The sequence below is a fragment of the Opisthocomus hoazin genome, chromosome 5 (assembly GCF_030867145.1).
Source record: "Opisthocomus hoazin isolate bOpiHoa1 chromosome 5, bOpiHoa1.hap1, whole genome shotgun sequence".
Taxonomy (NCBI): domain Eukaryota; kingdom Metazoa; phylum Chordata; class Aves; order Opisthocomiformes; family Opisthocomidae; genus Opisthocomus; species Opisthocomus hoazin.
The window spans coordinates 44818971-44891059 of record NC_134418.1 but is presented as its reverse complement, the minus strand read 5'-3'; the positions used below and the strand labels follow the sequence as shown (position 1 = coordinate 44891059).

Genomic DNA, 72089 nt, shown 5'->3' with positions numbered 1-72089 from the left:
TCTATGAGATATAAGGAACTCTATCTAGAAAGTTTTTTGCTTTCTGGGACTTTTCAAGGAATGAGCAGGGCGGTTATCTAGAAGAAAGATTTCTGCTTATGTGTTCAGAGTAGCTGTCACTTAATGTATCTTTGGTCATTGTCAGCGTTTCAAAGGCTTCAGAAGGTTCCCTAAAGTATCTACAGGACTAGAATTATCTTCCTTCATTCGGTTTTCAGTTCACTACTCTCATATTCATATTGACTCTCCTCATTTTTCTAGGGCTATGAAAAGAAGTTCTGGATCCAGGGGTTCAACTTTCTCTTTTTATTCTCTGTACAGTAAATTACCTTCTGGGGCAGTCTTTTTTTACCCTTCCCTTTGTCTTCCTCTTTTCTCACACCAGTTTTGTTTTCCTAATTGCATATTAACCCTTCACCTGTTCATCTGCCCCAACACATATTTGATTTCATCTTCACTCTCTGCTGTTTGCCCTCGTGATCAGCCGGTGGCTAACCTTCTGCCCCTGCATTACGCAGTGTTCCTGGGTGTGCCATGCCATCCGCTTAGGGAGTCCTGTTTGCTCACGTGCTGGGAGCAGAGCACCCTCCAGAATGGTGTGGTACGGCTCGGTGTGAACCCCAGGGCTAATGGGCCCCAGGGATCACCCCTTCTCGGTCCCTATGCTTAGTAGCTCTGCTCAGAAGGACTGGGAGCTAATAAATGCACAGTCTTCATCTAATCAGACCAAAATCTGATTTCTTCTTTGGTTGACTGGCAGGTGACAGTTAAATCCTTCCTTTCAGACTCACTCAAGGATATTGGAAATATTTTGATTTCTTCCATCTGGGATGTGTACTACACGAAAAAGATAATTTCCTATTTTTCAGAGGGTAAGCCATCTGGAAGCATGGTGTATTCCCAAGAAAGGCTATTTTTGCAGGTTTTTTTCCCCTGGAAGGGACAACCAACATGCCAAATTTGGTTGGAAACTCTCTGATCAAATCCAAGCTAAGTCAATTTCTTTACTTATTCTGGTTAATTATACTGTACTTTGAAGCCTGTTGTGTTCTCAGAAGATGGGAAGCGAGGGCAGCTGTGGAGTGAACCTGCTGGCTCTATGGCCACAGAAGGGCTGCCCCCACTGCTCCACCCCCTTCTTACTCCTCCACTGCTTCTTGTGTTTCTCACAGAATGGGAGCGTTTCGTGGCCGTGCTGATTTGGGGAGCAGAGAGAGAGACTCAGCGCCTCACTCCGCAGAATGGAGATGGGCAATTTAGCACCTCCACCCTTTCATCGGGGCAAAGACAGCTTCCTAGGCTGACCCATGAGGGAATGGCAGGGGAAGTACACATGTCTGCTTCTCCTCTGGAGCAAGCAGACAGACATAGGGCCAACAGAGACAGAGAAATTCTTCTTGGCACACCTTAAACTGGGGTCACTCAGCTCCTTCTACTAGAAACCCCACTAAATTAGCCAAAGAGACAGATTTCTGATGACTTTGAGTACCAGTAAGCATTTCAGACATATATGATTCAAACTATGCATCATTTCAGATGAGAACTGTGTTTAAATAGTAAACCTCAGTATAATGCATATGCAATAAAGCTGTTAGAAACTGGCATCTATGTTTTGCATCTATGTGGCAGTGTACTATTTTAAAATCAATTTTCCTGACAAAAAAATGAACAGGAAAATGTGGGTTTGTACTGTTAAAGTTTCCCAAGAGAGTGGTCAAATCAGCTGGCTATCACATTGAGAGGATGACACTACCTCAGGCAGCATCCAGGAGAAGAGTACCTAAAAGAATCATCCCTTCACTCCATTGATGGAGTACGTATTGCTGAAGGAAAGGCGACTTACACAGCGGCATCCACAAGCTGCTTTTTATTTCCACTGGGACAAAATAAACCAAAGCAAACTCCCAAGAACAAAACAATCAATGTGTGTCACTGAGTGAGAAGACTTTCCCCCTGCGAGACAAATGCGTGGCAAATTATACATTGGCAGGCACACAGCAAGGCTACTGGCTGTGTTAAGACAGCACTGAACCAAACACGTGGTGAAGCAAAATGTAGTGGCATCTGCCCTGAAATATGGACTGTTCTGAGCTTGTGCAAACAAATAATTAATGTCATAATATGCAATACGACCTCTCTGTGTGAGGGAGGCTTATCTTTATAGATGTTACATGTATAAATGTAGAACAGAAGAGCTGTATGGAATAGTGGGAGTTTTTATTAGTAGATATGCAAAGAACCACCACAAGAACAATAGGAAAGAAAAAAAGCTTGAAAGCTTGTTTTTATCACACCCAACTGGAAATCACAGTATGTTTCTGGAAAGAATCCAGTTGGTGTTAAAATCCTATCGGAGATACTGCAGAGATGTCATTTTGACCACCTCAGCAGAACCATTCGTATTATAGGAGGTCACAGAATCACAGAATGGTAGGGGTTGGAAGGGACCTCTGTGGGCCATCTAGTCCAACCCTCCTGCCGAAGCAGGGTCACCTACAGCAGGCTGCACAGGACCATGTCCAGGCGGGTCTTGAATATCTCCAGAGAAGGAGAATCCCCACCACCTCCCTGGGCAACCTGTTCCAGTGCTCCGTCACCCTCAGAGGGAAGAAGTTCTTCCTCGGGTTCAGCTGGAACTTCCTATGCTTCTGTTTGTGCCCATTGCCCCTTGTCCTGTTGCTGGGCACCACTGAAAAGAGTTTGGCCCCCTCCTCTTGACACCCACCCTTGAGATATTTATAAACATTTATATGGTCTGCTCTCAGCCTTCTCTTCTTCAGGCTGAACAAGCCCAGCTCCCTCAGCCTTTCCTCACAGGAGAGATGCTCCAACCCCCTCATCGTCTTTGTAGCCCTCCGCTGCGCTCTCTCCAGTAGCTCCTCGTCTTTCTTGAACTGGGGAGCCCAGAACTGGACACAGTACTCCTGATGGGGCCTCACTAGGGCAGAGTAGAGGGGGAGAAGAACCTCCCTCGACCTGCTGGCCACACTCTTCTTAATGCACCCCAGGATACCACTGGCCTTCTTGGCAGCCAGGGCACACTGCTGGCTCATGGTGAACTTGTTATCCACCAGCACACCCAGGTCCCTCTCCGCACAGAGGCGCTCCAGCAGCTCCACCCCAAGCCTGTACTGGTGCATGGGGTTATTCCTCCCCAGGTGCAGGACCCTGCACTTGCCCTTGTTGAATCTCATCAGATTCCTCTGTGCCCAACTCTCCAGCCTGTCCAGGTCTCACTGAATGGCAGCACAGCCTTCCAGCGTATTTGCCATTCCTCCCAGTTTTGTGTCATCAGCAAACTTGCTGAGGGTGAGGTCAGCAGGGATAGCATTGATCTGAAGGCCAGACCCCTGTTTCTTCAAGGAGGAAGGAAGGACTGGGGCTGTGAGCCTGCTGTTAGTGATGCTTGATGCAAGCCACACCCTGCAGATCACACGGATGGCTTGGAGCTGCTTGGTACCCAGCAGGAGCACAGCTGGACCCAGCCTCGGGAGCCATCAAACTGACAGGAGGACATGGCATCTTCTCTTCTGACAAGGCAGCCTGGGAAAGCACCAGGCAGAGACAATGCACCAGAAAGCTTGTTGTGAAACACAGTTGGAAAATGAAATATTGATCTCTCCTGGTCCTGTGTAGCTGGCTGTGTAGGTGTCTGGGAATCGGCTAAACGGCTGGATGAAAGGAGTTGCTCTCCCCGAGGAGATACGAGCAGAGGAGCTGTCATAGCTGTACAATTTCCTTGATGCTGCATGGAGATAATTTCTCTTCTGCAGAGTGAACTGCACTCAGTATCTAGTGCAGCAAACAACAGAGCCCAGACTATCATCCCTAGGTATGATCGAGTGCCTGCTATGCGGTCACAGATGTGTCACCAAAAAGGGCAGGGAGCACTTCGCAGGGGAAGTTTCCGTAACAGGTCTGAAGTAAGCAGTGTTTTGTACTGTCCACAGAAAACACTGGCAGGCACAATCTCCAAGTGTCTCACAAGCCTCCACTATCAGCAGCTGACAAGGGGGTAAGTTATGAAACTAAAATGGCGTGCTATTCTTTTTGTCAGTCACTGGCACAATGCAATAAATACTGGAGTCAATAAAATCAGATAGCAAGGAGCCATCACTGAATGTGGTAAAAACAAATTTCAAATTAGTTATTCCAAATAAAAGTAGAAGATGAGCAAAAAGTCACTATGAATAGCAGATTCAGCTAGCTCGGAATCACATGCAGCCAGCCAAGGAGTACGTTCCAAAGAAACTGGGGAAAAACTGGAAACAGCATGTTCAGCTAGTTTCCCTTACAAAAATCAGAGTTGAAAGAAAAACATGACATCTCAAAATGCCTGACAATAGGCTTGCTTTTCCCACAGGGCCTTGTGAATGTGACTTACAAGAAGTTAATGTTGTTGAAAGGAAGAAAATCGGATAATCTGAAATGTGGTGCTAGCAAACATCCTTGTGTGCCTTCTGGTTAGAAGAAAAGGAAAGCGCTAATGTTAGCAAGGCTGCTAGAAAAAGGCAGACTCCGTTTCCAGACCTAAGCAGCCAAGGACATACATTTTGATTGTATCAGATGTAGCAATCGAAATAATTATAAAAAGCTGATCATGGCAAGGTGTAGGGGGGGACAACCAGTAGAGAAGTGAAAGAAATTCATTTGATAAAGGCTATTATCAGAAATCTTTTGCAGCTCACATAGCAAAGTACTACAGAAAGATCATAAAGTCTGAGGGATACAAAAGGAAAAACAGTCCCTTATGAAAAATATATCTGAATGCAAACATGGAGAACACAATGAATTTCCAGTTATTAGAAAGCAAGATATTATATTATCACAGTATTTTATCACGAGACTCATCTCCAGTTGACATGTAAGCAAGGGCCACACCATAAAGAGGAGTACATTGGAGTATGGGCCGTCAAATTTACATCAAGTGTGTCAAATCAAATCCATTTTTATAATTTTAGAAAGATTTTTAGATTTTTTTTCCCCTTCAGCAGCCAGTTTATCTAACAAAGTTTGCCTAACAGCACGTTAGCTGCCATGTATATGGATGGTCTTGTAGGATCTGAGTGATCAGCTTAGCAGTATTTTGTGTAACAGTCATTCTGCAGTCTGGTAATTGCTGACAATCTCAAAATGTATAGATCTGTGTAAGCCAACTGAATATATGTGTGTGCGTATATTCTTAGTGGATAAAAGTTCTTGGCAACCATCAAGCAAAGGGAAACCTACTGGCTTCAAAAATTGATGAGGCTAGCATGTTTTAACTTCTCACTTCTTAGAGATCTTTTCCAAGCAGTGGAATGCAGCTTAAAATGCAGTGTTGCAACGAGCGTCTGTCTAGTCCGGGAAAACAGGTTATGTTTTTAGACGTATTAGCAAAAACTGCATTAATTCATCCATTTTTACATATTGTTTAGCTTGCTGCATGAATAATGAGAGGAACAAATTTAAAATATTAGGCCTATGAATAGCTAATGTATTTTCTTAAGCCCTGATGTAAGGGGAGCTGAAATTTACCTTAAAACACATTAAAATAGGTACTGATACATTAAAAAATATTTTTCTTTCTGTCTCCAGATAAAGTTGTCACAGCTGGCATTGTTTCATCAGTGCTGATTATAATTCTTGTGACAACACTGTGACACAAATCCCAAAATGTAGACATTTCTGTATCCCACAGAGTTTTTGAACTGAAAGACAAAACAGATAAACCAGGATACAACGAAGGATTAATTTGGAAAATTCCCAGTTTGTTTGTGTTTCTTCCTCCTCCCTTTCTTTGGCTTGATGGTGGTCTGCAATCCTCTCAACCTGTATCTCCTACTGATGATAATGCAGTGGTGATTGACTCCTCCCGTACTGGCAGGAAATCAACCTCAAAGGGCTTCCAGTCTGCACCTTGTCAAACTGGCTTTGTCACCATGAAAAGGTGAGTTTAATGGAAGGCAAAAGCCTAAATCCAATAAAAACTAATGCTTGTGATTAAGAAATCTTGATATCACTTTTCCAGTGCAGAAGTATAATAAATGTATCAGCCACATCTGGAAGGTGCTTCGGTCTGTTCAGGAGGAGACACTGGAATGTGAATGCAGGCTAGGCTGGGCCATTATAAACTTGAAGAATGTAGGTCAGGCACATTGCAAATCTGTTATCACATATTTTTTCCAGAAACAAGATGAGAACATTTAAAAAATAAAAGCCAAACAACTCCTTAGGGTCAATTATAGATGTCACGCCATGGTTGAATTTGACTCAAAGTCTATCATTTACAGTAAATGATCTTTTATTTAGGTAGTTAGGTGTTGTTCCGTATTTCACTTCCAATGCCTTTACTAGCAGTTTCTTATTTTCCTTAATCCTCTCTCTTCTGCACTGCATATCACAAGAAGAAATTATCTTCTGAAGAAACTTGCCGTTTTCTCTGAATGTAACAAAGGTTGGAAGTAGAGAAACGGTGGACAATCCTGATTGCTGATGCTGTGACAGTGTCTAGAATTGGAGGCTCTTACGTAGAAACTCGTAATGACGTTTCCATAGATAATTGCTATTTTTCACGAGATTGTCTCTGTGATTCCTTAAGCAGGACCCTTCTCTCTGGCCCTTCCCACAATCAGGTACTTTCAGCAGATGTGAAATTAAAGTTCTCTCTTTCCCAGAGCACAGATGGTAATTTTCCACCCAGACCTCATCTCTGAAGTTGTTAGGCAGATGGGAACAGACCATTTAGATATCTTTTGATAATTATATTATAGTTACATCATTCTATCCGGTTTTCTGCTCTCATTGGGTGTGCCAAGGAGTTAGGAAGCTGAAGTCCCCTACGGACCCATGAGACAGAGAGATATCTCACTGAGCCTTCCATTCACAGTTCATGGTGCTGCTTCTCAGGTCTCTCATCCCAGTCTCAGCAAGCCTGGACATTCCCTTCAATATTACCTCTCTCAGAGTAGAAGTCCTAACAGCAACCGGACTGGTTCTGGTCCAACATCTAAGAGTGGTGTGAGTGACAAAAGCCACTGAGAGATGTCAGTTCTCCAGAACACTTATTTGCAGATTTGTGAGGCCCAAATCACCAGGGCATTGTGCAGATTCAATGAACCAGTTTCTCCTAAAACACCAACCAGTAACACCGAGTCTTCTGAACCAAGAGGTTACGTAAGGTACCCCAAATTTCTGCAAGCTCCAGAATCACAGGAATTATAGGTGTGCAAGCTTGATTTCTCAGGTTCCCTTATGAAAGCTTGACTTTCTTGTTGTGCAGAAATGGATAGTGAGGTGCAATTCTAGTTTACTGAAAATTTTGTGTGCTGATAGGTTTCATCCTGTATTTTTTCCTTTTCCCCAGATGGTAAACATTGCAGTAATGATTACAGCAGTAGAGTGGGTATTACTTTTGTCTACAAAGTGTTTAAGTATTGAAAAATATACCTGAGACATTAGGAAGAAAAAGAGGGTGTAGTTTATTTTAAAAGGCAGTTATCCAGTTCCAGGTGGTTGGAGGGCAAGATCAGAGCATTCATTCATGATGTGGGTGGTCTGGACTGAGAGCTGAACTCTGTGCAAGGGAGTGGACTGCACAGTGGGAGAAAGAAAAGTTGAATTTATTACTTTTTTACTTTATTCTGTTAAGTAGAAGTTATTAATGGAATATACAAAAAGGCACAGTTGTTGGTAGAGCTGGCAATACTTAATTTTAATTTATTAAAGATATTTAAGAAGACCTTGGGAGAAAAAAAAAAAGAGAAAATTAATTTTCAAATGAAGAGTGGCTGTGGGGTAAGTGCTCAGCTCTGAAACAATTCTGAATTTTGGAAAATCTGGATCCAAATCTCTTGAGCCATGGCAAGCTCTATTTCTTTTTAAAAATCTTTATTTTAAATCCCCAAGGGTCTGCCTGTGCTTATTTTATTTATAGACCATATGGGCTTTTTTAGGAGGGGCAGAGGAGGTGTCTTCATCTGGTGATGGCATAACAGGACCCATGCCATAAAGGGGGTTTTAGAAGTGCTACAGTGGTGTAAATTAGCGAAATCAATGTTCCGGCCAATAGGTATGGATTCCAGTCCCTTACTCATAGGCAAAAAACTCCATCATCATATTACCAGCTTTACAAGCAAAGCATTTTCTACCACACTTCAATCTGTTAGCCATTTGTCTGTCAAAGAGAGGAAATGCTTTTTTTCGTTACAAAAAAATAAAAACTGTTCTTCTACACTCCATGGAACATTTACGCCTGAGTTTGTGATGCACTGAAGATGGGAGCAGGTGCATGACTTCTGCAGCACTGCTGGGAAACACTGGACCAAAGCCTCTGTCAAGATCACTGAAAAAAGACCTATTATTAGTGGCACAAATCCCACGTATGAGAGCACAGAGTTTGGCCCGTTATACTTTCAAGGTCACTAAAGCAAGGTCACTAACGACAGCAAATAGAGAAAATGGAGAAAAAATTATTCTGCAGCAGCTCAATTGGAGCAAATGAATAAGGAAGCAACTCTACCATCCATTTTGCATATAACATACCCTTTCAAAGTCAGCTACAATTGGTCTAAAAGGTTTAACCTATTTGAGGCAAATTTAAGGCTGGAATTTTGTTTAGAAAAATAAACATTAATGTTTCCTAAATTCCTGGGAAAACAGTATGTTCGAGTGTGTTCTATTTAGCTCTTGTTATGAGCCATTCCCAAATAAAATTGTAGAGGGACCAGAGAGGATGTGTAGTCTCCATCCTTGGAGATATCAAATCCCATAGGCATGGACCTGGGCAGCCTGCCCTGGTTCACCCTGCTTTGAGCAGGGGTTTGGAGAAGACCACCTCCTGAGGCGACTGCCAGCCTCAGCAGTTCTGTGATCCTGGGGCTGTATCCTGTCCTGTTTCAAACAGTATCTGGAGAACATTGCTTCCTGGGACTCTTGAGTGGTTTAGAATTGCACCCAGTCAGGAGTTTACTTCTGTTACCCTTTTGTTGTGGGTTGGCCCCAGCAGGCAGCTGAGCCCTACAGAGCCCCTTGCTCACCCCTCCCCAGGCGGGACAGCAGCGAGAATAGGAAGGGCAAAAGTGAGAAATCTCATGGGTTGAGATAAAGGCAGTTTAACAGGCAGAGCAAAAGCCACACGCACAAGCAAAGAGAAATAAGGAATTCATTTGCTACTTCCCGCCGGCAGGCAGGTGTTCAGCCATCCCCAGGAAAGCAGGGCTCCATCACGCCTAAAGGTTACTTGGGAAGACAAACGCCTTATCTCCAAAGTCCCCCCCTTCCTCCCCCTTTGCCCCAGGTTTTACTGCTGAGCACAATGTCACGAGTCCCAGCTGTGCCCCCTCCCAAGTCCCAGTGCCCCCCCAGCCTACTCGCTGGTGAGGCAGCATGAGAAACAGAAAGCCTCAATGCTGTGCAAGCACTGCTCAGCAATAGCTAAAACATCGGTGTGTTATCAGCACTGTTTCGGTCACAAATCCAAAGCACAGCACCACACAAGCTACCACAGAGAAAATTAACTCTATCTCAGCCAAAACCAGTATAGCAGTTCTTTTTATTACCACAGTGCTTATTTTCCTCAACTGTCTCCTACGGTCACTTTACATTCCGTCAGCAAAACCAGTGCTTTATAGTTATTCCAGCATTTTTACTTCATTTAAACAGCAATTCCAACAAGCTAGTCTGTAATTTTTATAAAAAAACAATTTCTTTCAGTGCATCGGATGTATTCAGCAACTCTGCAGTTGTAAAAGTCTTTGCCAAAAGAAACTCTGCAGCCGACTGGCGTCACACGTAACAGCTCCAGCAAGAGGAGCTTTTGGCTACTGGCTCATTTCCAGTCTCCTTTGCATCCCTACAAATCTGGAGTCAGTTATTTCAGATTCAAAGGGTGTAAGCGGGAACTGAAACTGGGTTTGGGCTTCCCTGCTTTGCCCTGGTATCAGACTGTTGTGCTGCGGGCAGCCGCGAGCTACCAGATGTCCCACAGTCACGTCACCTGCAGCTTTCTAAAGCCGTTGTAGCTTCCAAACTCACGGCAGTCACCTGGAGGGAACATAGCTGCATCACACACATTTTTAACTAGTTATGCTAACTAGAAGAAGTACTGATCGAAAAAAGAGAATAAAATTAGAAGGCACTCAATGGAGAATAGAGAAAAGGCAGTTGGGACAGACTGGAAAATCGGAAAACCAAACGTTAACACAGAGACTGTCAGCTATTGCTGTAGCAGTGGAAGGCTGTTGGATGGCTGAAGGCAACTGGAACATCCTGAAGAAAGATATCTAGCAATTACGAGCCTGCTCCTGTGGTTTATTGCCTGGTGTACCATGTCCCGAATACATTAGGTATTACAGGCTCATTCATCGCAAATGCGCTCTAATGGAACCAAAGGTCAGGGGCAAAATTAATGCTGGGGAGGAGGAATGGCGTTAAGTGTGTGGGGAAGGGGGGAGACGGCTATTTCTGTTTTAGCTTAAGTTAAAAGATTGCTGTGTGTTTGTGTATGCAAAGTGTTTCACCAATAGCGACTGAAAGGCCACAAAAGCAAGCAAAGAGTACAGAATTGCTGGGCTTATGAGCATACAGACAACAGTCACTGTAAAGCTCAGTTTAAAAATCCTAGATATACCAGGTAAACATTAAAAGACACGGTTTCAAACTAACAAAAACAAAAAATAAAGATTCCAAAAGGCACAATTCATCCCTGTTGTGAGACTGCTGTAATACTTAGCCATAAAAAGGGGAGTTAAGCACGCAATAGGAGCTTATCCCAAGCTATTTCATTTTGCTTTGCCGATTTAATGCAGATTTTTAATGTAGCTTTCTGACAATCTTGAGAAAATTGTATGTAGAAGAGTTAGCAAGAGACTCTCTTGCAATTGGGACTTAATGAGATGTCAGAGAAATAAGTGTGGCAAAGACTTCAGAGATCACTAGGGTCTCCAGTTGAGTCACTGAAGAAACTGTAAGCAAATGGGAACCAGTAAGTCCCATCAGAGACTGTATGCACATCTCTAATTTGCTCTGCACACAAAAGCAGCTCAGAAAAAAAATCCATATTTATGAAATCTGAATTCACTACAGAATATTTTAATAACAATAATAGCTTGATTAAGATCTAAGTGAAAATATGAAGCTCGAAAATGAGTTATTTTAATAGTACATAATTTTCCCTTTTGAAGCTTTGCCTAGAAAGGAGTTAATCCTCAATCAAGCTCTCTCAAACCCAGGTATTGCCAAAACTTAGATTGCCTATACAACCGCTGTTCAGCCCCCTTCCATGCAAGCTTTGTGATAACAACATTAGTTTTATGGGTAAAAGCTATCTTTTTACACCAGAGTCTGTCTCTAAGTACAGAATTGACTGTTCAAAGGAGCTCGATAGCTGTAAGATACCCAGCTTTCACAATTCAGCTAGTGACCTACTTATTACCCACCATCCAAAGCCTACACAGAACCTTTAATTTCTGCATCTGAAGGGAAGCTGCAGGAAAGATAATGATGAGATCATGCCACTGAAGAAGGTACAGTAATGCACACAACACAAGAGAACTAAATTAGGGATGCTCACAACATCCTCCAGACTTGCGTTTTCAAGCATTTCAGCACCTCCTAAATATATTCCATCTAATGATCTGATTTCTGAATGTTATTTCCTGGGGTTTTTTTTATGTCTGAAGACCCAGTAATAAGCCACCATCAAGAACAGGGCTGAATTCTGATGGGCACTACTGCCATATAATTGAAAAACTATAAGGAGAAGGTTTATGATAGGGGTTATTCCTTCCCCAACATCTATCCTGTGCCAAAGTGATGAAGTAGAAGAAATCGCCAAGGATACCCAGCCCGAATCTCTCTGCCTGTGTCCCTCAAGAAGATGTGTGTTCCCACAGCTCTGAGCTGACTCAATGCTGTTTAGGTCTGTCCTGGGAGCACCGCTTCCCAAAAGGCTAAGTCAGTTTAACCAAATTTTCACAGCCAGTGAAAAGGAGAATTTGCCTCCCCTCCAGACCCTTGAGATGTTCCGTTTCCGTGAGGTCTACAGCACCTAACTAAACTGATGACACTGTACTGATGTCACAAATTCATTCAACGCTGCATGTGACATCAGTGTATGACATCAATTCAGGAAGCACTGTCTTCTGAAATAACAAGCTGCAGTTCATAGCTTCTGAGAGATTTATAGTCCCCAACTCTTCAGTGTGAAAATGAAAAATAGGCCTTCCATTTGTAGCACACAGGTGTCTAAACTTCCAGTCTCTGAAAGGTACCTCGGGATGAGATGAGGGGCTGGTGTAAAGCTGTGTTGGATTCTGTTTTGGCTGTCCCACTAATGGGCAATGGGCAGCAAATTATTTCGCCTCCCTTTGCCTTACATCACAGAATCACAGAATGTTCGGGGTTGGAAGGGACCTCTGTGGGGCCATCTAGTCCAACCCTCCTGCTGAAGCAGGGTCACCTACAGCAGGCTGCACAGGACCATGTCCAGGCGGGTCTTGAATATCTCCAGAGAAGGAGAATCCACAACCTCCCTGGGCAGCCTGGGCCAGGGCTCCGTCACCCTCAGAGGGAAGAAGTTCTTCCTCGGGTTCAGCTGGAACTTCCTATGCTTCTGTTTGTGCCCATTGCCCCTTGTCCTGTCGCTGGGCACCACTGAAAAGAGTTTGGCCCCATCCTCCTGACACCCACCTTTGAGATATTTGTAAGCATTTATAAGGTCTGCTCTCAGCCTTCTCTTCTTCAGGCTGAACAAGCCCAGCTCCCTCAGCCTTTCCTCATAGGACAATTGCTCCAGTCCCCTCACCATCCTCGTAGCCCTCCGCTGGACTCTCCCCAGTAGCTCCTCATCTTTCTTGAACTGGGGAGCCCAGAACTGCCTGCAAGACTCCAGATGGGGCCTCACTAGGGGAGAGTAGAGGGAAAGGAGAACCTCCCTCGACCTGCTGGCCACACTCTTCTTAATGCACCCCAGGATCCCATTGGCCTTCTTGGCAACCAGGGCACACTGCTGGCTCATGGTCAACTTGTCATCCACCAAGACACCCAGGTCCCTCTCCGCAGAGCTGCTCTCCAGCAGCTCCACCCCAAGCCTGTACTGATGCATGGGGTTGTTCCTCCCCAGGTGCAGGACCCTGCACTTGTCCTTGTTGAATCTCAGATTCCTCTGTGACCAACTCTCCGGCCTGTCAAGGTCACGCTGAATGGCAGCACAGCCTTCTGGTATATCCACCACACCTCCCAGTTCTGTGTCATCAGCAAACTCGCTGAGGGTACACTCTAACTCTTCATCCAGGTCATTGATGAAGAAGTTGAACAAGACTGGGCCCAGTACTGACCCCTGGGGGACACCACTAGTTACCAGCCTCCAACTAGACTCAGCGCCGCTGATGACAACCCTCTGAGTTCTGCCATTCAGCCAGTTCTCAATCCACCTCACTGACCACTCATCCAGCCCACACTTCCTCAGCTTCCCTAGGAGGATGTTATGGGAGACCATGTCAAAAGCCTTGCTGAAGTCGAGATAGACAACATCTACGGCTCTCCCCTCATCTACCCAGCCAGTCATGCTATCGTAGAAAGCTATCAGATTGGTCAGGCATGATTTGCCCTTGAGGAATCCATGTTGACTACTCCTGATAACCTCCTTTTCTTCCACTTGCTTGATGATGACCTCTAGAATGAGCTGCTCCATCAACTTTCCTGGGAAGATGCCTGCCTGCTTCAGAAGATGGTGTTGCAAAGTGCTGTTCATTCATATCTGTGATGGGAGTTCGTATTTCTATACATTTACATCTTTGGATTTCAGGCAATGACTTGTGTGAGACATGATAGCTCATCACTGGTGTCACATAAGCTCATATTTATAGGATTTATTTCTTGGCCATCTCAGAAGGAAATGATCCAATTACAGACTAATACAGTAGGATCATTACTATATTAGCTGCCCAAGTCTTCTCATTATAAGACCTCTTTTTGCATTGTCCATAATTTTGCAGTTTTAACTCTTTGACCTGATTTTTTTCCATCCCATGAGGCTTCTTCAGCCCTTTTTTTAAATAAATTTTCTGCCAAACCCCACACTGGTTTCCAAGAATGCAGCTGAAAAGCGAGACGCTATTTCCCTAATGCTAAATCTTCCATACAAAAACTGGCCTACACGTAGCTTTGAGCAGCGATTAGAAATTTGGGGTGCGGGGGGAGTTAAGGAATTGTCCTTTGAAAATCAAATGAAATATAGTGATGTGCAAATGTCTGGAAAAAGTGAAGTTTGCACATGTTCAGCAGAGACTTGCCAGAACTTTGTCATGTAACTCTTCTGAGAGACAGAGAGATGCTGTCTGCAACGAGCACACTAGACTTCATAAGGCTTTTCTGCAGCAGGAAGGTTTATATTCTAATACCGCTAACAATGGCTCCTTCAGATGAAGTTGCGGGTCTGTGCAGCAGATTTAAAGTTTCTAGCCTACTGATAAATCCTGTTATTGTTAGTACAATTACACAGTTGAATTTTCCTTGTTTGCATCTTTCATAAGCTTAAGAAATTTGGCACAGAAAATTCTCCTTTAAAAAACAACACAATATAAAACCCATGCAAAGTGAGTATCATTATCCCCATTACACAGATTTGTATCTGAGATATGTGAAGTTTAAAGCCAAATGTATCCACTGGTTTTTGTGTATCCAGCCAAGAAGTAAAATCTGATTTTTTTTAAAAATTTTTTTTTTTATTTTTCTGAGCACATGGCTTGACACAGCTGTAGCGGTGTGTTCTGTGACTCATGCAAATCTGTTTCAGGTCTCAGAGTCAGGCACTTGAAGAAAAGGCAATGTACAAGAGAAAGACTACCTGTGAAAAACATAGGGAAAAAAATGATCTCGCACAGTCCTTATCTGAACTTGCATTAGATGGGGGAGTACAGCTAAGATGGGAAACTGACTTAGAGTAACAGCCTTTTAACACAGTATTTCTATAAAGTTACCCACGAAGAATTAACTTAGTGTGATGTAAATAGGCATATTCATTTCCCTAAAAGTATTCGGTCAGACCTATTTCAGTATCAGCTCAGTCTTTCTGTGGGTTTTCTCTCGTTTGTTTATATGAATAAAAATAGTATGAAACTATTTGTGTATTTTATCTTAAAAAGTATAACTACTGTTTTCACAATAACTGTGGCAACTATTTGTATAGCAAAGATGTTACATAGATACAGAGATAATAATGGTTTCATTATAAGATTAAACCTTTCATTGTGATGTATTACACAACTATTAACATTTATTTGTTTTATTTAATGAAAACAAGTCTAGCTACAGTAATCACTATTACACTGTGAACTCAGGCACTGGAAAAAGTTGATGACAACTAGATGTAATGTTAGTCACACAGTATTAAAAAATAAGCGGAGGAAATAAAATACATAATATTTTCTTTAAAACTGTTGAGCCATTCTAACAAACACACACAACCACTTGTAATTAAGATAAACACAACATCCTCTTAGCACTGTTGTGCTTACAGCTCTTTCGAACAGCACATATGGTTTGTACTTTTATCAAGTGTGCTTAGCCCCTCTTCTCCTAATGAACGATTGTACGTGTTGTAGCTGGGAAGCAAAACAAGATTAAGTTAAATACACTCTGGCTGCTTTAACTCAGAATTTCCTTGTATTTATGGATTTATATTAAACCCCTAAGGTTATTTTAAAATTGTTTTCAGTGTTATTTTATCATTAATCTTATTATCATCCAAAAAACCTGGCTGCAAATGATTGCTTTGAGGATTGGCAAACACATTTGTACAGCTTGAAACAATTTATGGAAAACATGTTGAAAACATGTTCTCTTACATAAGAGAACATGCTGTCTTTAAACGCTGTTGGTAAGAAATGTTCATTTCTTGACTTTCTATTCTATTTATGGACTCTGAAGACAGAAGAAGTACAATTTCAAGTGCAGCTACAGGTTGCGTACTGTTTTACAATCACCTTACTTTAACCTCAAGAGAAGGGATCTCCATTGTCTAGCTGGGACTTTGCAATGGGCTCCTCGGCGGCGGAATACAGCAGCACACAAGCCAAGGTAACATGCCTTTTCAAAATATTTGATGTTTTCTCCAAAGGAGAAACCTGTAACTAGTCATGTCATAAACTAGTGAACGTCGGTTTAATAATGAGAAGGATTTTAGTTTCAGAACCACCGTTTTTAGCTAAGTGTATTTCCGTGGGCAGAGTAGATACAATAAATAAAGATTTACAGTAATGCATTTCCTTAGACTTTTCCCCATATATTTGCCATCTCTATAATACTTCAGTCATCTGTATATTTACATAACTCCCTAAGATGACATATAATTATCTTTGCTATTCTATAGCTGGTGAAAATGGGGTACAGCCAGAGTTATACAGAGCATACCTAAAAGGGCAAAAGTATGAACCACCCTGAGTGGCGAGTCCCAGCTCTCAGATGACGAAATTTCCTCTCTCCCGTGTGCGATGTTAAGCTCTAGGGCCAGACCTCGTCAGTGACAATGATTGGCACGCGAGCTCCACGCTCCCCCCCAGCACGCTGGATGCCCATCTCCCCTCTCCGGGGCGCACAGTGGGTGTCCTGCCGGGGGGGCCTGGGGCGATGATTGAGGACTTTCTCTGATCGCCAGCTAAAGCAGCAAAACAAACCATTCTGTCCGGTGTAGGTTTTTAGAAAATAAATCTTCACTTTCCAGAAAACAGCTTATTTCAGATGCCCTTTTTAACTGATACCCAAATCTTCATAATTTATATTGCCCTTTCCGAAAGTTTTGAGGCAGTTATGTGGTTTTCTCCTGCAGTTGTAAATCTTGTTATTTCTGCTGTGTATGTAAGCAGCAAATACAGAGGTTTTCCCCTCTCGGCTTTCCTGGTCTTCCACTGATCAAGTACTTCATGTCATCTGCTCTTCCTAAGAACACAGAAGTCCAGAGCTTTTCATCACAAAGGGTTTCTTCATTAACTTGGGAAGGCGAAAAAGGGCATAAAAGGCAACTCTGGAGTTTGCAATGATGTGAGCAAGTACCATAAAATCCCAAAGCTTTTAACAAAAGCTCAGCCCTCCAAGCATCTTCCAGAAGGACAAGAGAAATCTATTGACTTTCAATGGCAAAATTTTGCTACAACACTTCTAGGTCAAGATCTTTAAAAATGTAATCTCAATTTCTGTAAATCTATCTACCTGTTTAGATATGAAGTTCTGCCTCTATATCTGCATGCACTTAAATTTCATACAGGAACAAACGTCAATCCTTTCTCTAGACTGAAGAGAAGGAGCCGGAGCTGGCTTGCCCGGGAACTCAGCTAGAATCCCACATTTTTAGCTTGCTTCCCTATGCAGTCACTGGTTTCAAGTTCACAAAAGTTGGACCCAAAAGCCCAGCAGTCCAACTTGACTCTCCGATATTAATTTTTTTTTTAAATATCCAGTTTTGAATGAGGAGAGTGACATATGTGCTTAGGCATTCAGAATAGCTTCCTTTTAAAATTAAATATAGCCATCTTTTAAAAAAATTTAACTTTGGAAACTTGCTAGATAGAAAGATTCCCCCAACCACAAGTATGCATAACTTACAATCACAGCCAGACTTCAAAGATCCTGCCTTTACACCCACACCAGGGTCTTTTTTATTGCAGTTCTTCTCTAAATAACTAATTGCCTGCTAAGTGTTAAATAAGCAATTTACACTTTCCCTTTTATTCTTCATGGGGCAGCTGACATGAGGCCAAGAGAACAACTACCAGCTTAACCGACAGCCACAGAGTTTTGGTCGGGTCACTTCATCCCAGATTCCCAGGGATATGAGGTGTGTATGACACCTTCTCTCCTGTGTCATATCGTGCTGTGAAGGTTAGTTGAGTAACTTTTACCATGTTCCATTTAAGGTCTAATTCAGCATCTCCTGCCAAGGAAAAATTCCTTGCTTAGATTGATCACAGAGTGTATAGCAGGATTTTTGTCAGTGCTCTGACTCCAGAAAGCTGAGATTTTGTACGGAAACTGCACGACCACTGGCAAAAATTCTGCAGCTTGACTTCCACATTGGCTTATGTGTCTGTCACTTCTGGTTCCCTGGTAAGACACCAGTGCCTGTATGTTTGTTTGCCTGAGTGCCTTAAAAAGAAAGTCAGCTTCCTGGAGTTGTATTTGTACTCTGCTGGAGTCTCCTTTCTTCCGATCCCAAGCAGCACGTCTCTTTCCAGAGCTGCTGCCAAGGGAGGGGGCCGCGCAGTCCCAGCCACCTCCCGGCACCGCACGCTGAAATGATGCCGAGTTAAAGGCTACGGGTGCCACAGCTCAGCCTACAGACTGATCCAGACAGGTAAGACATTTCTGAAAGACAACACCAGGTTCATATCTCTGCCACTTCCCCCCACCCCTACAAGTCTCTTCTATCAAACTTCTCACTGAAAAAGCATCCAAAAAACTGTTATGGAAACCTAGGAAAAACTTCAGCCATTTGTTATTAGGTTACTCATCTAAAGACAGCAACTGACAGGTTATGGTAACAAGATCATCAGAAAGTGAATGTTTACTGGTGCTCTCAGTAGACCATGCTTATCTTCAGATAATCAAAGAGCATTTTCCTTTATGTTGAGTAACTTTTCAAGATCAGTGGTCAGGTTTTCACAAACTGTAAGACGTTACGTCCGTATCGATGCTTTTCATTCAGACACATTTTACTTCGCAGCATATTTTTGTCTGGCAATATATACACTAGTCACACAAAACCCGCTGATCCCAATTACCACCAGGTAAGTAGAGTTTACTTTCTCATCACCTGGCTAGGTCAGCACTATTCGCTGACATACAATTACATTGATACGGGCACTAAAAATAGTTCACCCAAATTCTTCTTCAAGGTCAAGCCTGGAAATTTATTGTGGCCATTTCAGTTTCTACGAGCTTTTCCCAGAAAGCCACCAGCCCGTCCCTCCTTCCACCGGCTGCAGAGGAAGCCTGGGCAATTGGGCCTCCTCTGTCAGTGGTCTGAATTAGGCAAAGTGAGTACTTTTCTTCATATTCTCAATTTCTGTTTTATGGTTACAGTAACTTAAAACTACGTATGAAGCCTACCTGTTGGTATAAACGCTCAAAATAAAAAGGGAGCCAATTATGTCCTGTTGACTGAAAGTTACTTTAGTCCACATTAACCACTGCCCCAAGTTATTTTATGAAGTGTTCTAAAACAGGCATATTTTTAAAATTTTATAAATTTACCTTATTTTCTTAAGACATTATGGGTTTGTTGTTTATTTTTAATTCTTCCTGACTGCTGTATGTATATCCAGAGGTGTACAATTATCATAGGCAACCTTCCCACAGTGTTATTTGGGATTCTGTTCCAGGAGCTCCATTCACATATCTAACTATCTTCCTTCCCAACAGTTAATTCCTTCCTTGCCCTATCCGATCCGTGCCAAGCCCTCTTTCTCCTTTCCATGGGAGGCTGTGCTAACTCAATCCCCACAAGTTTGCAATATAAGGATCCATCACTGTTAGCTTTATTTCTCTCACAGTTACAGTTGTCTTGCTTAGATTCAATGCATTTTATGCATATGAATTTTATGCATCATACTGAGTTGTTTATTCTCACCTTCTCCCACAACAGTCCAACAAAGGGAAATGCCAAGTCCAGAAGGATATCATCCTCAGCACTCGGTTTCTAAAAACGCTGTTAGAAGCTCAGACAGGGGCAAGGGTGCACATGTAGAATAAAAGCCCACAACGCTGAAGGGCGTGCCAGCCCTCCCAATAGGTCCCAGGAAGGGACTGAGCACCAAAACAAAACGGCTAGGTTTTCCTGGACTGAATGTAGTAAAGCATTTCAATGCAAGCACGAGCAAGCAATCCAAGCATTCCTACTACCTAGATAGCTGACAGGCAGGCAGACTGAAGCGTCCAAGGAAAGGAAACATCTTAGACTGAAATGCTCAAGGATTTTTGCTGAATACCAAGTACTGCCTGGAGGACACTGTCCTTACTAGCAGCTCTGGCTTGTTTTTGGTTACCGTATAAAGAATCCCCCAGGGCTCAGGACGGTTTCAGGAACTCACATGCTACACAAATGTGCAGTCTCCTTCCCTGAAGCCACGTCACCAGGCACTAGACATGAACAGCCCAAAAATAATATTTTGGAAAGAGCACTGCCGATCCACCCTTCATGTGAACAGCTTTCTCACTGGCTTGCCTTGAGGTATTAAAATTTACAATACAAAAGCCCTCCGGGCAACCTTTCCCTCCTGGTATTGTTAGCTTATATATTCACTGATTTTAGTCTGCTGTGATGTCCTCTGTCACTGTCCAGCCAGAGTTTTGGTTTCAATTAGTGCATTTAGCTGTCTTAATCCCGGGCTACAGCTTTTTCTAAATCTGCTGTTTTCTTCTCACACCCATTCAGAACTATTCTGTTTCTTCTGCTCACTTTTCTCTCCCCAGTATGTATCTGTTCGGCAAAAAGATGTTTCCTTCCCCATGTCAATCATTTCTAACTGGGTGCTTCCTCTTTTGTTTGTTGTTTCCACAAGCCACGGTCCAGAGAAGAAATGCTGCTTCCTCTGTTTGCAGAAAAAACCTCAACAAAACAAACCCCAAAGCCACCATTTGTCCTCCCTCTCCTCATGCCCTGCTAGCCACCAGACTGTGAGGCCATTTTCTGTTCATCTGCTGACAACCATGAACAACGCCTCCTTGTGTGTTCAGTAGCAGGCAGCACTCATGCTCCTATTCCAGAGGCAAATCCTGCACTAGTTGTGGGGAACTTCCTGTAGCAGCTACTGCACAGCCGTGGAGGAAAGCTGGGAGGCAGAGGGCACTCATTGAGGCCTTACAGCACTTTTTGCAAGGGAGGAGTAAAACACCATCATCATCTCTTCACATCTCTTAACAGAGCATGCCCTGCAAAACACATTAAATGTTAGACCTGGTAGGGTAGGTGACAGTACTGAAGACCACAGCCGCAGCTTCAGGCAGACGTACAGGAACAGGTACATGGAGGAAGGAGCGGGCATTACCCGTGAGCAGGGGAGCTAAACCAGCCCTCAGCTCCAGGGCTGGCGAGTGGGAAGAGGACTGCCGAACCCACAGAGCTGGGAAAAATGCAACTGCTGGGACACCAGATGCAAAGCAAAGCAACAGAGTAATGCTGGAGAGACAAGTTTTCATCCTTAAACTGCACAATTCCCTTGCTCTGAAAACATCCAGAAAACCCTTAATCCATGACTATTTGGAACTGTAAGACCCAAGCGACCCAGGATGCCAAGCCCTCTCAGAGCACCTCAGACTGCCCACATGCAGCCTTTTAATGTTGTATGAGCATCACAAACTCACGTCCTTTCAAAGTAATATTACTGGTGGTACAAGTCTGGTATATCCTTAATCTTAAAAAAAAAAAATCCTACAGTAAGAGGAGGAGGGAGAAAGAGCTTTATTACATGTGAACACAGATCAAAACAATTTTCTATGCCTATAGGGGTTTGAGAAAAATACAACAAAACATAACTTTCAATGAGATGTAATTGATGAATGATTTATGGGCTACTTGTGTAGAAGTACTAAGCATGATAAAGTCTCATCTTGATAAATCAGCTCAAATTCCACCAGTGCCATCAATAAATCATGAGCCGGTCAGCTCCATTCTTAATATTATTATGGTGCCTTCTGTCTGCTAATGCAAGTTTTAACATCTTCACACATTAGTATGAGACCAAGATACATATATCTCCTCAGGGAATTAAATAGATAGCAGGATTTTGCATCCTTTATTTAGCAGGCAGGACAGGTCACCACTCTCTTCCTCAGACTCTCTTAGCTTTCTGAAGGGGACATCTATAATACATGGAAGGACAAGTATATAATACCACTAAGATAAAACTGAGCCAAGTTAACACGCCAGTCCTGCTAGAAATGGAAGGCTTCCCTCTCCCCTTCTGCAACACCCTCTTCTCAATCTGTTCCCTTCACTCCTCAGCTGTGCAGGTCACCCTCTCCCTTGTGCTGACACCTGCACTTGTCCAATTGCAAAGTAGGTTGATGGGTTGATGCAACTTACTATCCCAGCAGAACTTAAAAAAACCCATTAAAAAAGAACAACAAAACACCCAGCACCCCACCCCACACTGTTTTGAAAGCAAGCCAGAATATCTGTGGGAACATTCAGCAGAATGGAAAGGCATTTAAGTGCTTCAAATTGATTTAAATGCAGTCATAAACACCACAGCCTGCTCAAGGTAAGAGGAGAGGACAGTATCTCTCCCTTCTGATAGCTGCTAGTTGCTTATTTGGCTCAGCCACCTATGAAACTTTATCTTTAGACTCTAGGACGTTTTGTGGGTTTAAGAATCATTAAAATTATCAATTAGTCTGACTTCTAATTTGAGTTAGTCTAGTTAGTTTCTAAATACAAGTAATTCTCCATGTCTTCGCTGTGCTGGTCAATGCTCATCTGCAGAAAGGGTTGGTATTAAATGTAATGCAACGTCCAATTACACATCTTAAAAACATTAAACTGCTACTTGTAACATGAAGCATCTTTAAGATGACACAAGAACTACTTTTTTTTAATAACGTGTTGATGGGCTTACGTCTTCTGAAACAGAAGCGAGTTATGGTCAGTGTGCAAACCCCACTCCTTACAGCTTATTTCTACGGGTATGTGACAGAGAGACAGAATACAGATAAAGACTGAGGACAAACAGCTTCTGCAGACTCATTTGGAAGAGAAAAGGGACCGAGGAACATACCGAAAGATACACTGTGGAATTTCGAAATCTTAATACAAGTACTGGCATGCTAGTCTGAGTGGCTTTTTCTGTTTAAAAAAAAAAGAACACGGTGGTTTCGACAAAAAAACCTCCACAATTTCTACAAGGCTATGAACTACTATTTAGCAGTAATTTGTCAATAACATGATTTTATGTACAGAAAATTAAGATCTAAAAAACTATGCATAAAGCTGTATTGACCAGACACTCCTGTACATACGGTCCCTGCTCTACACAGTTTACAAAGAGCTCGTGAGGCACTCCCCCCAAGATCAAATGACTTTCTACGTAAACCACACATTTCTGCCCCAAATTTAAAAGTGCTTATTAAACTGAACATTCACCAACTTCCTATCTCTGCATTAATCAACTATTAAGTAGACTCAGGAATGAGATGATACAGTATGAAGCTTTATTCCCACATGTTTAATCTTCCCAGGGAATTCACAAACGGTTGAGGCATGAGCAAGATTCGCAGGTGTTTATAGGCTTAGGTTCTCACTTGGCAGTCACCACTGCAGCCTCTGAGCACCTTGCAAGAGCTAAAAACAAGACCATCAATCACCTCTCCTTCCTTCCTTCCTTCCCTCCAGTAGGTAGGCGTAAACTACCTGACTTGGATGACTGGGAGGGAAACAGAAGCAGGGCAACCGAGGAGAGGATTGGAGGAGTCGAATGCTTCATGCCAAACGTTCAGAGCCTGTGGTCATTCTTGTACCTCTTTTGACACAGAGCTCCAAACCCAGGGTCCAATGCATGCATGAATTCTGGCTCCTATATGCAAATCTTTTACAGGTCTGCGGCCACAGTGAAAGACACCTGCTGCAGAAAGCCACACACATGCAAAAGGACAACCACCTCGGGCTGCCGGGGCTAATCCCGCCGAGGGCTCGAACAGCAAGACAGCCAACACAGGGGAAGAGGACCTCGTCAGCACATGGGACATCAGTGTGATGATCTTACAGTGACCTGCATTGCTCAGCAGGCAATCTCCAGCAGGTCTGGACCAGATGGGGCTTTTCAGGGTGTGATCTTGGTTCTTGCTAATGGAAATAATCATGCCTGGCTGTCTCAAGTGCATGGATTGCTGTGGAGGACAGGATAAGACGCAAACTCCTAACCAGAAGCAGATGGAAACATTTATTATTGTGGCTCTTCTGCACTCACAGAGCGGTGGGGGTCTCAAGGGTCTGAATGCCAGACGCTGACAACATCCCTCTGCCGTGGGGGATGTTACAGAGCAGGCAAGTTATCTCGAGCACACTCTTCTTTTCCGGCAAGAAATGAAGCTCAGCTTTTGCCCACCGTTGTTGTAGCAGGAGTCCCCAGTTAAACAGCAATAATATTTAAACAGTTTTTGTCATGTATTAGTCTTCCTTGGGAAGACACAAGGAAAACATATTATCTTACTCTATTAAGACTGCTTTATTTCCTTACTATTATTGCTCGCAAAAATTTGATCCATGTTTTGCAACACAAAACTCCGTACAGCTTCGTCTTGTGACTATATATATGAGCTGGGCATTTCAGTAATTATCTCTGGCAGCCTTCCTCCCTCATTTACTGCTCCTCCCCTAAAGAGATTCAAAACAGGAAAGATCTTATTTTATATCTGAACATGAGATAAAATGCTCACTAACTGTTTTCAGTAAAGAACAAAGATAAAATAATGAGATTACTTTATCATATAGGCTACACATTCTTCAGCAGCTGTGGAAATCACTTAACACGTCTTTACTCAATTACAAAGAGTGTTAATCTCTTTCACCCTTGCAAAGATTTCTGTTATTATTGAATGGAAGCTATCAGTAAAAACAATGCAATGGGAAAATACCAGGCTCAGTAGGAGCTGGCGAGCACCAGACATAACTGTGGGAGCGACTCCCACACTGGGTTCTGGCTAAGATATGCCAGTTATGTGTTCTTATTTTATCTTCATTGTAAACTGGGTTTTTGACAAACACCCTCCCCCCCATACAAGGTTGTTGAACCAATGAAGTGCACAAGATATTTTGCAACTGAAAAAAAGGAAAAAGATTGACAGGGGAGGTTATTCTTACTGTTCTTTTAAGCTAATCAGTAAGGGCTAATCTTATTTTGTATCTTTAGACCAACACTTCTCCTGGGAAATGGGAACTTCAGTGCTTCTTACATATAAAGGTGCTCTCCATCTCCACAGGTGCTTAGGTGGAGGGAGCTCCAGGGAGAGGTGATGATGGGGAGAAGGAGCACCACACCAGCAGCTGGACCCCAAGCCCAGCGCACTCACCCGGCCCCTGCTCTTGCAGCCGTGCCTCCGTTCCCCCCTCCCTAGCCACTCGCCTAGCAGCAGCACTGCTGCCTTGGTCAGCTCGATCAAAACAGCACATGTAGTAAATCCTTGTTTAGTTCATAGCTTCATTTTTAAAATTCAGCATGATGTTTCTGACTCATCAGAAACTGTAATCGCTATAAGCATCCCAAGTGAACAGAATCACACCTGAGACCGATCTGGCCTCATTTTTTCACTTGCTATAGGAGAGATGGATTGCAATGAACGAGTTTAGGTCCCTAACATCTGTTCAGCAAATGCTCACATAAATCAGGATGCAGAATATAGTATATTTGCCACACCCTGGATAGCAAGAGTCATGCAAGATGAAGAGCAGAGTGAAATCCTGGACTTGAAGTCCATGGCAAGACTCCCATTAATTTCAGGCAGGCCAGTATTTTAATGCAGATTGTTACCAGATGGTAGATTTTAGGACCAACTGACAAATGCAATTAAAAGCAAGAAAGAATTAACTGATGTGATGCATTAATTATGTTCATATTATCAAAAACCAATACACAAAGTTCATGTATCTCCCAGCAACAACTATGACTGTCTTCTTAAAAGTACCCATTTTCACTTAGAAAAAACCTGAACTTCTAACCAATAAACATTCTCCTCCAAGCAAGCAGATTTTCCATACCAATTTGACTTTCAAACACAGAAAACTGCTATTTTTTAATGATACAAGTCACATGGTTTATTTAGATAAATAAACTATCTTACCTTCATCTTTTTCCCTATGTGTTGAACAGAATCTTTTCTATTAGAAGTAAATTAGCAAGGATAAAACTTGGGAGTTGTTTCAGAGATAATACTCTACAGTGTCCTAAACCAAATTCAAACCAAACATCAGCTAATACAATAAGCCTAGAGGTAATACTACAAGTTCATGCTCAGCTTCACAGTGTGGCCATTGCTTTTCTTCTTTAAGTCCTTACAAATAATGTAATAAAGATATTGCCTCCAAACAGTTATTCTTAAATTCATCCAAGACTCAGACGAATTACTATAACTCACACTTCTCTCAGTGTGATTATTTCAGATTGCCTGTATATTTAGGAAGATTAATTTACACTGGTCACCTTCTTAACATTCTTCTATAACTCTTAAGGAAGAACTCAAACACCTTTTTCTCCTACAGGCAGCATCTTCACGCTCCAGAAGTAAGTTTAACACTTCACTGAGCTATTATAAGCAAACGCAGTTGGACTGCTGGGCAGCATGGTGAGAGATGTTTTACCCAGGACACAAATTTGAGATACTCTCCCAAAGTTATTTTGAAACATTTTTTATGGGTCTGTTTATATTTTCTCATTGGCCCCATCTAATTTTCTCACTAAGTGAGTAAAGGGATTGTTATTTTTAAACTGCTGGCCACAAACTGCCATTTGACGTCTCAAAGATAAGTTAGTCTTTCTCACTCACGCTACATCACCCACGAAGACTCTAGAATTTCAGCTTCAGTAAACTATTTCATGTCCAGCTTCACTGTCTTCGTTCTGAAGTAAAGTTACACGCTAAAAGATTACTAATAAAAATGCGTTTTTAGCCACTGCTGATAAGATTTTGCCTACATACAAAGAGGCAGGGACCACCTTCATTACACCAGTGACTTCCCTCAGACCTTTAAGCTACTTCTAGCACCAGCAGTCAGCCGTTTATCCTGACAGCCCTGGCATCGCAGAGGGATGCTGATCAATTTCCACATTACAGGCCTTCATTTAGTTATTCAGTGCAAAGGAGAGACTGGAGTATTATCGCTGCGACTCCAAACTGTGGGGAAATGTTAGTTTAGCATTTCCTGCAAACTCTTGCTTTACACTCTTCCCCCCAAACTATTTATAGCAAAGCTTCACCCGTGCACTGATTTAGAGAAAAACCTACAGTTACAACCCCAACCCAGTAAGCCACAGCATAAAATTATAAATCAACGCTGAATAATTTGATGGGAACATCAGCTAAAAGATAACAGTGTCATTAGTGCTCTCTACTGGATAAACACATTATTACTCCAAAATTACTATAGCACATCAGGGACCTCAGTACCAAAGTGGTGTAAAACCACTTGTATTTCAACTATAATACTTGGACTATATTTATAAAAGCTTATGCTACTCAAAGCATGTTAAAACCTTATGTCAAGATGCAACAAAGGATGTACAGAAGACCCTGAAAACAAAACACAGCTGAAGTTGCAACTCTGATATCTGAAGTAGTTCAACTGGAGAAAAACCAGGCAAGACTGTACAAGAATACTTGAGTCAACAGAAATATTCCTTCGCGTTCTTCACATACCATATCAATATGCACAGATTAGTTTACAGTTAACAACTGTGAAATTCAATTTCAGAAATTCCTCTGCCCTCAGAATAAGTAATGCATTTGGAAGTCACAAAACAACTTTATCGCTTTTCATACCCTGCAAATACAGGACAAGCTTCTACTTCGTAGTGAGACTAAGAGGTGTCCCTTAGATCACTGTGACTTCCAGGTGAAGAAAACAACGTCAACATTTCTGTGACATTGCCCCCCCCCCCAGTGCCTATGGCTCCATTTGAAGGAAGAGAGCCATAAATCTGCTGTTCCCTCCAGCCAACAGCGAATCACCAAGCCCCCACCACCAGCAGAATGCTTGTGCTGCTCTGTAGTTCAGCATTATTCAGAGCCAAATAGAAAACACCTGATTTAGCATGGAAGAGTTGACGGTTCAAGCTCGTGCAACCAGAAGCCTTGGCATAAAAATGAGTAGTGACTGGCCCTTGTGAGAACCTCTCAGTAATGCAATTCCCTACAAATAGCTCAAGCACGCCTACAACAGCACTACTTCCTTCTACCAGTGGGAATACAGATTTCTTAGCAGGAGTTCTTAAAGGGTTAAAGAAATACAAAAATGTTTTTACTGTAACTGCTACTTGCCTGAATTTTTACATGCAAAACAGAGGCTTTACAGAAAGTCATGTCAGGTTACATTGCCTCTTTGTTATCCCATGTTTGATACATTTAGGAATTAAGTTTATCACAGTAGCATTTAAAACCTAACCAAAAAAGAAACACTATTACGTACAGCCCTGTACCAACACACATACAGTAAGAAGATACAGCCTGTGCCCTGCAGGGGCTAGCATCAGAGCTGACAAGGCAGCTGCAAGGCACATAAGGAGCAGAAGAGTGGATGTGAAGAGGGAAAACACCACAATGTTGATGATGCCATAGCAGGAAATGTTTCAAAAGTATCATGACAATTTATTCCACTGAAATTGTTTAGGGGAAAATAAGAGAAGAGCTGCCAGATGGACAGGGCAGAACTGGTGAAACCCACCACTAAACACAGAGCTGCTGAGAAAGCTGTCCAATTCCCTGCTTAGTGATACTGCACCTTCTCTTACCCAGTGATTCTCTAGCTGCATCCCCTCAGCTTTTCACGAAGGCACTTAGAGTAGCAGGGGACTAAAGAAAATAATCTTACTAGGTCCCAGTGATCTGAAGGCGAACATCTATCCCAAAAAATTCTGGGGTTAAGGAGGTTTCAGGAATGAGCCTATCTATGACTGAAAGTAAGATACATATCACATCAGAATAGACTAATTCTTATTAGACATGCAAACTCACACCTTTTCATATAAGGGAGTGTGCATCATCCTTTAAAGAAGTGGTGAGAATATTCAGGCAGAATTATTTGGAAAAAAAAATAAAGAACTATGTCCAAAGGAGATTAAGTTAAAAAGACAAAACCCAACTACATACGTTTGTCCAAAAAGATTTGCTTGAACACAATGCAGACAAATAGGAGGCTGGGCATTAGTTCAGCTCAAATAATAATGAAAACACAAACAGGTCATAATTACCTTGACCAAATGACTGCTATACTTTTTCCTGCATGGTTTTCCGTTACGTATACATGACATGAAGTTGGCAAGGTTTTGCTTAAACATCTTCTCTTCCGTCTCAGAAAGAATAGGAAATTCACAGCTTTGCATACCCACACACTCTGAAGCTCTTGCTCACATTTCTTTCCAGCTTCTCTGTCCTCTTTTTTAAAATCCTCTACTTGATCTCCTTTCATCAAATCCTCTCCAAAGCTGAGCATTCATGCCTATTCCTAGAACGTGAGCTGGGGAACGTGAAAGAAAGAGCTGCTACTTTATAGTTCATCCTAGTCTCTCCCGCTCAGCACATCCTTGGCACCAAAGGCAACCAAGATGGTGATGAGCCGACTTCAACTTTAAAAGCAGCCTTGTCAAATAAGAAGTTACAAACTTACTCACTTAAAGTTTCTCCTAACCACACATCCACAACTGGAGAAGAAATACTGACCACAATGGACAAACTCCATAATAGATTTGCTCCCAGAAAAATAAGAAATTTCAGAAAGAAATACTCTGCTCCTTCATACCTGTGATGAAAGGAAACGCTATTCATCTACGACTATGTGTAAGTCTGCTGTCTACAAACAGAGGGTGCATTTCAGGCCTAGTGTACTAATAGTATGTTAGTCTTTCCATATGTGCCTTCCATCTTAACACATCCTGTGAAAGCACGGGCGCAGCAGTGCTCTGGTAGGCTGCCATGCAAGATCACCCCAACACTACCTGGGATCCCATTCCAAGGACCGATCCTTATTCCACAGAAATGTTAGTAACTGCTTTTAAGAAATTAACTACTTGAGGCCTGTATCTATTTCACTTTGTCACACGTCTTCACTCACATCAATCCCCAAATGCAAAATACAGCAGACAAATCCAAATGATGAAATCGTCCACATAGTTGCTTGTTTATACCATAGCCAATTCCCTTCCCCAGTGAATGCTACGTAGCTGCTGTTTTCATGGTCTCATCAGTAGGAAACACCTCTTGCAGCTTTGGGATTTTAAAGCACAGCATAGAACTACTGGAGCCAAAGCATCTATTTTAAAAAAAAATATATAATTAGGTCCTTTATTATGCTAAAGCTTGATCTGTCCTTTACTTTGGCAGTTAGCAGGTTCATGTTACTTAAAGCGAAACTGAAAGACCTCGGGTCAAGAATAATTCTTCAATTAGCCTGAACAGGTCTTGGATGAAGGGGAGGTTCCCACGATTTTATCCTCCCAGGCAGTACCAAGCTTAATCCTGAGACCACATGCAGGCAGCTGTTTCTACTGCCAGAAGGAAGTATGGACAGCCAACTAGAGGAGACTCAACTTCAAACCACACATTCTACAGGCAACTCAAACCTTTCCCCTCCCTCTCACTCAATTCACAACCCAGGAGTAACTCACAAATTATTAACTAGACTGTTAATTGTTTGAGTTTCCTAGGTATTCTGGTAGTCAAGAAAAATAACTAAATCCCCAAACCTTCTTTCAACTTGTAGTCTGAGGAACCTTGAGGAGAAGTACACAACAGTTGAATGAAAACAGCCTTCAAGAACCTTGTCTTTATTTACAGGAGGCCTGAAAGTTTCTGTGCCACAACTTCCATCTGCCTTGAGAACTCCTGCATTTTAACCAGTGATGATGTTCTTTATTAATTCAATAAGTTGAAGGTAATTTCATCTCCTCTGAAGATTTAACTAACATCAATTGAGAAGACAACTGAAGTGAAACATTGTGATATCACAGCAACTGAAATGCACATGACATTCAGCTACTGCATACAATTAGTTCACCAGATCTACTTGGCCCCTTAGGAGTTCTCTGCTCTGACTTACTTTCCATGTTTTCCTGGGAGATCCTTCACGCTGAGATTTACAGATATAATTTACATTTCCCCAATAAACCCCACCACTGTTGTATTTTACTAAAACATTTATCTTTCAACTCAAGTCAGACACATAAACACTTAGGTACTTTCAGACACCTTCTGAGGCATTCAGAAATATATATTTTGACTTCTTTATGCAGCCCAACATGTGTATGGTAAAACACTCATTTGTCCCAAACATTTTAAAAAACTGATATGAAATACTATTAAACATTTATGCCAGTTTACAACAACAAGATTTAAGAAATGGCATACCACAAAAGTTATTTCAACTGCAGTTCAGCAAAACAAACACCATGAAAGATACAGCACGAAAATTAAATAATTTTCTTTTAAGAAGCTGAGTACTAAATACTGTAATTCTTTAGAGAACACTTGAGAAAGGGCAAGTCAGTTGAAAAATGGTACTAACCTTTAAAACCAAGTACTAACACATTCTGTGTTTGGCAAGGGATATGCCCTCCCCTCAGAACTGGAATGGCTTTGCATCTCTGCAAACCATTGAAGGCTAGCATGTCTTTTTTTTGTCATTTAACACACACTGTAGGAAAACAAATTGCGAAACAGTTCACAGCCCTTGCATCAAATTTTGTAACAACTCAAAATAAACACAGATCCAAAACAAGGTCATACAGCATAAAGTAACAACAATAGTCTATATTATTATCAACAGGTCAATTTTGATACCTGTTCCCATGAAGTTAAAACTCTTTTCAAGACTATAACCCACAGAAGTGGTCTCCAAAGTGAGGTGCATGCACCCCAAGGAGTGTGCAAGACAATCCTTTTGAATGCAAGAAGAAAGTATTTTTTGTACCATTAATAATACATTAATAAATTGTAAGTAATATAATAATAGTGTTTATTTCATTTTTACCTCATAGTTTTTAAATTTCTACTCTTGTGTAAGTACATAATATATTTGGACAGTAATACATATATAATATATAAATATACAGATATTGGGTGCACACAAAGTTTTTACTGATAGGAACGTGCAATCAGAAAAGTTTGGAGACCACTGGCCTCAAAGATGCTGTATGAGACTACAGCTGCTAACCCAATCGCATATTCTGTTGCTGAATTACTTTTTTAATGTCAGTCTGAAATATTCACCTCAGCAGCATATTTTGAATATGCCTACTGAGAATTTTTCCCCCCCCTCAAGCATGCTGATATAATGGGAATTTCAGAAGGCTTAAGCTTGGATAACAAAGCATTGTTGACAGAGTATCCTTTGGTGGAATTACACTGAAGTCACAACTTTGTAGCAGACATGTGAAATTCTCATTAAAATGTGCAATTTCTGAATCAGATTAGAGCCATCCTTTCATCTTTGCAGTTCAGTAGTCTCATTTTAGTCTTGCACCACTATTTCCTCCTTCACCAGCCCTCTGCCCCTCCTTCCCGCACACTGACTCCACGTGCTGTGCTGACACACCCCCTGCGTGCTGCTCGCCGCAGGTGCTGGTCTCTGTCAGCGCTGCAAGGGGTCCCAGAGCTACTCGCTCCAGGTGCAGAGGTGCTGCTCAGGGGGTTGGGGACTGTGCCCCACTTGAGCTGGCACCCGAACTGTCACACCTCAGGCTCCTCTCACAGCCCCTGCTGCAGAGACACATGCTGAGGGAGCACCCTGGGGTGGCTGCCTCTGGCCACCCACAGATGCAGATAATGGTGACGGTCCCAAATGGCCACCCAGCAAGGCACAGTTCACAGGTGGCAGCTGCTCTTCCCAGTTAGTGTCTGGGGAAGCCAGTTGGCAAGTAAGCATGCCAGCATTTCAGGGCATGTGGTACACGTGCTGTTTACCAAGGCGGCAGTGGCAGGTTGTGCATTTTGACTTGCCTGTTCCAGCACTTCTACAACTGATTCCTAAAAATATTACCCGCTCTGGGAAAAAAAGCAACATGAAATGTGTATCCTGAATCCACAGACCTTACTAGAATCCAGCAGACACAGAGGGAAAAAAACTTCTGTGTTAAATAAGCAGCATATTGTATTTTAAAATGTTCATCTCCACTTCACTCCGGCTAGTTCTGTTTTCCCTTTGATCTGGATAGTTTCCTTCACACAAAAGCACAACTCACAGTGAATGGGGGGATGTATGTGCATTTAAAAAAATAAAAATCATGCATGGCAAGCCAGTGCTACACTACACATCACCACCAGCGTGCTGATCACAGCCAGAGCTCAACTCAGAAGCCAAGCCTCTTTAACCCACTTGCTGAAACTGGGACACTCACAAGTTCTTAAGTTCACACAGAATGTCGTGTTGCACACAAGCCAAACAGCATCACACAATCTTTGGTTCTCAACTGTTACATTTCACCGGACACCTATGTCATTTAAGACATTACTCATACCTATGAATTCAGATTAAGGTAGACCTATGATGACTGGCTGTAGGGAACATGCAAGTTTTTAAGATCGTCTATTCCGATCTCGTTTAGATATAGATCATTCACTCACCCATTGAAAAAGTCCAATAATTTACATTTGGTAACAGCCTACTGAGGATATCAAGTACTACAACCCATTACAGCCCATAGTAGATTGTTAACCAGGGAATCGCCCTCATGCTAGAAATTAAGCCCGTTCCTCTAGATCACAAATCTTCCCAGCTTCCACTTTCTATCACTTACCCACTTGTACACCTCACTCACTAAATCAGAGACCAACACCAGCCAAAACTGAGCAGTCAACCTTTGCTGTTGTTGTTAAGTCATAGTTTAGTATTCCCTTCATTCACACTTTAATCTCTGAGCCTTAAAAACAAAACTGGCAATGTGTCAAGATGGGAAGCTCAACAGAAGAGTGAAGCTCTAGGAAGGGAGTAGAAGAGACCCTGGTTTATCAAGTCTAGTTGCCTACTATTCAGACACCACTTTGCATTTAATTTCTTTCATAGATATACTTGGCTCTTCCTTCAAAGCAGGTCTCTGCCTGGAAGGCTGTTCCAGAAATAGTTCTAGTAATTAGGAACTTTGTTTCTAATCTAAATCTTACTTAAAGGATGTTTATACCCACTTACTTTTGTTCTAACACTCCTTTAGCTTGCAGTGCTTCTGCCCTTGGCCTGTCATTTGTACAAAAAACCAAAGTGGTATTCTGACTCCATAAACAACCTTACTGCTACAGATTAAAAAAAAAAAAAAACCAAAAAAGGCTTACCCATGCAGTTGAAGTTTCAGAGCATGCAGAAGATAAAATATTTAACTTTCCAGAGTAGGGAACAAGGGGGGAAAACAAAGGAAGACGAGCTAGTCAGATGTTGTGATCTATTTAGTTATCCAAAAAATCCTTTTATCTCCTCATCCTGGATAAACAGGCATCATAGCAATGCACTGTAATGCTCCAGATGAAAAAACTGTACAAAATGAGCTGTACAGAAGAAAGTTAATACAACTCCACTGATCACTAAACGACCAAAACATAATCTGTCTTGTTAAAAGGAAATATGATTTTAAAAGACACACCATCCTTGAGTTTGGTACAATAGTGTATCCTTTGTGAAAGGAAACAACAGAAAAACTTAAGCTTCAGAAACAGTATTATGTATTTTTTATCTTTCTACTGATTCAGCTTGGATGGAAAACAAATTAAGAATGGAGCCAGGAAGGCCAACAAAAAAACCATCCACCATTCATTCACAGGCAACAGAAATTGAAGTACCATATGTACATTGTTCTCTCATACTATGTCCAGAAGATACAAGCATGCAACATCATTACTGTAAACAATGATAAAAGGTGTACATTTTCAAGTGTGAAATACTTAATTTTCACTAGTTTTACTGAAACCTTCCACTTTGGGTATGAATCGGCCCACGACGGTTCTCAGGTCAGCAAGCAGACTTGCAACTAGGTATTCTGAACTTTAAAACCTATTTGTAAAACCCAAAGTAACTGCAACAGAAGTCAACAACGGGAGATAAAGAAGTTATTTTCAGTTTTAGACATACCATCATTTTATAACTAAGGAGATCCAACCCTATTGGCATTAATCTTGTATGAAATTTCCATATTTAACACCTAATTCAGAATAGGCAAACAAGGGTATAGAAAGCCTTCTAAGAGCTCATGAAATAAATATAGTACAATAGGCATAAAAAAGTCATACTGCACATTATTTTTAGGTAGGCTACATAATTTGTATTTTTACTGTGAGAACATAAAAACAAAACTCACCTTTACAAAATTATGATTTCATATAGAGTAAAAACACTTGCCCATGCTTCTACTTACTAGTGTTTTAAAATGAACAGTAAATTGATTCAGAGAGACAAAATACTCCCATTATAATGCAAACAGTAGACAGCTTTTTAGTGTGTCCTCATAATTTGGGAGAGAAAAGCCAAATTAATCTGTCACAGAAAACATTTTAAAACCAAAGCTAGTTGGCAGAGAAGCCTAAAAGGAAGTAAGAAAAACCTCTTAGACTGAAAGTTACATAATTTCAAGGTGAAGTGAACTTTCAAGAAAACCTTGTCCAAGCACAAAAAAAATGAGGATGTTCCTCACATTAGTCTTGTAATGTTCCACATTTCCACATCTGAACCCCTGGTTCAGAGATCTACAACTGAGATAGCAATGAAGGCATAGGTCAAAACGAAGCTTGGAAACTATTTAAAAATGGAAGTTAGCTGCTCTAGCTTTCTTGAGCAGTAACATATGAACCTATAGCAGAGCAAATAGCATAGTTTTAGTGATAATATAAAAATAGCTTACAAGCTAAGTTACCTTTCAGACTAAACTCCATCTATTTGATATTACATAAACCAGGTTAAATCTTCTCAACTTATTTTATGCTTTTTAAAGGCGTTTAAGAAATTTATTTTGTACAGTTAAGCTAACACCTGCCAGGTTTGCATGCTTTTTAACAATGCACTTTGTCACCTAATAGAATATAAAACCACAGTAAAACAGCGCATAATTTTGTAAAAATACTTTCAATAAATTTACACTTCACTATAAGATTATTCAAGTTAAGAATTAACCACTAGATTCAACAGTGTAACTCCTTTACTTGTTATCCTCATTGCACATCAAAACAAAAGTTGCTATTTCTGCCAAGACTAGAAGAGTGGATCCTCAACCTCTGCTGGCCTAACTAGCAAGCAAACACTACTCCATAGAGAGCATCATTTTGGTCTTCTGCAGACACTTAAAACTTGAACTTGCCAGAAATTTCTCACTGCAAGCAAAATCAGAAGGCAAAATTTCAAGGAACTCTTAGAAGCATAGATGCTCAGCAAGAATCAATACAGGTAGCCTCTCTGTGATTTCACAAACATAGCTCAGTATTTATGACCAGCTTTTTCTTAGCAATGCAGGCCACAAAAGTTAATAGATCACTAGGTATGTAATTTTTTAATCAAAAAATAACAGACAACAAACTTACTGCATTTCAAACTAACAGATTTTTACTTCTGAAACCCTAATAGCTTTCTATAAATTGTATTGATTTCTAACACCAAAAAAAAATTAGTCTAACACATTTTTCCTCTTTTCTGCAGCCTCAGAAAGTTTAAGTTATAGTACTGCAAGGCACATACAGAATCTCCTTCTTTCCAATACACAGCAGACATATTCCCTGAAATAATTTGAAAAACCTCAAAACAATTAGAAATGCTACAAAGTTAACAAATTCTATTTAAAAACATTGTTCCTACCAAACATGCACTTTTTTGGAAAACAACTTAGCAAATATTTATAAATTATTTTTTCTTCTTTACATTTACACTGGAAATATAGTCAATAATTTTTAATCTGGAAAGTACTGTAGCATGTCACACTTCAGTTATTGCCTTCATTATAAATTGCATCATCTCCGGAAATCCATAAAGGTACCGGATTTGAAAATCAGATGGGGGTGAAAGACTATGTATGCAGTTTAGCCCACCTGAAAAAATTTCCACATAAAATAATACCATCAGAGTAAAAAATGAACTTTCTTCATTCAGTGGATGAGGACAATAGAAACTGATGTAAGCGCGTTTGTTCAGTTTAATGCAGTGTCATTAGCAACTACTTAAAAATCTCCATTTTCTGTCTTTTGGGCAATCATATCTTACTATAAAAGCAACTGAATTTTTAAGAGGTAGTTTTTTTTTTCCATTATGCACTTATTTATTTCAAATAAAACATAACCAAAAAAGCCCCAACATTTGCTCTTGAACAAGGATCAAGTTGCTTGGTACAACAGCTGGCAAAGTTCAATATTTTAGTTGTCCTCAGCAGTACTGGGCTGCTTTGGAACCAGTGTATTCCAGGTTGTCTTCACAGTCAGAAGACTAATCTACCAACAGTACTGAACCCACCCCCTCCTCCTCCACCTGTGGGTCCACAACTTCCCGGGGGGTCATTGTCATCGAATCCATTGGGCCGGAAAGAGCAAGAGGCTGAGGCAGCTTGAAGTGCTTGTGTTCGAGCACTAAGCTCTTGCTCCTGAAATGAAACAATAAAAACAATTAAAAACAAACAAACAAACAAAAAACTCCAAATCCCTCCCACAACCTCAAGTCCTTGAAGCAGCTTAATTTCTCGTAAATTATGTTAAAATCATATTTTACAGCAACATAAGAATTAAACCGCTGATCAAAAGGTAACAAAACTTTAGTTTTTGATATATATTTCACATGAGCTTTCATCCTAGCAATTTTAAGATGCCCTTGATCTTGGTTGCTAAATAGAAAGGTAAGACCATTAAATCAATGTTAATTATTTAAATGACACTTATTTTATTCCACTCAATCAACTGCATACTGTAGCAACGTACTTGGACAACAGGCGAAAAGATGGACAAGCTATTTAGCTTCCACTCAGTGCACCTTCTTAACTTTCAAGCGTTATTGCTATGCTAACTCTGTTTCAACATTAGTAAGTCTCAGGAACTCTCAAGCACTCCATAAAATCAGAGTCAGTTGCTGGAAAAAGTAGCAGGAACAAGAAAGCACAGCCTCCTGCTAGCTGTTTTTTCAGCAGAATGCCCCCATAGCTTCTTCCACATCTAAGAAGGGGATGAGCACTGGCCCTTCCCTCATTAGGGATATCATACACTATTTTATTTCTGGCCAACTAGTTTCATAAACCTTGCAGCAATTTATTGTCTTCCGTATCCCATTCTCAGATTGGTCAAGAGCTTCAAAAATTGAGGGGGGGGACGGCAGGTGTTAGGCTCTGGAAGACTGACAAGAAAAAGACAGCAGACCTGTACAAGCTTTATTTCTTTAGGAAGCAAAATGAAAGTACTCAGGTGCTAAGTTCAAGGCTCATACCTACAGCCTCCTTCACATGACACTTCGTCACTACATACCTCCCCAAAGGCAACGGGAGGAAGTTTTAACAGGCTTTTAGTAATTACATGGGTCACCTTGAATTGTTCCTTTTCTCCTCCACCTCCTGGTGAAAGCAAGGAACAGAGCCAAGAATTGGAAGACTGTTTGTATTATACTACTAAGAAAGCACTAAACTTACTCTTGTCCGTGTAATTCCACAGGTGCTAAAAATAGTACCTGGGGTTTAAATTACTCTGCCCTCTTAGAAAGACATAGCATAAATCTGAAACTATTTTACACTACTAAGGACTGAAATATGGACTCATTTCCAAAATTATGTAAAATATATTTGGAAGATATTGTCTACACAGATATGCTGGCCGTATACCTGAAAGACAGTATTATGCTATCTCCAGTATTATATGGATTCTTATGTATCTGCTAACACGCATCAAAAACAAAGTAAATTTACTAGGAATAACAAGGGAATAAGAAGAAGTCGCTTCTAGTACCAGAAATCAACAGAAAATTTTGATTAAAATAGCAGGCCTTATATAAACAGCCTGTTTAGCTGAAAAACTACACTGCAAAATTATTTAACTGAGAACAGAACTTCTCAAAACCAAGCAGTGGGAGATGTTATGCTATACCTGGGCTGGTTTTTCTTTCTTTTTGGTAAAATATTTGAGAAAAAAGTTTCTTTCCATGCAGCACAGTATCAAACCAAAAACGGCGTTTTCCTTACTCCCTCCTCCACTTTCATCCCTCCAAAGAATCGTTTTCTAGCAACTTTATACCTCTTAAACCCCAGCAGCTGAGTTTTACCTAACAAACTGTACTACAAAAACCCACAAGCATCAATAAGAGGTTTTTGAATTATGCTACATTAAATAAAATCTGAAAATTGTAGACGACAAGAACACTAAAGCCTTACAGCTAAGAATTAGCTAAAAACACAGTTTATCTTAATTCGCCTTGCTGCACTTACTGGATAACATGAGGTTTTGGCATAGCTATGCAGCTAGATTACTTCACGTATGCTTCATATCACATACCTTTCACAATACTGTCAACAGCATGATTGTTCTATGGTCACTAGGGTTCCTTAGAGAGAGGGGCCAAGACGAGGAGAAGCACTGCTACGAACAGCAACAACACAGCACCTCACACATGACTGATGTGCAAGGGATGACTCTCTCTGCTCTGGAGACGTGCACCACATTCGGTACAGAGTGCAAACGAACTGCAAGCACAGCTTTTGTCAACCGCTTAGAAATACTGTTCAGAAGCAGCCATAATGCACTGAGAATAGGATGAACCTCACTTGTGATCAGCTTCATTGCTACCGTGTACAAAATCTTTTCTATAACACATGGAAGATCTCTCTCTATATATGCACACACACAAAAGGGAAATAAGGAGCAGTGATCAAATTATCAAATATTAAATTTTCTTGACAGAGTATCAGTATTAAAAACCACACACTGTTTGTGTCTTGAACGCTAAAAGTGAAATTATTTACCAGTTTAAGATCTGCCCTGCCTTACTCCTGCTCAGTAGTTTGTGCTAAATGAGCACGTCTTTTTTTTCTCTCAAGGCATACATTGACTTCATTAATATTAACCTACACTAAATTGTTCTAGTATAGCATACAGCACTAGCATTTTTTTAAGAAATAGCCTTGATTCTAAAAGAACCATTGGATGTTTTCATTCTGATTATATTTATCCCGGCAAACACCAAATCAGTTAAGCAAAATCTGATAGTCACTCCAGTTCTTTGGACTGAACAGAACGCAGAGCATACCCCCCTGCTTTCCACTTGTTCCCAAAATGGGATTTTCAATTTGTTTTAACTGGAGTGGGAGCTACCCATATTGCAGGCTTTGTTCTTTAAAATGAAAACATTTTAGTTCACCATGTGGTAAACTGGTATGCAATAGTAAAACAAAAGCAGTAAGCTAGAGATTTTTTTGAAATTCCCTTCTAAAAAGTAAAGGCTTTGTCAGGACAGAAAAGTATATTCTCAGCTTAACAGGAAAATGGTAGTTTAGAACTCTGACCAACGGTGAAACAAGACTTCTCAAAAATACAATAACCTAATTCAGTGAATCACAATATTAGTATTAATATGAGAAAAACAGTAACTGTGCATTTCTAATTAGCCTCATTTAAATTGAAAAAGGGACAGGATCTCAACAACTCAGATTAGTAGAGCACTACAAAGAAAGTCAATATTGAAGAATCCAAAACTGAAAGGTGAGTAAAAGATCATAAATTTACAAAAAACCAAAACAACTGAAACCCAACAAAAACTATACACTTGTATTTTTTATTTTGACACTATATTTATTTTTTCTTTTTCTTTTTTTTTTTTTAATTGTAAAGGAAAGGTTTTCAAGAAACTACTAACTTGGCTTTCACTTGTAAGCTATAAAAGAAAATAACCATGCTTTATATAACTTCAGCTACATATTCTGTAGAGCAAGCTTTAGTTGGGAAGATTATCAAAACGCAATTTTTGTGTATACGCACCAAGTAACTTTAACTTTTATAAAGTCACATTGATTTTTCACTGGTTCTAGGCATACAGCAGTATTCAAAACACTTAAAGTAACTAACTTCCTAGCATATTCCAGAAATTGCATCAAAACAGTCTTTAAAACGTTAATTCAGAAAAACATATTTAAGAATAACTGCATTATTTAACAAATTATTTTCTTAATATCCTGATAATGTTGCTTGTTCCATATGGCTAAATCATCTATTCAGATTTGAAAAAAGCCTGCTAGGTACACTCAGGTAATCACCCATCCTGTTGATAACACTGAAATACGTGACTGCAAGCATTGGGTTCAACAGGAAAATACGCAAATAAGAACAGTTACTAGGATTATTATTCTATGTGGATGATGCTGTTCCTCCTTTAGATGTTTGGCTTTATATAAAAAGAGTTACAATATGACTGCGGTAGCTGTACTACTTTTCTTCAGGCTATGTTCTTAAAATGGATTTTTTTCCATTACTCAATTACCTAGCTGCTGCTGTAATTATATACCTAAAATAAAAAGTAACCTGGCTTCAAGTCTGACATTCCACAATTAAAGCACTCACGCATCAACAGAAGTCACAGCAATTCTGACTGAAAACATGACATTATTGTGGAGGCAAGTCCATGCTCAGGGTGGCAGGCAAACTCCCTCCTTGCCCACCTCGCCTTCCCAGGTGCCTCTGTGCAACAGGCATGAGGCTCTGGATGTGGAAGGCCAGTCAAGGGACGACGACCCATCTACACCAGAGATGTTGCCAAGGTCAGAACAGCCTATCTCACCATATCACGACCACCTCCACGAGGAAGAAAAGACAAGTTTTAGTTGTAGGCAACTCTCTTCTGAGGAGAGCAGAGGGTCCAATATGCCGGACAGACCTGGCTCTTAGGGAAGCCTGCTGCCTCCCTGGGGCCTGGGTTAAGGACACCACTAGGAAACTTCCTAGCCTGGTATGGCCTTCAGACTATTACCCATTACCACTCTTCCACGCGGGTGGCAATCAAGCTGCAATGCACAGCCCAAGGGCAATCAAAAGAGACTTCAGGGCCTCAGGACAGTCAGTAAGGGAATCTGGAGCACAGGTTACTTTTTTCTCTCTCCTTCCATTTGCTGGCAGCGACATCAGAACAAACAGACGGTCCCAGTCTACTAACATGTGGTTCTGTGGCTGGTGTCACTGCCAGAGTTTTGGGGGTTTTGTTAATGGGATGGCCTACACAGCACCAGGCCTGCTGGTGTCAAACGGGATTCACCTTTCTCAAAGCAGGAAGAGGGTCTTTGCTCACAAGCTTAGCAGGGCTGACTGACAGAGCTTTACACCGGACTTGAAGGGGGAGGGGGATAGCATCAGGCTTGCCCGTGACAAGCTGAGGGATGACACACCAAGGTTAGAGGGACTGAGTGCTAGCAAGGGCACTCAGCCTGTTGCTCTGAGACATGCTGGGTACGCTTGAAGTCTTACAGAGAGGAGCCAAGAGGGAAACATCAGTGAAATACCTCAAAAGAACTAAGGGATGTTCCTCTAAGAAGGCAACATGGCCAACAGCCCAGATGAAGTGCCTCTACACCAGTGCACAAAGCATGGGCAACAAACAGGAGCTGGAAGCCACCATGCTGCTAGAAAGCTACAACTTAGCTGACATTCCTGAAACTTTGTGGGATCAATCCCGTGACTAAGTGTGGCTATCGATGGCTACAGGCTGTTCAGAAGGGACAGGTGAGGAAGGAGGGGTGGAGGGGTTGCTCTCTACATCAAGAAATGACTAGAGTGTGAGGGCTTTAAACTAGGTTCGAAGGGGGAAGGGGATATTGCCCAGCTCACTAGGGATGAGCCTAGGCTTGGAGTGCCAAGGCCAGGGGTGAGATTGACAGCCCAGCTCAAGTGTGTTTACACCAATGCACGTAGCATGGGCAATAAACAGGAGGAGCTGGAAGCCATTATACAGCAGGATGGCTACGACTTGGTCGCCATCACAGAAACGTGGTGGGACAACTCGCATGACTGGCATGCTGTCATAGATGGCTACAGACTCTTTAGGAAAGACAGACCAACAAGGAGAGGTGGGGGAGTTGCTCTATATGTGAGGGAGCAAGTAGAATGCATTGAGCTTGGCCTGGGGGCAAATGAGGAACGAGCTGAGAGCTTGTGGGTTAGAATTAAGGGACAGGCTCATAAGGGTGACATTACGGTGGGTGTGTACTACAGGCCACCTGACCAGGAGGAGGAGGTTGATGAGGCCTTCTACAGGCAGCTGCAAGCAGCCTCACAGTCCCAGGCCCTGGTTCTCATGGGGGACTTCAACCACCCTGACATCAGCTGGGAAGACCATACAGCTAGGCAGGCGCAATCCAGGAGGTTCCTACAGAGCATCGATGATACCTTTCTGATGCAAGTGGTGGAGGAACCAACAAGGAAAGGCGCACTGCTGGACCTTGTGTTAACAAACAAGGAGGGACTGGTGGAGGATGTGAAGGTTGGAGGTAGACTCGGCTGCAGTGACCATGAAATGGTCGAGTTCAGGATCCTGCGTGGAGGAAGCAAGGCGATAAGCAGGATCAAAACCCTGGACCTCAGGAAGGCTGACTTTGCCCTCTTCAAGGAGCTACTGGGAGGAATCCCGTGGGCCAGGGCTCTCGAAGGCAGGGGGGTCCATGAGTGCTGGTCGCTCTTTAAACAACACTTCTTCCATGCACAGGAGCAATGCATCCCCCTGAGAAAGAAATCAAGCAAAGGAGGAAGGAGACCTGCATGGTTAAACAAGGAGCTTCTAGCAGAGATCAGGCAGAAGAGAAAGGTCCATGGAATGTGGAAAGAGGGGCAGGCCACTTGGGAAGAGTACAGAAACGTGGTGAGAGCATGCAGGGATGCGACGAGGAAGGCCAAGACTCACCTGGAATTGAAGCTGGCAAGGGATGTCAAGGACAACAAGAAGGGCTTCTTCAACTACATCAGCAGCAAAAGGAAGGCTAGGGACAATGTGGGGCCGCTGCTGAATGAGGTGGGTGTCCTGGTGACGGAGGATGCGGAGAAGGCAGAGCTACTGAATGCCTTCTTTGCTTCAGTCTTCAGTGCTAAGACTGGCCCTCGGGAATCCCAGGCCACGGAGGTAAGAGAAGAAGCCTACAGAGAGGACGACTTTCCCTTGGTCGAGGAGGACTGTGTGAGGGATCGCTTAAGTGATCTGGATGTCCACAAATCCATGGGCCCCGATGGAATGCACCCACGAGTGCTGAGGGAGCTGGCGGATGTCATTGCTGAGCCACTCTCCATCATCTTTGAGAGGTCCTGGAGGACAGGAGAGGTGCCCGAGGACTGGAGAAAGGCCAATGTCACTCCAATCTTCAAAAAGGGCAAGAAGGAGGACCCAGGGAACTACAGGCCGGTCAGCCTCACCTCCATCCCAGGAAAGGTGATGGAGCAGCTTATCCTGGAGGTCATCATGAAGCAAGAGGAAGAAAAGAAGGTTATCAGGAGTAGTCAGCATGGATTCACCAAGGGGAAATCATGCCTGACCAATCTGATAGCTTTCTACGATAGCATGACTGGTTGGGTAGATGAGGGGAGAGCTGTGGATGTTGTCTACCTTGACTTCAGCAAGGCTTTTGACATGGTCTCCCATAACATCCTCCTAGGGAAGCTGAGGAAGTGTGGGCTGGATGAGTGGTCGGTGAAGTGGATAGAGAACTGGCTGAATGGCAGAACTCAGAGGGTTGTCATCAGCGGCGCTGAGTCTAGTTGGAGGCTGGTAACAAGTGGTGTCCCCCAGGGGTCAGTACTGGGCCCAGTCTTGTTTAACATCTTCATCAATGACCTGGATGAAGAGTTAGAATGTACCCTCAGCAAGTTTGCTGATGACACCAAACTGGGAGGTGTGGTAGATACACCAGAAGGCTGTGCTGCCATTCAGCGTGACCTGGATAGGCTGGAAAGCTGGGCAGAGAGGAACCTGATGGGGTTCAACAAAGGCAAATGCAGGGTCCTGCACATGGGGAGGAACAACCTCATGCACCAGTACAGGCTTGGGGTGGACCTGCTGCAGAGCAGCTCTGCGGAGAGGGACCTGGGTGTGCTGGTGGATGACAGGTTGACCATGAGCCAGCAGTGTGCCCTGGTTGCCAAGAAAGCCAATGGGATCCTGGGGTGCATCAAGAAGAGTGTGGCCAGCAGGTCGAGGGAGGTTCTCCTTCCCCTCTACACTGCCCTAGTGAGGCCTCATCTAGAGTACTGTGTCCAGTTCTGGGCTCCCCAGTTCAAGAAAGATGAGGAGCTACTGGAGAGAGTCCAGCGGAGGGCTACAAGGATGGTGAGGGGACTGGAACATCTCCCCTACGAGGAGAGGCTGAGGGAGCTGGGCTTGTTCAGCCTGAAGAGAAGGCTGAGAGCAGACCTTATAAATGCTTACAAATATCTCAAAGGTGGGTGTCAGGAGGATGGGGCCAAGCTCTTTTCAGTGGTGCCCAGTGACAGGACAAGGGGCAATGGGCACAAACTGAGGCACAGGAAGTTCCATCTGAACATGAGGAAGAACTTCTTCCCTCTGAGGGTGACGGAGCACTGGAACAGGCTGCCCAGGGAGGTTGTGGAGTCTCCTTCTCTGGAGATATTCAAGACCCGCCTGGACAAGGTCCTGTGCAGCTTGCTGTAGGTGACCCTGCTTCGGCAGGAGGGTTGGACTAGATGACCCACAGAGGTCCCTTCCAACCCCTACTATTCTGTGATTCTGTCATTCTGTGAAGAGCTGTCTCTGAAAAATAGCCACGAGGAAGCCGAAAGCTTCTGGGTAAGAATTAGAGACCCAGGTGACACAGGGAACCTTGTGGTTGGTGTCTACTACAGGCCACCTAATCAAGAGGAGCCCACTGATGAAGCCTTCTTACTCCAGCTCCAGGATGCACCGCGCTCACAGGCTTTCATCCCACTGGGGGACTTCAAACCCCCCAACATCTGCTGGAAAAGCAGCACGGCAAGCTGTAGGCAATCCAGGAGACTCCTGGAGCACATTGAGAATAACTTCTTAAGCCTGGTAATAGACAGCCCTACCAGAGGGGATGCAGTATTGGATCTCTTGGTCACCAATGCAAGTAAGCTAATTGGTGACATCAAGATTGGAGGCAGCCTGGGCTGCAGTGATCATGCACTAGTAGACTCTGCAGTCCTGAGGGATACAGGACAGGTCCTGAGGGATACAGGACAGGTGAACAGTAAAGTCTGGACCCTGAATTTTAAGAAAGCAAGCTTCCAGCTCTTCAAGGAGTTAGTCAACAGGACCCCCTGGAAAACCACCCTCAGGGACACGGGAGCAGAACAGAGTTGACAGATCTCCTTAGAGATCTTCCATAGAGCTCAAGAGCTCTCAATTCCCAGATCTAAGAAATCAGGAAAGGAAGGCAAGAGACTGGCATGGATGAGTGTACAGTCAAGAGGAGGAGTGGTATACAAAGATGGTTAAGACACAAATGCTTTAAACACACAGTCTGAAAATAGCAGTAGAGTCACAATTTAAACTCTCAGTTCCCTTGTTAGTTTGTAAAATACCTGCAGTTATTACAACAGATTTTCCACAGTGAGATCTAGCTGTGCTTTTCTAGTTTGAATTTACCTATTTTTTCTAATGGGAGTAGGCCTAAAACTCTTACAGGACCAGCTTAATCACACTTCTACTGTAACATCATCCAACCATAGCAGCAATGCTCAAAGCAAACCATATTGAAGTGTGGAGAACAGGAGGGTTTTGTAACAGCAATGAAAGAAGCAACTACAGCTAGGTGAAGTTCTCAGAGCACAGGGAATGTGAGGCTGGCAGTGCCGGTCCCACAGAGGCAGGCAGAACATGCAGCAAAGGGAAAGCGGAATCTAGTCACTAGCATCTGGTCTCCATTTTAGTGGTTCTGGCATTTAAATAAGTACAGTTGTATAAATAAAACTTCACTCCAAATGAAAAAGCGCTATTAAGAACACTAAAGAACACTAGCTAAAGTATACTTCAAAACTTCTGAGCAACCTTGTAATGTATTAAAGGCAATGAATATTAGAGCTGTTTGAAAAGTCTCTCCTGCATAGAATTACAAGTGGTTAAACGATGTATGTGAGCACCTCCACCAAAAATTTAAACTGAAACTAGTTTATGCCATTTTCTTTGACGCTTCCCACGGAAGTGAAACCTTACTATGAAACCTGTCTAGCAACATCATAATGGGAGCAAAATTGGTGATTTATAAGGTTAATATACTAGAATATTTAAAAGCTAACTTTGACTTTCTTTTAGACTGTCTCTTGTGAGTTTTAAGGAGATCACTCTTCACATACAATTTCCATCTTACCTGCAAGTACAGTTTGTTATCTTTCGTAATTGCATCCATGAGGTCTTTTTGCAGGGGAGGGTCACCATTTACCCAGAGTCCATTTGCCATATTTGTGTTGAAGCCACAGGTGCTATTTTGTTTTTTGTAAAACAGCACATAAGCAGTGTCCTTTGGAAATCTACTGGTAATTTTCTGGACTGACTGAAATGAGGTAAATGTCACTCTGCTGTCATTGAACAGAAACCATTCTCTTGGCATCTCAGTGTCCAGCTCATTTTCTACAACAGTACAAGGACTATCCTCTCTCAACAACTTATCCTGAGGAGAAACTAAAGAAAGAGCTGTAGACTGGTGGCAGAGTCCTGAAGGGCCTGACCCAGTAACATTTCTAGCATATGAATAATAATGTCCACTTTCAGAGGATACACCAGAATGCACCACCACAGAGCTTAACAAGTAGGGCACCAATTGTGGGCAGGTCACTTCATCAGCACCTGAGGGCTTCAGTTTTTTAGCAAGATTTTCTCCAATATCAGAAATCTCAACACCAACAGACCAACCTCCTGAAACTACAGCTAGAGGGGATGTTGATTTTTTGACTGGCAGTTCCAAAACCAGTGGCAGAGATACATTGTCCAAGATTTTGCGCCTTATATGACACTTTGGATCATACGAAAATCTCAAAAGAGTGAGAATGAGGTATTCTGGTTCCTCAATGATTTGCATAGTTTTCTCAGCATTCTGTAGAGAGGCACACTTCTCACAATAATACTTATTGTCTCCACTGAGGATCTCGGGTGCCAGAAAATAATTCAGTAAGTCTGTAACTGACAGGGTGTTATTACCTACTAGCCTCTGAGACAAGTCCCTATTATCTTGAACTTTGCTAAGTTCAGAGTTTGTAGTATTTTCAGAGTTTGGCTCAGTAGAAAAATCTTTTACGGTTCCTTCATTCATTATGGTGTCACATCCACCATTTACTTCCAAATTACTGAGAGGTGTTTCTCCAGCAGAACTAGCTGCTAAAGCATTAGTCTGCACCACGTAGTCGTCTTTCACTTCAGAATCTTCCATACTTTTTGGGCCAACATTCTCCAAGGAAGTTGGGGGACAGAAAGCCAGAGAGAGATCTGTGAAAGCTTCTTCCTTTTGAGACATACTTTTGCAGTTCAAACAGCATATAGTAGTCTTCAATTTTCCTCCAAACATCTTCTCTATCAGAGTTTTTTCTTCACTTCCCATACATGGTGCTTCAGCAAATACCTGTGCTTTACAGACCGCCTCTTGTGTCTGGGACTCTGCATTCATTACACTTTCAGAAGTCTTCGCTAAAGACAATGCTTTCAAGGTTCTCTCTTCTTCATGCAGCCTGAGGACAAAGAAAAATACATGCAGGTAGCTGTGCTGCTTTTCGGACAAATACTGCTGCATCACTTCATCTATATTTTTCAGTATAACTGGAAAAAAAGTCTGGTTAAGCAGCTAGAAGTGTCTTACATTGAAACAGCTATTTGTTATTTTTCATATAAGCAAGCTGAACCATACCGGTCAGTACAATCCAAAACAGCGTACGAGAGAAGCACAAATACATTTAATGTGGGTTTCATTATATATAACAGAAGACAATTGATATACTAAGAGAACTGGCAAGCATCAGAAAAAACCCAACAAACAATATTTCTATTGTTTACCATTACATTATATTAATAAATCATTTCTCCAGTTGATTGGTTCTGTATGTCAGATTTTTTAAGAGAAGTAGCAGCTATTTATATAGCACCAAACTACTTCCAAAGAAAAGAAAAGGTCAGGATATTGCAGCCAAGAAAGTTAAGAAACTACAGCAAGAAAAACCAAAACCAAAAAAAGAAACCCAAGATGGAGGTGGTGGGAAGGACACTATTTCGCTAATGAAATAAACTTCTCCAGCAGTGCAATGTGTCATAAAGTAATATCGCTTAAGCCACATCTCAGGAAGCCAAAATTAGAGGGCTACTAATAAATTTAGGTATTTTTGGTTTATCTGTGCCAGTTAATTTGCTTATTAAACTGGTTATAAATGCGTGTACATCTCTTCATGACTTATCTGACTTCTATGAAAGATAGCTGTCTCCACCAACATGAAATTCCAGATGCATGACTAAACTGCTTTCAGCAAACACATTAATTTTACAGCGGAATCATGACTAACATAACACCCAAGTTTATATTTGTGAAAACGGAACATTACTACCACTATAACCTGCTTTAAATGATGTGGATACAAGCAGGTATCCAGACTTTACCATAGATTAAATCCATGAAGAAAAGTGTTTCATAGACCATACAGAAAACCAGAGACAGTCAGGAATGAGGCCCAAAATTCCTGGTCCCCATTCATACAGTGGAACTGTCACATGACTGCTCTTAAGAGTTCCACATGATGTGGTAAGACTGTAGATTCATTCCCATTAATGGCACAACAACTGTACCTGTCTAGCAGGAATCTGAGATATTCTGAGCAATCCTGCTGGGATCGAGGGGTGAACCATGGTGGTCTGGAAGCCTCAAAGAAAATTCTAGGAGCATATGCCTCCCTCTGCGTAAAAGAGGGACACACAAGGTTACATAAGAAATACTTAAAATTGGTTATATTATTTTGATATTGACTGCTGCACTTTGGACTACATTATTCTAGAGGAACACACGGTACATGTAAATGTTTAAAACCACTTAATCATAGGAAGAGAGAGCCATTAATTTTGCAGTAATCACCTCTAGTACAAAGATAAAAGTAGTGGATCCTGCAGGCAAATATTAAATGTGTAGTGGCTGTAAACCAGATGTTATGCATAATAGCAGTTACAGACCTTGCCGGCAAGCTTAAAAAAACACAATGTTTTCTTTCTTCAGAATAATATCAGTATTTCATAAGTACCAATTTATTTTTAAGGTGATCCAGCCTCACCCCCTTCAAGTTCATTGTTATTAATCAAAAAGGACCAAAGTGTCTTCTGTCTTTCTAGCACTAGCTAAATACTCTGAACATTTAATAAGTTCACTTTAAAATTTTAACTACAATAAAACTTAGTATAAAAATCACTGCAGAAAAATCACATTTTATCCTACAAAGTTACATAAAGTCAGCTTGTATATCATGTTAGTTATTCGGATTTTTTCATTTTCTCTTCTCAAAAAAACCTGTTACTGCCCATTTATAAAAACAATACAATGCCAAGATCTTGCACTTACGAAATATAGATTTCTCTAAGTCTATCCACACCATTTGAACGTTTGGAGGCAGAGTCATTTCCCCAAAAATCTACCATATATGCATTTTTAATATACTCAGGAGGACTCCCATGGCATCATGTTTGTTCCTAAGTTTTGGTATACAGATCTAGGCTTAAAAACAGCAAATGAAATAAACTGACCTACCTGGGTATGGGCCAAAAATGCAAAAAGATGCTGTAGTTTTCTCATTAGTGAATTATACCCATTTAGATTCAGAGATAAAACATGTCTTCTGAAACTGAAAAAAAACAAACCCAATAGACATTAGTCTCCTTGCTAGAGTTCTAACAACAATGCAGTTATCATTCCAGCTCAGATAATTACTTCTATTTGAAAGACAGCAAAACATGCAACACTTCAATACCTGAATTCCGCTCTAGGGCAGATGCAAAACTACTGTACAGTAGAAAGTAACACGGCAAAAAAACTATTTCTTTAAACACTTAAATGTGTAAGAATAGGCTATAGACAGACAACATTTTTTCTCAATAGCTTCTGGATTATAACAAAAGCATCACCATAAACTTTTACAATACTGAAGGGAGCAAGGGCAGTGAGGACAAATGGACTGTCTTTTGACACTGGACAGAAGGATCAGGACTTTTAACAGATAAAGTTGCAGTTCCACAGAGCTGGACTTAAACAAAGCAATCGGTAACTGAGTGCAAAGAAACCCACTCAGCTCTAGGAAGCTGAGAGACCCAAGCACATGCTAATATTCTGTGAAGAGCAAGAATGCAACAACTGCAATGGTTAATTTGCAATGAAAAGAGCTGTTAAAAAGGACTTACTCTGTAGCCATAAAAAGTGCCTGAATAACACTGTTCATGTAGCAAGTATTTCCTAGATTAATTAGGCCTGTCTTCCCAGTTTCAGATTTTCCAGGTAGCCTAGATAAACAAGATGGCAAAGAACTGGATTGAGAAGTCCAGGCACTCTGACTGAGAATCAGCTTAATCTTCTCTTCAGTGGGTTTGGGCATATCCTACGAAAGAAACATTTAACATACTTAATAGGTTTTCGTATTTGTTTTTATAGTAGGTCCTGCCACTCGGCAGTCTTATATCTTCATTTGCTCCCATATTCTCCTTCTGGGTCTTGCTACCCAGATAGCATAGAAGATACATCCCTTCCCCCCCCGCCCTCTTCTTCAAAGCTTTCTTTAATCAACTCTCAAACTGCAGGCATAAGGGGCTGGTGGTCACCTTTGACCTCCATATTCACAGACCCTTTGTGCCACCAAAAACTACCTCTCAAATTTCAAGCTTCAATATACCCAGAAAGTATCCTCTATTCTGCTAGAAATGCATTCCTGCTCTGTCAAATCAAAATGAAAGAATGAAAGAATAAAGTCCAGAATACTTGGAATTAAATTGATAGTGGCTTTTTAAGCATCAAAACATTTAACTGCAATACTACTGCTATAAAATTAGGCAGTAACACCCAAGTGGGCATTCGTGCAGGTTTTTTTTTTTGTTTTCAATTTTATTTTATTTATTTTGGAGTGTTGTTGTTTTTTAAATTTATAACTGCACTGTGCACTTAAATATTTATCTAAACAAGCAGAATTTTGCTTTGAAACAGCATAGGCCAGCATCCTTTACCCACAGTCATGCAATACTAACTGCAGTACTAAGATGTGGTGCTTAATAACAGTGTTTTACAGCTAGCCAAAGATTAACACCATGATAAGTACTCCTCAAAACCTACTTCTCTTCAATACTATCAGTGCTCTGAACTTACAGAGTTACAGTTTCTAGCTTGGGTTGAAATGAAATGCCTAGAATAAACCTCACAAAAGTAGATTAATAGTTATATGAGCCTTAAGGAATTAGATGGTACTTGTAATGAAGGATCTCATTTCAAGCTTTTCTTAAAGCCTGCTATAATCACATCATGGACACTCAGGACAATTTTTCCAGCACATTCCAAACACCTTTAGAACTGACATTAGATTATGTGGTTAGCTCTTTTCTCCTAGAAGAATTTTTAAAGAATCTAGATCTATGGGATTACAGCTTTCATATTTGGGAAGACAAAAACATTCCACCATCTTAACATTCCTAATATACCTTAACAGCTTCGAGAATTGGTTCATAGAGCTCTGGAAATCCTGAATAATGATACATCATACAGTGTATCAATTCAGTGAACTGCATCAAAAAGGCTGTGCTGGAAGGTAAGCCATCTCTTTTGAAGGAGTGAACCAAACTGACCACATGTGGGACAATCTGAATGGGAAAAATAAACAAAAAATGGTGTTAATTGCATTTTTCCAAGTTTTTTGTTCTACAAAAAAACTTTACTGTTTTACACATGCCAAATGACAGGGGACCTTTTGTTCTTAAATTAGTTGAGAAACAATGACTAAACAATGACTAAAAAAACATGCATTATTCTTTACCCATGACAGTTTTCAAACAGCACAATTAATTATTCAATGCTCTCTTTACCTCACATATCAAGTTTTGGAACTTTATCAACTTAGAAAATGCATGTTAAGATTTTAAACGGTCAAGTGTCCAAAGTACTCATCTTAATAACGATATGAACAGCAAATATTTCACTTTTCTGCCACCACTAACAGTGCAGTATCCTGTGCTAATTTCAATTAAACAAACCTCTCAATTTTCCTTAGAAAGAATCTAATGCTTGGGACCTGAAGCCAATCAATACAATTTCAATTTAAAAAACGGACACTGGTTCACAGCTCCACCTAGTGAGAGAGTTAGCTCCAGTAAATTAATGTCTCAGTAATTTACTGTGTATTAAAAAATGCTTACCACAGATACAGTAATCTATTTGAGGATTAGTTCAGATTCAGCACTATTTTAAATTGGGTATAAATTAGAAATGTTTACTCCACCTCCTTCCTCTAGATCAGTGCAGCTCTGTCTGTATTTTTAAATGTATGGGACTTTTTTTATACTAATCTTAAAACATCAAGTAGAATATTGTTTCAATGCAGTCCCAAAGAGTAGAGACTTCTCACTGTGAATCAAAATATTTTAGACACCTCTGTCTGCTTCCAAGTGATTAAAATGGATTAACTGTGAAAGAAACGGATGGAATAATTTCTCTCTATGAACTACCTTACAAATTGTCTGTTAGTAAAGACATGCAATAAAGAACAGAAAATATACAAGTACCATAATTTTAGGAAAGTATACCCATTACAAGAATTAATATACTTCAAAATCCTTTCAAGTAAAAGGGGCTAGGTGCAAAATACTCATTTGCCACTTCTTCAAGTATCAGTTTGTTCTGTAAGTATAAGGAATATTTTTGCATCTTGGAGAAACAAACCCTACTCTTATGGTAAGACATCCACCATTTAAAAACAAAACCACCAAGATTAAGTGTTCAATGTACTACAGAGTCAATAGTGAAAGCTGTGATAATAAAATTCCTTCTTTCACTTTATAAATGTGGGTACATAGCAATGAATAAGTAACTACTGAGCTCCAATAATGAGATTTGTATGAAGTAGATTTGATATGATAATTTTGCACAGACAAAGCACTTGGGAAGAACAGAAAAAGTACGGTTTCTCAGCTCTCTCAAATCGAAAATCAAATTCTTACTTACAGCATGCTGCATAATACTGAAAGTTACACTTTGAATACATACAGAAGCATAATTTCTGGCTTGAAGTTGAATTAAATTTGGTACATCGGTAGATTTTAGGATTCCATAGCACACATCATGATAAGTTCTACATCAGAAGTGCAAGACTGTTTTTGCTCCATAAAAAACCCCAAGTCATTTATGCTAACAAAGCTCAAGCATGCAGAAGGGGAATGTTAACTCAGGTGCACTGCAGAATAAATTCATTTATATTTATCAAATGTGCATTTAACATTCAGACTATTTATTATTAAAAAAGTAAACAAGTAGTTTAGTTGCAGGAAAATGTGATAGGATACTAAATGACAGCAGTAGCTCAAAAGATGATAGCGAGGAAGGTTGTTTAAGATAGAGGGAAAATGGTCACTATGACGTTGTGAAGACATGTTTATGCAGCACTGCATGCAGCCTATGGCAGAAATTTTCCTTGTTAAAGCAAACGGCCTATTTCTGGAATAAGTCTTCTCATATTTTACATTTTTCTCATGAATGTTTTGTCTCTCAGGAACACAGAAGAAAAGCAAAACAGTAAATATATGAAATATTTACATTTTGAGCATATTCAAGGCTACTTGGCTTTTTCATTTGCAAGTGAAATTTCTATCCTAGGTCAAGATTAGGGCAGCAGAGGGAGGAGAGGGAAACTTCTGAATTCAAGCATTAAAAAACAGTGTAACCGGCATAAGGCAATTACCCTGACATTAATCAAATGGTTTGTGACCCCTCTGGGCCTAAGAGCCTTGGGGACAGCTTAGAGAAATAGTGTGCCAGGCTATTACTATGGTTAAGTCTGAAAGACCCATATTTCACTTTAAGCTAACCACTGAGCATGAGAACAGGGAAGGCACTATACATCTTGCTGTACTCATACAGTCATCGTCATAGCCTAGTATCCACCACTTCAACTGGTGAACTGCATTTTGAAGAGCGGCCATTAAAAGCCATATGCTTGAGTTTGTCCATATGTACTTAGAAACATAGACAGCATAGCTTTCTTGAAGTGGTCTCATGCACCGACCCAGGGTGACGAGGTTATATATAGCAGATAACTGGTTATCTGATTTCCACAAATAGCTGTGCTTGAAAGTCTACTTGCAAATCAACTTTATGAGTAGACTTCATACCACATAAAATGGATTTCCAGAAGTATATGGTCAAAGATAGAATGCAGTGCCCAGATACTACTGCCAGAAATATGTACATACCAGGAAGAACAACGCTGGTTTCCCATTACAGATTAAGTGGTTGAACCTGGAAGTTACAAAGCCTAGTGGTCTGTGAACCAAAGAAATCTGACTGTGGAACCATGAAACAAAGAGGAAATCCAAGCACATCAGTTCTATTACTCTGTATATTCACTTTAGAAATCACATGTGAATGACATTCCAAAGAATTGAAAATCATTTATTTAGTAACTTACCAAATGAAAAGCTTCTGGAGAATGCTGAAAACTAAGTAACATGTGGGAAAGGACAGCAAGGGCACCAGGCCTCACTAGAGGAAACCAAAGTCGATTAAAGACCTAAAAAAACCCACATTCATTTCAGTAAATCTAGAAAGGTAAATTTCAGTAAAAATGTAAACAGATCTCCAAATCCACAACCATTTGAAACAGACAGAACCATTACATGCAACTGAAAGCTGTAGGTACATTTACATCACCTGTTGCAATACAAAAGATGCTAAGTAATTGCGTAGCTGTTACAAATTCCTTTCCCTCTCCTTCAATTTTGAATGTTCTTTTCCAACATACCAATTCAATCTTAAGCAGAGTGACATCAATGAGGATGGTAAATTTCTGGACTGCAGCCAGTCCTTTCAGCAGTGCAATCACCCATGTTTCCACATGCTGAGCCAGAGGCCAGGACAACCAGTCAATCATTCTGAAAGATTAATGAAAAATAAAAAAATGAAACAAAACAACTAATCTGCCACTTCTTTTAACCTCAACAAAAAATCTCTATATATTACCCAACTAGTTACATACTTACACAGAGACTCACAAGAAGTGATGCAAGAGCATTAGGCAAGTAGTAAAATGGTTTTGATTGTATCTCAAGTCACTTAACTCTGTAATTGATAATCACCTATTTAATACGTTAAAAGTAAACACACATCCCCCAAAATACATAAGCATATAAAATTAAATATTATGTATATTATTTTTACTTGTTATTCAAGAATATGAACCCTGGTTTTATAGACATTAAGCTAGCATTTTTATTTTGTGGCAAAAAAGCTTACTGAAGGTGAAGAAGTGCCTGTACCTGGGAACCTCCTCTCCTACACCTTTCACTCAAAACCAGACCAAAACCAACTATTAATTTTAAATTTTAAAAGGAAGCCTCTTCAGCTTAGAAGTACATTCCTGGAAGTCAACAAAAATACTCTCAGTTAAAAAGGTAAAATCTAGTAATTTTAAATACATTGCAACAGGTGTCTTATAATAGCTACCAGGATCTTACAACAGCTATCAACAGCCTGGGGTCCTCATGCGCCCCTGAAGGAAGAACTTAACTACAGCTAGGAAAAAAGACAAGTGAAGGGACATTAGAAGGGACATTATCGGTGCCTAGAAAATACAGTGAAATATCAGCAATGGAAAATAGGGGTGCTTCACCCTTCTAAATTAGCAGACAATTCACAGTGATACTTCAGACAGACAGGCAGATTAGTTGAAGCAATTCTAAGACACATGATATCGTGAGGCAGTACCAGCTAAAACAAGAAATTCAAGCTTTGTTCTTCTGAGATTCTGCTTGGCAATATGCTGGATCTTCTTTAATTGCCTACAAGATCCCATTCTTCAAACCAGATGAGGCACCACTAATTATGCGGAAGGAGAAAATTTTCACCATGAGGGTGGTCAGACATTGACACAAGTTATACAGCAAGGCCAAGGCATCTCCATCCTTGCAGCAAGCTCTTAACTCAACTGGAGAAGGCCCTGAGTAAGAAGGTCGGACTTTGAAGCTGGCCCTGCTTTGAGCATGGTTGGACCAGATGACTTCCAAAGGCTCCACTCAGTCTATTTAATGCTATGATTCTATTCTATAATTCAGTGAAAATAGAAAAGTTTGAAGTATATTTCTTTACTTACTTTCTGAAAAAGCTCCTCAAAGATTAATTGGCTAAATTCTAGCAGAGCTGAACAGGTTATGTGTAACCAGTCTAATGAACAGTCACTACGACTACAAATGAGCATATTAGTGATTATCAATCTGAAACAAAACTATCAGCGCCGGTGTTACTCCTGGAGATTAAAAGAGCTCCCAGCAGACTGAAATCAGGGTTTCAGTCCTCCAATTCCAAACTAAAAAGAAAACCATAGTTTTCAGTAACACCAGACATGCATTCTGGGCATGTTGTATTACCATAAAGAACCTAAAATTTACATAAAATTCGTAATTTGGATCTGAAAAATGTATAATACACACATTCTAGAATCTATGTATCTTAGAATTACGTATTACATGTACATATAACATTCAAATAATTCTCTAAAATAAGGAAACATTAGGACCGCCTTTTTAACAATCAACCATAGATCTTACTGGGCTTCTTCCATGTTGCTACAAAAAAAAAAATTGGGAAAAAACATGGCAAGATCATAATAATTGCTCTGAATTTACACAAAGCTCTTCTTTCCTCAAGATGTTAAATGTTAAATGCAAACATATTTATTCTGAGCACCCTTTCCATATACTTTCTAAAATGTTGAATCAAAAAAGTGGGCCAAAACTGCTTTTGCTTGCAAAGAATTAACCTTATCCTAAAAATACGCCCCAAACCCCACAGTCCTATTGTCTTCAAAGCTCCCCCCCCCCCCCCAAGCAGGCTTGGCATTTTTCAGCAGTGGCACAAACACCTGCACAGTTCTTTTCAGCCCAATTACAATGTATTTGGTTTTCTTAACGAACTTCTCAGACAAGTAAAGAGTATTCTGCAGAGCCCTACATTAGAACCACTGTTCCAAAATGTCCGATTACTATCTTTGTACTGTGTGCACCATCAACTACACTGATTCATAAACTCCCAACAAAAGCAGTGCTTTTGGGTGGGAGCTGGGGCTCCCCATGTTCCATTCCATCGCTCTGGTTATGCGATGGGGCATCCTGTCTCATGTCTAGTCAGTGTAATTAACAACTAAACTATTCAACATTGTTACTAATAGGGCAATGGCTATCATTTCAGTATCATTAACCTTGTAAAGAGAAGCCTCATTCTCTGTATAACATCCAGACAGAATTCCCATCCTTAAAATCTGTTTCTGCTCTTAAAAGCAGTCTCACTGCTCTTAAGAGCATAAACTAAAGCCAGAAGAACAAACAGAAGTAAACTTACAGACATGGCTGACACTGTCCTAAAAAGTATCAAGTCTGAGATCCTGTAGGTGAAGATTAGACATTTTGGTTACTAAATCCTCTCCGCATTGTGTTTACTTGGCTCCTGCTCTGTTGCAATCAGTGACTGCATTTTTAATACAAAGGCAGATATTAACATGGGACACGATGGTCACAAACGAAAACGTAGAGGATGCTTTTTCTGTTTGGCCAGATTAAGAGAACCTTAAAGGCTCAAGAAGACCTTCTGCCTCATGTCACCCTAAAATGAGCAGGTCTGCTATCCATATATGTGCCTAACAAGGATAGTATTTCTGATATCTCTGGATAATCTGACAGCTCAGGTGCAAATCCCTCAGATTAGAAAATAACCAAAACAACAACAGAAGATCCACAGACTACCAAGCATGTCCCCCAAAAATTGAACACCTTTTGACAGTATTTTACATTTTTATCAACAGGGCAAAGGGTCTGTCATGTTTCGAGTTTTTCTTAGCAAAATTTTCAGTCTTAACAAAGATATCTGAAGTGCAAACAAGCATTACACTTGTCAGGATACTGAGTATAGGCAGTCAGCTTCCTCTGAGACCTCTGAAATAGACCTTTAAAGTAGTCATACATCCCAGAAGAGATTCAACAATTCTCTGTTTCTCCTCACTGATGCTTTAGGTAAGGTTTCACGAGACAGCTGAGCCATTTAATAACAGCTCAACAATGCCACAAACCAAGCAACCTTTCTTATATGAACCTGTGCCTAATATAACCCCCCACTGAACAGGTTCAATTTATTAACCTTCTAATTACAGAGTATTTACTAATCTGTGTTCAACTTTAGACAGGCTCTGCAGTGTCATGAAAGTTATCCTTATGCAATGAGCAACAAGGTCTCTAATTTGCAGTCACCAAAGCTCTGCTGACTCTCATCAGGAGACCTTGTGCCTGGAGTTCTGCAACTCCTGGGAACAATGCAAGCCTGATGACAACATTGTCATCTGCTACTCCAGACATTCCAGCTGCATTATCCTCTTTACAATTACTCCTCTAAGCCAAAACAGAGTAATTACTGCAAAGGGTTGCCAGAGGTAGGAAAAGAAACTGGATACAGTGTTGACATGAGAGTATCTACAAACAAAAATAACAAGCGGTGCTAAAAAGATAGTTTCATAGAACCAAACTAGAGGTTCTTAAAACCAAGCGTTACTTCAAAGAATGAACAAGCTTGCACTGCCCTTTCAAAAACATGAGGAAAAAATCCACCACACAGCCCGTGTTAAGGAAGAGCACTTATTTGATAATAACACCTCCTATTATACACAAAGATCGGCACTGCATTACTTCTGTAATTAAAGGCCTACAGAGAAACCACTCTAAAGCTACAATTACACGATCACATTGTGTGGAAGCAGGTAATACAACATAAATGTTAAAATTACACTAATGTGAAAATTAATCACCAGCACATTACCACCAAATTATTAACATGCACAAATCCTTCCAAATTTCCCAGCTTTCAATCTTGGACTGGGCACACAGTTAAAATCTGTTCAGTAGAGCAGATTCTTTTAAAGTCCCTAAACAATGTGTCTTACCCCAAATTACAATATTAATGCTGCTTATTCTCAATTATCTTTTCAAATGAAATATGGCTTCTCAATTTAATGTAATGTTTTCAGTGTGAAAAACCCTCAGTATTTCACCGAGACATGCAAGTGCTTGACTACATGTGTTTACGTATTACACTACACTCAAATGGATGTAGTTAAAAAATACAGCAGACATTAAATTCTTTTAATCAAAACCCTTTTAAAAAGTTTTTTTTTTAAACAGTACAAATTTGTAACAGCCTCCTGTTTAACTGCTTTACTCATTTCTCTATCCTTCAGTTCTCAATAACAGCTTCTTCCATAGGCTTTAAAAAAAATAATTCAAAGAACTTCAAGAAAGTCTTGATCTTTCTCCCACCTTCATCTTTCTGCATCACTATTATTCACTTCTGTGAAGATGCTAATCAAGATTGTAAACTAGGTAACAGTCTGTTAACAGTGCTACTAATCTCAATGTTTACTCACGTTTAGATTACTGACAAAAAGCACAATATACAATGGTTTTTACATCATGCCTATTCTTCTGTTGTTCAAAGAACATCCAAAAAACCTCTGGAGGCTTCAGTGAAGATGGAAATAGAGACTGTCCCCTGTGAATCCTCCTAAAAAGTCATGAAGATATACAAGCAGAAGAAAACCCTCAAAACTAAGCAGTAAAACTCATCTCTAACCATCTCCTCTCTTCAGAGGAGGAGATGATGGGTAAAACAATCACGTGAGAGCACCACTCTGCTTCTCGGAAAAGCAGAAAGGTTGATCTTCTGAAAACAATGCCTTGTTTCTCAGCTTGATTGTAAACCCCATGAATTTTCCTATTTATGCCATCTCCCATAAGGTGGGAGATCTAAACATAAGATGTCTTCTAAAAGGAACACAGCTGGCTTCCTCTTGGTTTCTTTTTAACCCTCTTTTTTAGCCACTCTAGCAAAGCATGGGAAAGAAGACACATTAGCCATAAAGGCAGCAACCTTAAACTGAAAACACTAACATCCACAGCATCATAAATATATACTACCTTAAGATGCTGAACAGGGTAACTTAGAACATCATTTCAGAAGTGGGAGTTTTTTGATGGTTTTTGCTTGTTTACTTTTTAATGGAACTCAAGTGACAAACAACTTAAAAAAAGCAAGAGTAAGAAAGACATCTTTTCCCCCCCTTTACAATGAAATACAGTACCTGCACAGAGCTTGAGTCATACTTGCATCTTTCACATTTGGATCTGTAGTAAGGCTCCTGATGAGTACTGTAATCATCTGTAATGGTATGTGCTGCACAAGACTTGCCAGTGCAACAGAAGGTTCAAATGAAGTATCTGTAATAGTCGAACAGGACATTATGTAAGAAACTAAAAAGAAAACCCCAGAGAAAAAAATATGCTTTAACTTATCGCCTAAAACTATAATTGTAAACTTCTGAGACAATGAGTCTACCCTACAGCTAACATTCTACCACCCCAAACCAAAACAAAATTAAAAGTTTCAGTGGATGAAGGACAATGAATGAAGCTGAATTACAAACTCCTTTTTTTTATCTGCTATCCATACAAGAAAGTGACAATCTGCCAACTTCCTCTTCCAGCCTCAATGGAACTGAGAAGCAGTTTGGTTTTTTTTTTTTTTTTTAAAAAGTAGTACCACACAATTGCTTGTTGTACTTTATGTTAAGCCTAGGGATCCAACGCAGCTGGTATTTCCCATGTCCTGTCCCAAAAACTGTCTGCCACCCATACCAGTTATGGCAAAATATGATGTTATAATGTTAAGTTTCCCAGGCACCTCAACAGCAAAGGCACTTCCCACTGAGAGCTAATACAGTACTTGATAGATTTGTGAGGTCAGAAAGGACCTATTTACAACCCATCGACATCACTTAGGCAGTGAATCCTTCCTACGATACTCGAGTTTTAGATATGCCTTATGTACACCCTGGTTTTGTAGACTAAACAGTTCCACAAGAGGTATCGCTCTGAAGGGAGCAAGGAGGAAGAGCAGCTTTTGATACCGATAGCTTCAGTTTTTCCTAGTGGGACACCCAAAACTCTGTTCCCACGTATCATTTAAAGCACTGCAACAGCAATTTTTCCAAAAACCATGCAGAGCAAGTGCTAAACAAGTGCTCTACTTTTTTGTGTGCGTGAATTAAAAAGAACGGCTTTGCTCTCTTGACAGCCAGAAACTTGCATTTTAGCACCTGGCTGAGAAAGCAACAGTTCAAAGGCACCGTCTGCAAAGCGACCGACGCCAGCGGTAGGGCCACCGATGCCAGCGACAGGACTTTTCCCTCCCGCTGGCAAATCCGCCGCTCTCCCCCCAGTTATTCCACGCCCCTCCCGCCAGGCCTCCGGCCCCCAGCCGCGCTCACCGGCGGCGGATATGACGGCGAAGAGCTCCTGCAGGGAGGGCAGCAGGGTGTCGGGCTCGGCCTTCCAGATGTTCCGCAGCAGCCCGCTGACCTGGGTCACCTGCGAGACGTAGAGGCGCAGCTCGGCCTCCCGGCTGCCCTGGCTCTGGAAGTGGGCGATGCTGCGCACCAGCTGCTGGCAGAAGGCGAGGGAGAGCTTCCTGCCGCGGGGCAGGCACTGCGGGAAGTCGCCCAGCAGCTGGCAGAGGCGGGCGCAGAGTGGCGGCGCCGGCCGCTCGCACACCAGCCGCAGAGCCTCCACCTGCAGCAGCTCGAAGAGCTCCAGCACCGAGGGACAGCTCATGATGAGGCGCAGCCCAGCCTGGATGTAGTCGAGGATGGCGGGGTCGCGGCTGCTCAGCTCGCCGTAGCCGCGCTGCAGGAGGCCCAGGACGAGCCCGCGGTTGAAGAAGGCCTCGAACTCGGCGCGGTGGTAGCGGCCGTAGGCCTCCAGCACCTGCCGCCCCACCTGCCGCTGGAAGGGGTCCGGGCCCTGCAGTACCAGCCGGGTGCTGAGGGCGAACATGGCGCGGCACTGCGCCTGGCTCAGCGGCGTCTCCGCCGACTCCACCACCCGCCGCACGATCACCCGCTTCAGCGGCAGCGGGTGCGACGAGCTCACCAGCCCCTCCAGGATCTTGTCCATGGCGGGCGCACCGGGCGCATCGGCCGAGCGGCGGCGGCGGCGGGCTGGCCCAGGCCTCGGCGGAGGCCGCCGCCGCCGCCTCGCCGCGGCCCTCCCCCCGCCCCGCCGCGCTATGCCGCCCCTGCGGCGGCGGCCGCCGCTCCCCGCCCCCCCCGCCCGCCCCTCGCCCGGGCGGCGGCGGCCCCGGTCCCCCGCCCCCGGCTAAGGCAGCGCCGCGGCCCTAGGGGCGACCGCCTAACGCTCCCCCGCCGACCCGGAAGCGGAGAGACGCAAACAGGAAGTCGGGCCGCCGGGCCGGGCGGCCAATGCGCATGCGCCAGCCGGCCGCGGCATGCCTGCCCCCTCTCTGCGGTGCCGGCCAATGGGGAGCGAGGGCGGGGCGGCGGGGGGGAGCCGCCCAGTGCGGAGGTATTGCGTGCCGTTGCGCTTTTACTTGCTCCCCGGCGGGGGTGCCCCGGTGCGGTGAGGCGGTGGCCAGGCCTGTCCCGGCGTCCGGCGGCGCGCCCAGCCCCCCCGCTCCTGCGACTGGCCCTTACTGCTCCGCTTTATCCCGCGTTGTGGCGTGGCCGGCCGCGCTCCCGCAGGGAAGCCTTTGCTCTTCAGCGACGGTTTAACGGGGTAGCAGCGGCCGCGCCGCACGCATGCGCACTGGGGGCCCACTGCCGTCCGTACTCGGGCCCGCTTATCCCTCGTCTGCACCCGGTTCCCCTCAAGTTCCCAACGCTCGGCGTTTGCGGGCGTACCTTGCGCTTCTCTACCAGAATATGTTTCCCCCATAAAAAAAAAAAAAAACAACCAAAAGAGTTACGCAGTTTCCGAGGGCTGAACGTTTCCTCTGGAGAGGTACGTAAGAAGAAAGGTCGCAAAGTTGAATTAAAGCCATCACCAGCACTAAACACACTGGAAACTGAGCTCCGCTTCCTTAAGTCAAGCAAAATCGTTTAGGCCGGCTCACTGGTCGCATAGGCTGGGTGTGCTGGCGAAGCCCTCTCCTTGGCTTTGTGTTACTTAATACACACACCTTCGTGCTTTGTGGTGAACTAATACCTGTAATTCAGCATCAAGAAAGCACTGAAAATGAGCCTATGCCCTGGTAATAGTTGATGTGTAACAGGTGCAGAATCTGAGCTGGAGTTTAGGTTGCCAACAGATACTCTTAACTTCAGGCTAACAAAAAGACCCACAGACCCTGCGAGGACAGATGTAAGATACTATAGCTGTCACAAAGCAAAACGTGAAACCAAGAAGTTTGGAGTTAACTTGAAAATTGAGTCCGCTTATAAAGTATTTCAAATGTTCAGTCAGACTGCTCGGATAACTTTGACTTTGGTCCTCCATGCTCCAGTTTTCTGTTTGCTCCTCACAGATGTAAAGTCTAGCTCTAGAAACCACAGTGCACAAAAAAAAAATTGTGATTGCTGAGTCATTACATTCCAGTATAAAATGTGTTGATCGAGGGCTTTTTTCTGAGAACTTTACAAAGGTCGGGGACTGTCACCGTCAATATCTTAATTACCTACAGTATCTTTGTAAAGTGTACTGTGTTGGAATGATATCTAAATCAGATTTTTTTTTTTTTCTCCAAAAAGACTTTGTAGTTAAAATCCATTAAAAAATTAACCTTGAAGAAGGTGCTGGATTACATAGCTTGTGTACCTGTGGAGCTTAATGCTTTGCCTTTTCTCATCTGTACCAGGAATGTTTTAATCCTCTTAAGTTCAGTGGTACAAACTCTCTTGTTGTTTTTTTTTTTTTTCCTAGCACTGTTCATGGTATCTTCTGAAGCCAGAAGAGGAAAAGAGTTCACTCAGGAGCCCAACCAGAACTCTGAAAGTAAGGGGAAACATTGATACCAAGATGCCAGAGATACATGTGTGGAAAGGGGTAAAGTGAGACCTTATCTGGAGAGAGGATCCTGTGGAGAATGGAAGGGGAAAGAAAGTTTGGAGGTGTCAGAAGCTGCAAAGGTGCTCATTTATGTCAGGGTGTATGAGAAAGAGAATAAAGGAGGAGAAATGGAGAAAAGCAGGTGGTGTGACAGGCTCATGGGACATACAATGGAGTAGGAAACACAGAGGGATGACGAGAGGAGCAGTTGCTGTGAGTAGCAGAAAAGAAAATGTGAAAGAGGTGGAACAGTCCTCTGAAATGATGGAGACACATGATGGCTTGCAGGCACATGAAGGTATGGGGAGTGCAGAAAGCATGAGCAGCTGCAGATTAGGAGGATCAGGGGCTCCTGTGAACTAGGAGATCAAAGGTCTGAGCAGTTTTTTGGTGCTTTGTCCTTTGTTTACATAGCGTTGTGGATGAGAGGGGAGGCAGTGCCTGTTGCTTGGAGTGAGGGGATGGTCTTCCCAGAGCAGCCCAATCACAGCGATCACTGCGTAGATGAGGCAATTTCTCAAAAAAAGCCACAGAAAGATCTGAAAATGTATAGCCCCAGGAAAAACTAAAATTGATAGTTGGAGCTGTCTAGTTGGAGGAAGGGTAAGGTACCCGTAGCATAAGAGCTTGGAAATAGTATTCCTATTTGCATCCAGATGACCAATTATGCATATTCCTTATTTAATGAACTTATTTAAAGTAATAGGACTAGCAATGAAAACCAAGTGGTTAAGAGTTATGATGGCTGATTGAGTCACTGAGTATGCTTATGACCTCACAGCTAAGAGTAGCCTGAGCTGTGGGGATGATCCTAATTACAACCTTACTATTAGGTATGCAGTTATCAATATATACTTATGATCTAAATTTTGGAACAAAGACTGTTCCTCTGTTTTCAGTGAAGTCTATCTCCTATATATAAATATATTACTAAGTTGTGCCAAAGTGAAAAATAAGCAAATTCTTCAGTTATTAAAATGCATCTTAAAATAGTTTCTCTGAAAGAGTAAGAAAACGACCTAGTCATGTTCCATCAAAAACAAAGATTATTGGCAAATCTGAACAATAATTACTCTTACTGTGAAACAACACAAATAGCAGCAGAAGGTTAGCTATGGTGGCATCTCCTTAGTGACTCAAAAATCTTAAAGACAGTAAGGCAGAAAGGAAACTTTTTACTAAGAACCCTAGATTGAAGATATCCTGTCAGTCTACAGGCATTTTATACCTTATGCACGAGATGACTGCTTTCTAGCAGCACATTTTGTAGGTAAGGGGGCCATCCTGCACGGCCATCCGAAGGGCTGTTGAGGCTCTAGATGCAACATCTGCCTATTCCTTATGCCACCCACATGAACAAGTCTAACATGCTGGACTTCCTGCTGATGTACAGAGCTATCCATATTGCATTTTACAGTGAATTCAGCCTCCCTGAGAGGTAGGATCCCCATATATCTGCAGTAGGTTCAGGGCATTTGACACTGAGCATCATGTGGCTTGGCTGTGTGGCTGCATGACTGCTAAACCTAGTGCAAGACAGGCAACAGGAGCCCTGGGGGAGATGGTGAGCAGGCCTCCCTTTTGAGTCACAGCTTACTGTTAGATCGGTTTCACCGTAACATGAAACTGCTCCATGAGTCAGGACCTTCTGAGTGCTAATCATGGCTCCGATATCAATTCCATGGTGGCTGCAAGCAGCTTATTTAACTGCAGGGTTGGTATCTGTCAAGTATAAATAGTAGTAGCTAGGTATTTGAAAGCACTCTAAGGTTCAATTAAATAATGTTTACCAAGTATTAATTATTTTAATTTTTGAAGTGTTGATTAAAAATGCCTGAACGTTGAGTCGTCATGTTGTTGTTGTACACTGTCACATGTCCCAAAGGTTTATTCGTCCAATGAACAACAGGGCACAAGTTTATTTATCAAAAAATCAAGACAGCACAGCATGTGGCCTCGGTGTCTTACAGAAACCTGTTATCATGATGCAATTATTTATTTTTGAGGGGAGATGCTTTGATTTGAAAGAGCTGTTTTGTCTCCTGTGGATACAATCTGTCATGATTCAGTTTTGCATATGTAATATATATATATTTGCCGTGTGAAGGAACAACATCTGACGGAGTGTGACTTTATTACAAATTCTGTATTAGTTTTCCTCTGTTGTAACAGAAAGATGTTGCAGAGATTGCACTTGGTATTCAGAAGACCTGCATAGTAATCGCCTTGAAAACAAGGGGCAGCCGTAGCTTCAGCCAAGTAACGGGCTATTAACAACTGTGATTAAAGGCTAGAGCCCAAGCATGGTGGGAGATCTAGGTAGCTCCTCAGCACTCATGTGACAGTAATCTACCTGGGTATTAGGTTGAAACACTAAGAAGTTTAAGGAGACTCAGGCCTCTATTGGGATTAAAAACATACTGCAAGGCCAGAAAGTTGATGAAAGGCAGGCATATCCACGTAAGATAAACTGATAGGTCATATCTGCCCCTGGAAATTTCCAGAAATAAGAAGCATCTCCGTGTTTCAGCATAGCTCAGATTTAGTTTGGCTGAAATACTGTGTTTAGACTCAGGCTTCTTTGCTAGATACATCTGCCTTTTTTACTAAGTACTCTGTCTCAGGAAGGTATTCAGCTGGTCCACTGTGATGAGTGTATTTTGTGTTTTGTCCTTTCACTTGGAAGGATAAGTGGCAAATCTTTGTACAATATCTTTCTCTCAAATCTCCATTACAGGAATAAACAAAACTGCTTGTTACCAAATATACTATTCCCACTGATGTCCATCTCATTGGACACCCTAAAGAAAGTGAGTGTGGTAGCCATAGTGAAACAATGGTGGTTAGTTTGATATTTGAACTATTGGAAACTTAGCTGTGTGTTAGACTCTCTTTTATTGTTCTTTACTTACGTCTTTGTGAAATCTAGAATTACGTCAGTGAAGTCCCACAGAGGTCAGGAAGGTTTAAGGTACCTAGACATTCACAGCAACTACCCAGAGCTTATGTTTCACTGGTAAGATGTGCATAACTTTTCAAAGCCCTGACAGTCTAAAAAGTGAACTTTTGGGGGCTCCATATCTCTTCCTTCTCTTGCACTGCACAAGATGTTCACAGTAAATGTACCAGATTTTAAAGTCAACATAAACTGCATTATGTTTAGGATGTGTAAGGCTAGATGCTTGAATATGTAGAATCAAATTAAGTTATGCCAAACCCCCTTGAATTTGTGCATTCCTTTATCTATTTTGCTTGTGCAAATGCCTATTTTGCATGCATACATTTGCAATACAAATGCAACTTGAGTGTGTTCATATGAAAATGTGGTATTATGTAGGAATTTATATGCAATGATACATACTATTTTCAGGAAAAAACATTTGTAATGGTGATCATCTTTTTCAAGTACAGACTGCTCCTAAAACAAGAAAAGCCATGCCTATAGGTACAGCTTCCTTTGATAAATGATACATTTGATAAGATTCAGATACCTGCTGAGGAAATAGTCTGTTTATAGAAATAGAGTTATACATCAGCCCAGCTATTGGACAGAAAGTAATAAAAGTAGATTGCCTGTAAGGTCATCTGTGACTCAGATATCAGACAGAATATGAACTGTGGAAGTCAGCTGTGAGGCTATGGCAGAGAACAATGCATACTTCATTGAATCTCCCCCAAAAGATGTGTCAAATATCACACCTTTCTCTAGAAAGAAAAGATTCAGTAGGTGAAGAAAATATTAAGCATTGTATTTCACTGCATATTACTCACAAAGGACTTACCAGGTTTTTCAATATGTGATATTTCTAAAATTTTAGTGACATGTTCTGTCATTGCACATGCATCCAAATAGATATATATGCTAAGTTGTAAAAATATGACAGCATACTTCATTTGGAAAAGTAGCAGGTTTAGCTGAAGTTAGACTGCTGTTTCTTTTGTCAGTTTTTAATGAGACAACTAATACTGAAATCCTTACAGCCATTGGCTGAGACTTACAGTGTCTGCTGCTTAATGAAGGAGTAAATTGTATCATAAATATCCTATTTCTGTTGTCGTTTCCTCATATGAGGAATGCAAATCAGCTTTCAAACTTACAGGTTTCTGCTGTCTCCTTCTTCATATATTATCCATGTGTATTGTAAAGAATACTGTAAAAGAATGTAATTTGTCCAAGACCAAATATCAGAGAGGTTCATACTGTCAGATCTTCTGGTTATATATTTATAGATGACATTTGAAGGAGTAACTGAGGACCAAATGCACATTATCATTAAAAACAAATCTAAAAATATGTAGGGAATCCAGGAAAAAGAAAGCAGGAAGTTAAGTTTCACAGAACGAAAAGTTTATCTCGGAGAGATATGACCATGGCTTGATTGGTCTGTAACTTAAAAGAGATGCTTCACCTTAACAGGGCTTGGGGATTTGCCAGTATGAAAAGATGTATATATCCTGTGACGAATCAAGCATCTATGTGTACCTATTCTAGTTTTTACCTTACATTTTTAACACTTTTTTCACTAACTGAGCGTTTTGGCTTGTATAAAATCCTTTGCCCTGAGCTAACAAAAGAAGATGTTTCAGTATATGCCTGATAATGTGGCACAAAAGAAGTCTTATTGTTTTCAGTGGAACTACCGTAATGCTCAACTGGTCATCATTGCCTGGGACTTTTCCACTCTACTGACATGTGCAGACTCCTCCTAAGTGAAGTAATCCACTGTGCCTTGTATCCTGGTTTGTGCCTTGTTTTGTCTTATGTTTGCTACAGCATGAAACATCTATGCACCATTTTTAAACTCTGAGATCTTGATGCTTTTCTTCTCTTAGTTTTTTAGGGGGTTTTGTTGTTTCAGGTTTTTTATACCATACATAGAGTCTAAATTTTCTCTTACTTCCGCAGTGCTGACATTGCCACTGATCAGACTTCATACATTCCATGGACTGTATGACTTCCTTTGATCTAATTATTTTGCCAAAGATTAATAATTGGTTTTCCTAGGGTCCAAGAATTTTGTCCCAGATCATAACCATGATTTCTCTTTCTCCTCTTAAGCCATCAAAAACCCAAGATGGGTTCATCAATTGTAAATCAGTCACAAACTTCTGTTAACATCTTTTTTTTGTCTCTGTTTAAAATTATGCTGCTTGGACCTTAAGGCAAACTTCAGATGTCTACAGTTTCACCATTAGCTCCCTTCTAACTCTTGACTCTTTCCTGGCAGCTAGCTGCTTACAGTTGTGAAGCAAGTAATTGTTTAATTTATTCATGTTTCATGTTTAAAAGGATGTCAGTGCTGATAAGTTCCAACTCATTTTTTCCTTGGTTATGCTCACAATACTCTGAATTATTCAGTAAACACTCTATGTCAAAAATGTCTGACAGAGGTCCCTTTCATCCTCAACCATAATTCTGACTGCATCTAACCTACATTGCATGGTGGAGATACCCAGCTTCATTCCAGTCTGTGCAGGTGTTTCTGTACCCTGCCTCAAATAATAAGCAATGCAATCTTTTCATTCATAGTGGCACAGATGGGCTGCTGCTGCTCCTGACACTGGAGTTCAGTTGCCACCAGTTTAAGTATCTCTCCACTATGTTGTGGGGTAGATAGGTTCTTCATTGCCCAAAGAAAGTCTATTTAATCAGGTCAAATTTGCTTCCAGAGCCTACCTGCAGTGTCGAAGCATTACATCTCTGAAATCTCTGCCTCCTGTCAAATACAGTTGAAATCAGCCCTTTTATTCTAATGCTTGTGGTGAGCAAGAGGAGGGCAGGCACATGGGCATGACTACATACGCCTTGTTTCCTTGCAACGCTAAGCAAAGGTGTCTGACTTCCAGCTCAAGGAATTCCGGACAAGACAGAGATCATACACATTGTGTACGCTGAGGAAGTTCACCCAGCAATGAAGTACTGTGGAATAAGGAACACAGTAGCTCTGGACAATAACAAGGGACAGAAAATAAAGTGTATTTTATACAAACATGCAAACGATTAATGAAATGCAAGTCAGATGCAGACCCACTAACATAGAACCTCCAAAATCAGGGACAGCATAAGAAGTGCATTATGTTGGTCTTGTACAGACATCCTTGAAGATTTCACACTTAAGTGAGCAGATCACAAGGAGTAATTTAGCCCTAAGACACAGTGTAGTCACACTGGTAATCAGAATGTACAATTAGTTTCTATCATCTGCCAGAAATGTCAATGCAGTTTAGCGATTTTTTTCAAAGAGTTTGCACAGCTGCTATTTCATTTACCTATTAGACTGTGGGGTTTTTTGCTCTTTGAATTCAGGTCCAATATTTGAATTTCCAGAAGAATTCTTAGCAAGAATGTAATATATCTAATTCAGATTATTTTGGTTTGCAGTCTGTGCTCATCTTCCAAAATAAGCTAGCCTGCCCATATTTTGACACTTTGTGCACTAATGCAGATTGCACTAATGCACTAATTCAGATGCATACCAACAAAATAAATTGTAACCATTTTTTGGCTTGAATAGCTGAATCCTTTACTAAAATCTGTATCACTAAGAAAATTTTCTGTACCTCAAGCTTACTTAAGATCCATGAGAAAAAGAATTGTGGGGTATAGAAAAACAACGCAGGGTCAGATGTGTACTCTGAAATGTGAAATTGTGTAAATACATTTTTATTTCAATTCTATTTAAAATTTCAGCACAGATGGAGCCTGTGATAATTCAGTAGTGGTGATATTTTGTCTTCGTCTTAAACCGGGATCTGACATGTTCTTTGCTTACAGTAGCTGCTGAGGAGAGCTTAGGTTAATGTGTAAAATAATTGGTTCTCTGAACAGTTGGGCACAGTCTCAATCAGTTCCAATTTCAGCCTCAGATTTCTTTTAATCAGAGGGAAGTACAGTCTTTTTCTGATGCTCTGTATGCACTGAAATTGGTTGGAAAGAAAATGCTTTGAACAGCAGTGTAGAAGCAAATGTTCAATGTTATAAATAACATGATTAGACAAATACACTAAGCTTGTAAACCTTATTTATGTTGAATCATGTATCAGGGTGTACTATGGACTTTTCTGCCCTGATTTCAATGATCTCATTCTTCTGGGAGAGGACCTATTTAAAGTAAAAGTTCATTTAATGCAAAGCATGAATACATCTAGAAAAATAATTTTTTTTCTTTATTGAAGAAAAAATTTTCTACTACCTATTATCTACAATATGAAAATGTGAAAACTCATTATTGATGGCCCAAAACATTTTAAAAAATTAGGCAGATCCAGCCCCATCTTTTTAAAAATGACATGATGTATACTGACAGCTTGATGTAGAACTTATCCAAATGAAAAGAAGACGGATACTTTTTTT

The 72089-nt window shown here is 41.4% G+C and overlaps 1 protein-coding gene across 2 annotated transcripts; it reads right to left on the bottom strand.

Moving 5' to 3' along the window:
- Positions 1 to 30283: 30283 nt before the first annotated feature.
- On the bottom strand, positions 30284 to 62920 carry USP38 (ubiquitin specific peptidase 38). Of its 2 annotated transcripts, XM_075421035.1 has the most exons (10): positions 62164 to 62920; positions 60979 to 61114; positions 55606 to 55735; positions 55273 to 55374; positions 52298 to 52456; positions 51017 to 51210; positions 50370 to 50463; positions 49424 to 49530; positions 46971 to 48321; positions 30284 to 37271 (listed from the first exon to the last, which is right to left on the bottom strand). In XM_075421035.1, exons 1-10 carry the CDS (start codon positions 62846 to 62848, stop codon positions 37110 to 37112), a joined length of 3120 nt encoding a protein of 1039 aa, XP_075277150.1. In that variant the 5' UTR covers positions 62849 to 62920; the 3' UTR covers positions 30284 to 37109. The 2 variants fall into 2 exon arrangements, with proteins under 2 accessions (XP_075277150.1, XP_075277151.1); XM_075421036.1 differs by lacking the exons at positions 55273 to 55374; positions 55606 to 55735; positions 60979 to 61114; positions 62164 to 62920 and having other exon boundaries at positions 51017 to 51115; positions 52298 to 52406.
- Positions 62921 to 72089: the final 9169 nt, after the last annotated feature.

What these genes read in the sequence shown, in the direction of transcription:
- USP38 (XM_075421035.1), bottom strand. Translation starts at nt 62,848, where the DNA reads ATGGACAAGATCCTGGAGGGGCTGGTGAGCTCGTCGCACCCGCTGCCG. An exon ending in CTCTGCTTAAGATTGAATTG is followed by an intron (nt 55,375 to 55,605) that starts GTATGTTGGAAA and finishes GGGTTTTTTTAG; the next exon opens with GTCTTTAATCGACTTTGGTT. An exon ending in CATTTTTGGCCCATACCCAG is followed by an intron (nt 49,531 to 50,369) that starts GTAGGTCAGTTT and finishes TCTTTTACGCAG; the next exon opens with AGGGAGGCATATGCTCCTAG.